Here is a 72,089-nt window from a genome sequence, read left to right as displayed (position 1 = left end):
CTAATAATTCTAATTTATTACATTAAAACCGATATTTTGGCTTAAAGCTTGCCAGTAGACATAACATGACTTAATAGGTGTGTCTTGGCAATTGGCTGCAGCATACACTGTTGTAGAATCTGGTATCTGTGCAGTATAGATTTGTTGTTAGTTAAATTTAACATAGTTTTATTTATTTATTTATTTATTTATTTATTTATTTATTCGTTCATTCATTCATTCATTCATTCATATCCCGCCCTTCCTCCCAGCAGGAGCCCATATAGTTGAAAATACATCTTTGAATGCAAAGGAAACTTATGGTAAACAACAATGTAACAAAAAATAGACAAACATATATGGCATTTATAGTAAGTATGACATTGTATTACTATGAAATTGATCTGATGATCTCTGTTATTTGATAAATTCTTAACCAGCAAAATCGGTCCTGAATATTAAGTATAGCTCTCATTTTGCAAGAACTTGCTTCCATTTTTCTTTCAATTTCAATTTGAGGTTTGGGAGTCTAATGAACTGATACTGATCCTAAACACTTAGCATGGAATTTATGAGCCATTGAAAATCAACTGGACTCCCAAGTGGTGTATTTAGGATTGAAGTGCCAGATATTAACTGTCCTTGGAAACTGAAGTCACCTGGAATGCTCCTGGTGGTACACTTCAATTTCAGTTTTGAGGAACCAGAGCTAGTCAATTTCTTATGAAGGACCAAATTTTTAGAATTAACATCTTTGCTTTGATCTGCCAGTTATTTGCTGCCATTCAAGAAACACAGGTTATGTGATCTTTTAAGGATGGTTTATGTCAGTGTTATGCACCTGTGGCTTCAATCCTAAACCACTTATCTGGGAGTAGGGATGGAGTTTGCTAGCTGGTTCCTATCCGTTTTAATTCCAACAGTTTGGCTTTTGGTGCTGATCTGCCTTTTGTTGTTGTTGTTCCAGTTTGTTTTTGCAATTGCTGATCTGCTGATGGGTTTTTAAGTGAAAAAAAAATAACAGTAATTTCTAACGTAATTGTCATGTTTATGAAAATGCTTATGCTATAAGCATTTGTTTCACCTTTTTTTCTATTTACATATCAATTAGGCAGATAATTGCCCATTGAGTCTGTCTCTTGCCTCAGGCTAACTGATGTGCTCCTTAAAAATGCCCCCTCCCATTTCACTATTCTTGTTGTTTTGCAGTACGTTTGATTTTTACTATTGAAAAGTCGACCACCACTGCTTATTTTAACTTTTTTTTAGAGAATTTATAACTAAGTTATTCACTCACACACAACACAATTAATCTCTTTCACAAACGCACACACCCAGTGGCAGTAGAGATTCAAAAGCGGGGGGGGGGGAGGGGGGGAAAACCTGTCCAAGTCTGCTCTGTACTGCAATTTAATGGGCAGGAGAAAAAAGGATGGGTTGTTTGCCATTTCTGAGAATTAACAAAACAAAGAGAAAATTGGAGAGAGGTTAATGGATGCAAATAGCGATCGTTATCACCTAGACAGCAGTTAAGAATGTGTCAGCTTAGAGGAAAGCCAATTACAAAGACAATAACAAAATTCAGAGTGGATTTTTTTTTTTTTAAGTGCCGATGGCAGCCATGACCAACTGCAAGAAATCAATGCTGGTCTGAAAACACAGCAGATTGTTGCATTATGTCAAAATCTGGTACTAAGTCAAATTTAGAGGATAAAAATGTAAATGTAGTGCCTTCAAGTCGATTCCGACTTATGGCGATCCTATGAACAGGGTTTTCACAGTAAGCGGTATTCAGAGGTGGTTTACCATTGCCTTCCTCTGAGGCTGAGAGGCAGTGACTGGCCCAAGGTCACCCAGTGAGCTTTGTGGCTGAGTGGGGATTTGAACCCTGGTCTCCCAGGTCATAGTCCAACACCTTAACCACTACACCACACTGGCTCTTAACTTAGAGGATATTCTCCCCCATCTTATCTGGGAGTAAGCCCCACTCAATTCAATAGGCCTTACTTCTGAGTAGACATAGTTAAGACTGCAGCCTATAACTCTTAAGGCTTAAAATAAATATTTAATGTTGTTTTTCTAAATTAATTATTGCTTGGGGCAATTTACCCCAATACCTTTAGGCATTTGTCAGGGATCCCGGGTCGCTCAACCACACTCTGTATAAACACAGGCTTTAGGTATCTGTGCTTCTTTAATTTTCAGCTGCTACCAATTCACTCAGAATACTTTCTCCTAGTAGCATGTATAGTAGGCTTTAGGCATAAGATGGATGCCAACATGAGAGACACCTTGAAGTAAGACTGTCAGTTTATTAGAGGGATATTATCAGGGAATACTGATAGTTTTATAGGGGTCTTAAAGGTACTTTCTGACAGTTTCTGAAGACTCAAGAGACACTGTGACTAACAGTGTCTAAGTGGCTTTTACCTCTGCCTATTTCCCTAAACTACCGCCCCAGCTAAATTATCCCACAACACAGTCCAGCTTCTGGGGACAATCTGCCTCTTACCCCAAAGCTCCTCCGATTGTCCTCCTGGCTGTTTGGGTAGTTTACCCAACTTTAAAAACCCACTTGTGTCACCTTCCTCTGGTAAGATCTTTACAAAGAGCAGCCTCTCAGACCAACTCTGTCATTGGCTTCCTTATTCTGATCTTCCCCAGACAAGTATTACCAACACTGGGTATTAATATACAGTCCTCAGTTCTTCCCTCAGTTCTTCCCTCAGCTCTTCTCCGGTCTTATGCCTCACACTGCCCTCATCAACCAACTCCCCAACTGACTCGTAACTCCCAACTGATTGGAACCTCCAACCCATCACTCTGCTGTCCTGCAGACCAATCAGAATGGATTTAGCTGTTCAAGGCCCCAATGAATACATTCTCAAAGCAATCTCCTGCTTCTCTGCTCCCATAACTTGTCATTAAGCAACTGCTGCTAAGCAGACTTGTAACAGTACAAGTATACAAGGCCTCATGACAGCCACAGAATATATTTTTCGTTCTAAACACAAACATAAACGGCCACACATACAGCATGTGGCCACACATACAGCATGTCTCCACAGCAGTGGATACATTTCAGGAGAACTATATAACTAGGGTTGCCAAGCCAGAAGCATCCCAAACCCTAAGATTTCAGGGGCGGGTCCTAGAGATGTCATGGAGTGGGCCCTAGTGATGCCATTAAGCGTGATACATTAAGCATCAACCACAGTTGTTTGGAGCATACCACTCAAACAAAAAACATTCTCTCATTGGAAATTAAGATAGAAATCTTAGCTAAATGAGGATGTTCCCAGGTCCAGCTGAAGTGACAGGATCATTTCTTCTCACCTGCTTAGAGAGCCTGTGTAAGGAACATTTAATCTAGCATACTTGGTTCTGGCTAGTAAATGCCCTCAGGTCAGGCCAATCACCAGAAGGCCATTGTAGGAAGAAAGCCTAGTGTTGTGGAGATGTTAGATGGGAGCACTCAGGAGTAAAGGTGGATGCCCCTGAAAGACTAAGTCCCATAGAACTCAACAGGATTGTGCTGTTGGTAAGGCTTGACTAGGGATCCTTTGCAACAATATCCATATCAAAGCAGGATTGGCAACCCCTGCCTTGAATGCCCTACCTGCCTTTTAACATGGCTGCTCCAAACCTCTTTAAAGACCTCTTCACTGCAGAGAGGTTTGAGAAATGACTAAGAGTTAAGATTCTCTACTCTTTCTTGCCTATTCGGTGGGCTGCTATAATCTCACTGTGACAGCCAACCCAATTCCAGTGAGTAATAATTGACAGAGAGAAAACACACATGGTTTGGTCTACCTTCACAGGCAGCAGCTAACTGAAGCCACACTTCCCAGTATGTGAATTCTCTTTTGCCACTACTGGGCAAGAAACAAACCATCATGCAAACAACAAGGTACATCATCAGTGGGTTTAAGGGAGTTGAGCAGAGCACATGGAACCACTGTTGTTGCTTCTATGGATGTAAGAGAGTAATGTCAGATGTAAATGAAATGGAAAAAAACACGACAGTGATTTCCTAAATGGAATCCAGAGCTTGGAAAAGTTACTTTTTTAAACTACAACTCCCATCAGCCCCAGCCAGCATGGCCACTGGATTGGGCTGATGGGAGTTGTAGTTCAAAAAAGTAACTTTTCCAAGCTACCATACTAACCACAACAAGATTCCTACAAGTAAGATAGAAAACTCAGCATCTCGCAGCCAGTCAGGGTTCCTAAAAAATCCTGGCAGTCAGTCAGCCAAGGTAATAGAAATCCCCATGCAGCACAACCTGACTGGGGGGCTGCAGTTAGTGCAGAATGCTGTGGCACGATTGCTGACATGAATGGGACCCTATCAGCACATAATATCTCTGCTCTGAAATCTGTACTGGTTGCCTATTTGCTACCAGGCCAAGTTCAAGCTGTGCTTTCCACGTTACAGGTGCCACATAGTACTTGTTTTGCTCTTATAAGAAATCGCTCTCTTAGTCTGGCAGTATGTGCTCTTTGGAACTCCCTGCCTATTGACATGAAGCAGGAACCTCTTTTTGACACCTGCCCTTTTGGCACCTGCTAAAAACATTTTTGTTTAGGCAAGCCTATCCAGACATGTAGATGCTATTGTTTTTTATCTGTTTTTAACTCTTTGTTGGTTTTATTATTTTGAATGTTTTTAAATACCTGTCTTTAACTATTTTTGCAAATAATTTTGTTTTAATTCCTTTTGTAAAACACTTTTGGAGGTTTTTTTACAATACAGTATATAAAGGTTGTAAATAAAATACATAAATAAATTTTGGTGTCACCGTGGCCCTTTCATCTCTTTCCATTTTTAGGAACAAAGGAATCTGCCTTATACCAGCTCAGGCCATTTTGGTACCATCTAGTTCAGTACTGATGACATGGACTAGCATTGGCTCTCCAAGATTCCAGGCAATAGTCTTTTCCAGAGATTGAATTTTGGACCTTTGCATTCAAACCATGTGCCGTACCACTGAGCTATAGCCCTTCCCCCTTTACAATAGTATATTTTAAAATTGTTCAATTCACTAATGAATGCACATCATACCTAGGCCACCATAGAATCATGGGAACTGTAGTTTGTTAAGGGTGGTGGGAACTATAACTGTGAGGGGAAAATTACACTTCCCAGGATTCTTTGAGGGAAGTCATGCACTTTAAATGCAACTTGGATAGGCTTTAAATGTACTGTGTAGATATACTTCATAAACTTTACCTTCATGCAAACAATTTAATTATTTTTTAAGAAACAGAAATCAGCTACAAAGTTTACTGAGTGACCATGGGCTGCTCACCATCTCTCAGGCTAATCTGCCCCTCAGAGTGAAAACAACAGAATGGGACCATGACCACCCAAAGGAAGAGCACACTTAAAATGTGAGGAAATAATAATGTACAACCATAGTGTGAAATCACGTACTTATAGGGACATAGTATGAAGAAATATTTATATAAGTGTGACTGTCAAAGATGTTTATTATTTACCCAACCTGTAAAGATATTTATTGTGCAATCCTATGTTTGTTTACTCAGAAACAAGTCCCAATGTATTCAATGGGGCTTACTCAAACAGGGAACCGTGCATAGGACTGCAATTCAGTGAAAAGGAACTTCATTCACCCAACCCAAAATTCAGAATCATGCCACTTTAAGCTGTTATGCAACTATTTTATACTTGTTTTATGGCTATTGCATTTTAAATGGCTTTATTTCTTGTTGCAAGCTGCCTTGGTTTCCAACCCTACCTCACAGGGTTATTGGAAAGTTTCCATATACACATACACTGGAGATGCAAAAATACATACACCTTATATAATAGTTTATTGTCAAAACCAGTTGGTCATTGCAGAACATTTTTTAAAGTATTTGTTTCCTACCAAACAAAAGCAGTAACACCTAAGTAAGCCCTGCCTAATTGCTTTTTTTAAACAAAGAATCAGAGAAGGAAAGATTTACAACACAATCCTTGGTTTTGTTCACTCAAAACTCCCATTGATTTTCAGCACAATCATAACCATGTCTACTTAAAAGTAAGTCCTACCAAATTCAATGGGGTTTACTTCCAGGTATGTGGAATTAGCAATGCAGCCTTGCTCCCAGAAAAGCTTCATATTGGGAAGGTTTTCAAAACAGGTTATGAATAAGACAAATAAACTTCCCTCTTCCACAGCCCAGTAAAATTTTACTTGTTTGACTCCTTAATAAGAAAAGTGTAACACATTGGAATGGTATCACAAACTGTAGCATGCACACTTTTAAAAATTTGTTCAAAAATTATTTGAAATTATTTGAAAGATAAAATGTAATTTTTTGCAAGTAACTAAAAAACCTTGCATGTACACTTTTATTATAACTAAAATTGTTTACTGTGTATGCCAACCAAGACCCTGCTGTGATCTTCTGTTCCAGTACAATCCTATGAATGTTTACTATGTATGTTTACTTGAGCAGGGGGTTGGACTCAATGGCCTTGTAGGCCCCTTCCAACTCTACTATTCTATAATTCTATGATTCTATGATTCAGAAGCAAGTCCCAATGTATTCAGATCTCCTGTTCAGAGAAAGTACTCCTTATGCTGCTGAAAGCTATATATTTACTGAATTCCTGATATGAGACAAGTAGGAAAAGGAAACTGGTTTCAGAACTTGAAATGAGGTTTAGCTATGAAATGAGGTTGCCTGAGGTCAACAAATCCCTTGTCAATCACAATCCTGATGTCACTTATTGGCTAAAAACCTGAAAGGGCAGGGATTAGAGCAGCTGGTACTAACAGAAGTTGGAGGAGTAGGCTGACATTTTGTATATCTTCTGAACTGGACCACCTAGAAACTTATTTTTTTAATGAAAGCTAAGAGTCCGGATATTGGGGTGACACCCTGACAGGGACCTCAAAAACCAGGATCTCCAGGCAAAAACCAGAGACCTGGCAACCCTATATATAACAGAAATGTATGGGCAAAGGCAGAAAAAAGGCCACAGAAACCACATTGCACATTCAAAAACATATACTGTTTATTATACAGAAGATAGGGCACTTTCTCTTTTACATCTCTTGGAGTGCAGAAAAACAGTCTCTGATCTAGTTTCTATGAACATGTCACTGGAAACATTTACATGAACATTTATCACTGTGTCAGGAGATGACTGATGTTACAACATTGTGGCAGTCATACATGCATAAAGAAAATTCCTGTAAAGTGCAAGGATCTCAAACCAGGACAACCCAGGACCTGACGCTTTTCCTGTGTTGCTCCATAACTTTCTATGATCACTGATGGTGCTATATAAGCAATTTTTAAAACCTGTTGTTTATCAGTACATCCTCATCCTCAAAAAGGAAAGATGATAGAACCAACAGAAATTTATGGGGCATCTTTTTTCTTTCTTTTTTAATGATTTGCCATGCAAAATCTAACTACAGGTTAGGTTTCCAGTACTCTTGAAGAAAGCTAATCTTTCTGATGGCTATTGAAATTAATGGACTTAGTTGAGATGGAAAATTGACATGCTTACTTAGAGAAAAATCGACAGACACATTTCTTAAGGAATGGAAGCCTCTCTTAGACTTTTTGTTGAAAGATCAAAATAAAACGATGATATTGGGATTTGACGATTAACTAAGATAACCTATGGAGAAAAGTGATCCTGTATGTAGATATTAAGGGACAGGTTGATATATATTATATACTTATAGCTGATCTGCGACAAATCGGAAGTCAACTATTTTTTTTCTTTTGTTGTATTGTTATATTTTTGTTGTTTGACTTTGTTTTGTTTGTCTTTTGAAAAATTTGAATAAAAAAATTATTAAAAAAAAAAGAAGAAAGCTAATCTTTCTGCAGGTTAGAACTTTTAACAAATGCAGCAACTTCACTCCCTGTTAAACATCTTTAGCTCACACACACACCTGCAATAAAGGCTTGGCTAAGAGCCAAAAAGTGTGGTTCCTTCTTGTTTTGAATAGATAGCAAAATTAGATGTGCAGGGTAAGTCTTGGCTCCAGTACAAATGTGCCTGGGAGAACCACCCATGGAAAATAAAACTGAAGCATAAGATAGATACTAACATCTGTCATGGAGCGCTGAAAACAGTATTTTGTCTTCAGAGTTTGTAAAAGTTATTGTCATTGCATGCATCTAAAGCATGTCCAGACAGGGATTTTCCCAGGCTCCCAACAGAATGTAGGCTGCTTTACCAAGAGAGAGAAAAGGGATTATTTTGAGCTGGGTTTGCAGGATCTTTCCTCCAGTTATCCTTTTTATCTGCTCCTTTCATCATTCTTATCTCTCCCTCCCCACCAAAACTGAGTATCTGAACAAACCCTCAGGTATGGAAATGTTTTCCAAAAAAGCCATTGTTTGATGTGGCATTATCACTTCAGTGCCAAGAAGGGTGATGTGATCATATTTGGGGACATGCTATCTAGAAAGTAAACAGAGATGTGGGGATAGCTCCATTTTCATTGGACATTCCCACACACATTTTAATGGGAACCTTCATTTCTGACCACTCTGCAGATCATAGTCTAAAATCTCATTAAATTCAGGTCTGATTAATTCTGTGGGAATGTGGGTCAGGATGCACGATACACAGTAATTATACAGTTTTGATTAGTTTGATTACTATTTGTCTTGCATCCCAACACAAGCACAGAATGTTCTATATTTACTAATCAAAAAGAGCTGCATGAATATTTTCCCTAAAGATTACTTACCACTACAGCTAGGTAACAGTGAATTAATCAACTGCATTTTACTGCTTAGTCCATCAATGATGCAGCAATAAAGCAAAATTATTATGCTGAACACTATGGGTTGTATCCAACGTTGGACCTACTCAGCATACACATATTGAAATTAATGGGCTCGAGTAACTTAGTTTACAAAGTAAAACATAATTGGACATAACACTGTAGTTCTTTATGTGACCACTTGAGTCAATATTTTTTTTAAAAAATAAACACATCTGTAAATGTTTAATCTTCGTATCTTCAGACTCTAGAAAAAGACAGCCTTATGATAGTGGTTAGATAAATGTTGCTTCACTTGCAATCTTAGCTAAAACTTGTAGGGTATAGAGATTTGTTTGACTACGAAGGCTGTTGAACCTTCATTACATCATCATTCCATATTGGATTATGTGTACTATTTGTAAATATAATGGGGCCATGTCCAGCATTCATTAGAACCTCTTATTGGGAGAACCCAACCATTAAGTATGCTTGCATCCCATTGCTGCTAGAAAGAGTCCTCATAATTGCTCAAGATGTATCCTAGTTTTGTTTGGCTATGGTTGTGCAAAATTTCACATGGAGTTCAGCCTTGCAATTTTCAACTATTTTACTTTGCCAACTCACAATCCAACCCAGTCCTCTGTGGGTGTAGAACCTGAACCTACAGGTAAAGGAACAATGCCAATGAATGAGACTCTGCTTTTTTCCCCACACACATACATTCATGTACATATACCTCAAGGAGAAAAAGGTTCTGCTATGTCCTACAGACCAGTGGTTCCCAAAATTTTTCCCCACAGACCACTTGAAAAGTAGAAAATTGCAAACCATTTAGATTTTTCTGCCTGTTGTAGCAATTGTAATGCCGTATGTTAAAGGCTGTGTGATTTTTAATTGTATTTTATTGCTTCTTTTACTTCTTATATATTGTATTTTATTGTATTACAATTTGAATTCCACAGAATTGAAATCCATAGAATTGTAACTGTAATACAATAAAATACAAAACAAGAAAAAAGAAATAAAAATACAATTTAAATCAATATGGATATTTAATGTAATGGAGGTACCATCTCCCATCTTCAACCACAAATCCAGACATGCTATGGACCACCTGAATGAAGCTTGAAGATCACTGGTGGTCCACAGACCACAGTTTGTCTGCACATGGGTGCTGCCAGCTGCAGTGAACTGGATTGTCCATGCATGCACCTTAATTTGGAAATAAATTATTTTTAAAAAATTTTCATGAGTTTAAATTCAAACTAGTTTAACATTGTAAACATAAAATAACACAAGATATGGGAGTATTTCTAACCTCTCAAAGCTATTATGTAAGCTATCCCTAAACTCTGGGCTTTTAAAGGTCAAGATGGACTATCCTATGCAAAAGACCAGTTACTATTGGTGAACTCAAGAGTTTGCATCCACAAAGTAAGGCTTTTTTATTTTAACAGCAGACCACCAGGCTATATCATAAACTGTCTGTGAAAATTCCTTCCAGTTAAACAGCAATGTGTGATTTGGCAGGAGGGGACAGGGTACAGTGTATTAACTAAAACAAACTCAGATTTTGATTTACAATAATCTGCTAGCACACACACCAATCATGTAAATATTTTTAATGGCTTATCTCAATCAAGGCTAATAAGCAAGGAAACATTTCAAGGATAGAGTATGCAATTCATTTTTCATTAAAAAGATAAAACAGAAATTTATGGTAAGTGATTGTAGTCTCATAGTAATGTGCTGCAAATTATTTTGCTGGTAATTGCCTTGCGAGTGACTGAGCAGTGAGCACAAAGGGTGCTAGAAGAGACCAACTCTTGTGTCACCGACTGCTCTCAGCCCAATGCCTGCTGCCCAGTGAGCCTTCAAATCTGATGTTTATATACAGGAACCTTGACCCTCTCACCTCCCATTTACATCCTTCTTCATTTCTGAATAATGGATAGTTCCCATACGGCAGTTTTCTGGTTTTCAGAGTAGGAGTACAGATGGTAACTCAAATAGCTTATAGCAATCTTTGACCTCTTCTAGGAATTGTGTATGTATTGATTAGAGCAGAAGTGCCGAGTTGCCTGTGCTAGCCATAGGCATTTCTGAACCTGAAATGAAAGTCAGAAATGCTGCCACTACCCCATTTTTATGGTATACAGTGATGAAGGCTGCAGGCAAGACCCCTTTGGAATCTGCTGCCTAAAGCAGCTGCTTCAGTGTATCAAAAGTAATGCTGGCCCTGCAAACAACCCACAGGGATGGCAGTGTATATCCTCTACTACCAGATTCAAAAGGTACAGATTAATCTGGAAGAAAATCTGAATCAAACGAAGCCTGACTGCAGTGGTACTTTTTATACAGACACAGACCATTATTCCATCCAGCTCAGAAGTCTACTCTGATTGGCAATGGTTCTGACCTTTTTGTGCAAAGTTTCCTCCCAAAGTTCCATAGTTTTCTGTAAACAAACATTCGCCAAAGGGCATGTTCCAATAAAGAAACTATTTCAGGGCATTTTTTCACCAGTGGCAGTTCCTCATACTATCAACATAGCAGTTTGGTTCTCAGTATAGTTAGTTGGTTGTTTGGGGGGGGTGTTCTTTCTTTATTGTCTTACTGTTTGTCGTGAGCAACTTATTTATATCCCAGATATTTCTTAGATGTGTCTAAACAATATAATGTGGAATTGTGTTTGTGCGGGATTTACTTCATCCTCCATCTCTGTAAGAATTCCTCCGCCTAAAGGAAGTACTAAATGACACCAGATGATTCCTTTCTGACTTTGCACCTTAGATATTATTGAAACACATCAGAAACACTGACGTTATGTGAAACAACACTGATAGGAGGTCCTAGAAATCAAAACAGATTCAAATTCTGATTTTGTATTTTTGTAGATTTTGTATCCCTGAATTCAAAACTCATCTGCTGTTTTTTACAGCAAACACACACACACTTGTGACATCTTAAAGATTAATTAATGTATTATCTCTTAGTCTTTTAAGATGCCACAACACTCTAGTTTCTTTTTTGCAGTAGGATTAGACTATGCTTGCTCGTTGGTTTTAAATGATGAATTTGAGCAAATAAACTGATAACGGACTAGGAACTAATCTGTCATTAGGTCATCTTCACTAGATCCTTGGTTCATGATTTCTCAAATCATTTATCTATCCCTTGTGAACAAGTCCCCCAATTCTCAGGGGCAATGTCAGGAATCCCCACCACTGGACAATTGATGCAGCAGCACCTAGACAGAGAGTTGTTGCCTTTGCAAACTCACTTGCCTGCTTTCTTCTTCTTGGTAGTGCAGCAGCAAAGACTGAGCCTGTTGGGATGGACTAGATAGTGCACAAACAAGGAGGAGCTGTCATCTTTGTCTGCTTGCTCACCCACTCTGTCAGCAGTACAGAGTTTTAGGCCTAGCAAGGCCACTGAGGGAACACATAAGCAAGTGAGATGAAAGGGTGTCTGCTCCATGCAAGAGCAGCTGGTAAGCAGCACAACAAAAATTATTGGTCCCTGCTGTCTGGCCGAGAGTGCAAGCTGCTGCCTCTGCCTGCCCTCATGCCCTCTCTCAATGTCTGCAGGGCAGCAACTAAGTTGGGGCACAAATCCTCACTGCAGTGCTTCCTAGAGGAAGTGCAGGTGAACAAGAGTGTGAAAGGAGGCAGCTACTGTCTCTGTCCATCTGCACGCTCTGTTTCTTCGAGAGGCACAGCAGGAATGACTGGGTTCCCTGGGCCCAATCCCCAACACTGTAATGCCCAAAGACAGCACAACCCTGCGGCATTGGCTGAGAAAAGGCTGTGGCTGCTCCCAAGAGCAGCTGCCCCTACCCTTGTTGCTCATCCTCTTACTTGCTGCAGTGTGGAAGATTGAGCTCAGTAGGGCCACCCAGACACTCTGGCAGAGAGCGTGCATGAGAGTGAGAGGAGTTGTCATGCATGCTCTCTGCCAGACCTCATGGCCTTGCCAGTCATCCCTTTTTTATTAGGTCTGGGTTGAGAAACCTCTAGCCTTCCAGATGTTGGATCTCCTAACGCCCACCAGCCCCATCCAGCTTGGCCAACGATCAGACATGATGAGAGCAGTAGTCCAGCAACATCTGGTGGGTCACAGGTTCCCCATCCTTTCTTTAGGTAATGCCGCAGGGAGTACTGGGCTCAGCAGGATTGCCTAAGGGCTAAATTACACATCTGTTCCTTCAAGTGCAGGGTTTCTAAACGTATGTATTTATTACATAAATTGCCAGCTCAGGGCCCCGATCTGGATCAGGACTGTGTGAGGAACTCTCTGATCCCTTACCGTCCCAATCCGGATCAGGCCCTTGGTGTTTGTAATTTGCATGGGAAGAAGAACCTCTCATTGAAGAGAATGGAAAGCGCTTCCGCCACACCCCTAATTGCAGGCCCCTGTAGGTTGGCCTGAAGGGAAGAAGCCAGCCGCGGCTGCTTCTTACAGGACTGGCCATGTCTTCCTCTCACGTGCTCCTCCTCTTTCGCTAGGCTAAGGGGATTGAGGCCGAGAAGGACATGTATTACCTAGGCGCTCCCCCCGCATGACATGTAACCAGCTCTGCCGGTTCGCCTCCCAGCCTCGCCACCCCTCTTCAGCAACCGTGAATCAATCAATCAATCAATCCTCGTCACTTCGGCCTCAGAATCCACCTCGCTCCTCCTCCTCCACCTCGCCCCGCCTCTGAGGTAGGCCTGGCGCCTGCGTAGTACGCCATGGAGGCCGGGACGCTGCGAGCGGGCGGAGGAATGTGCGTTACAGTTAAATAGTGGGTTCAGCGGCCACAGGAACGGCGAGTGGCGGCACTTCTAGGGATCGGATGAGGAAGACTGGTTGAGGCGGCACGGGTCAGAGGAGGCGGTTCAGACCAGGCTCCAGCTGCGGCGCTGCGGGGACAGAGACTCGGCAGCAGCGCCGGCGGGCGAGAAGGCGAGACAGGGTGGGCCGGCTGACCGACCAGAGCAGACGGAGGGTCTCCATGGCGCGGCGTGGGCTCCTGGGCGACCGCGGCACCCACAGCTCCTCCGTTGTTAGCCGCGCTTGGTTCCCCTGAGAGGCGCTGCTGCTTCTCCTCCTCTAGCAACAGGACAGACTCTTGTCTCGTCGTTGATCCTCGGATTGGGCCGGAGTAAGAAGGGGGAGCCGCCGGGGCCTCAGTCATCGCCCTCCGCCCCCCTCTCACACGGGTGGGACTGTAGTAGGTGGAGTGCTGGGGACTGGAATAGGCGGCGGCATTTCTACCTCTATGATGAAGTTCAAGCCGAACCAGACGCGGACCTACGACCGGGAGGGCTTCAAAAAGCGGGCGGCGTGCTTGTGCTTCCGCAGTGAAAGGGAGGACGAGGTGAGAGCAGGACGCCAGTCGGGGGTTTTGCTCGGCTTGGCTCCTGTGGCGAGGAGGAGCCGCGAGGCAAGAGAGCACGGAAGAAGCCCCGGGGTTAGGTCATGTCCCTCTCCCACCTGCCGTCAGTCTCCGGTCTCAGCCAGAGCTGCGACGATGCCGCGCCCCGTTCTCTCCTTCCAGCCTGTGGCGCTGCCCATTCATTTTCCTGACCCCTTTGTCTGTGGGGTTCCGCGGAACGGGCTAGGCTTGTCGCCCCCTTGCGAGCCTCGTCGGTTCCTGCCCTTTTCCTTTCTCTGTTGCTGGTGTGGCGGGTGTTGCTGGCAGGGTATGAAATTCACTCTATCCTCCGAAGCGGGCCTGGGCGGATCCCCTTGGAGAATTGAGGGCTACTTTGTAGGGCACACTGGTGAGGTGACCCAAGGTCGGGTTATATAGATAAGTTGGTGTAGTTCAACCTTGGGATGGAGCTAAAATTGTCATTGGTCTTAAAACGATTGTGTGAGTGTGTGTGTGTGTGTGAGAGAGAGAGAGAGACAAGCCAGCTACTCTTTTAGTTGTTACATAGAACGGTTGCTAGCTGTGCCTTGAATATTGTGCATCTTGAATACTCTTTGTCACTAGCTGGATAGATCTGGCTGTCTCTGAAAACAGCATGCTTTGAGTTCAAGGACCTCGCCTCCTGAAGTGGGGAGATCAAGTTGCTTTTGTGACTGTCACATTTTTAGAGACAACTCACACACACTTGCCGGACAGACAGGTAGGCAGCAACAGCAATCTGCATAACTAGTTCCTGGAGATGATCTGCTTGCTTCTACCCCATCTCTTTGTGATGCATTCAGAATAAATACAAAATATTTGAATAGTAGTGTACTGTTGTTACTGTCTAGATACCTAAAACATAGCAATGTGGTTTTGAAACATGTAGATAATGGATTATATCAAACATTAGCCATGCTCAGATCCATTGAAAGCAATGAATGTAAGTTACAGTGGGTCTACTCTGAGTATGAATGATATTTGATCTCACCCAGTGTGCGTAGATGGATGTCTGTGTTCACTGCTTGTAAGGCAAACCACATATATAAACAGACGCACTTTCTTGCCATGGGTTGAAGTTTACATTTTTTATATATAGTAGAATGGCATTTAGTAACACTGTACATTTTAAAATGCCATGCTACCTCTGGATCAAAAGCACGAGTGTACACACATGTATGTACATACGTGTTGATTTCTACAGGAATAGAGGTAAAGTTCTGCACTTATAAGCAAGGTTGGTTTTTTCTAGAAACTTGTTTTTGATACCACCTTCTAGCCACAAACATTATTTAGCAGTACTACATTTTTGTTTTTGTTCTTTGTAAAATAACAAAGGTAAATAATCTTTGTACATCAGTGTAGTGGATAGTGAGCTAAAAACAGTCAAAATCTTTGTTACTTTGGAGACATATTGACCCATTACTAAGACTTTTAGTGCCTGATTAAGTAACTTTTCCAATATTTCCAATGTAGTCACTTCCTGACTAAGAAGGTATTGCTTGCTGTCAGTGTTGATGCTCATAAGGATACATGGGAGAACTGAAAATCTGAGACCAAGGATGCAGTCCTGTACATGCACACTTGGGAATAGTTAGCTTGGTGATTCTTGTTTACTCAATCAATAAGAATTGGACTGCATGTTGATATAGTTGTTCAGCTCTTGCTTCTCCAGTTCGCTGAAAGGGAGACCATGACCTCTTCATTTTAAATCTGTTTTACTGTCCACACAAAAAGTATAAGTAGCAGAACTTTTAAAGCCAAATATTGTACTGGTTATCTTCATTGTATCCCTAGCTTTGCAGCCATCTGATAAGTGAGTGACTTGTTAGTGCTTCAAATCTAAGTACAAAACATTGCTGTTCTATTGATTATATCCCTTGCTGGAACAATTCTTGAAGGTGCCTGCGAAGTACCAAGAACATTTGCTACCTTGAGATGCAGTGGAGTTGTATGGAGAAAAAAGAATTATTCCTGTTTTCATAATACTCTATCCCCATTTACCTTTGCCAACACTAGCACGTGATGGTTTTATCACACAACCTAGAGGCAGTTTTTCCAAAAGCAGGCTTGACTGTATCAGCTGTTGGCAAAAACTTTACATGTTGTGTGAGGCAATTGTACAATGCTCTGGAACAGTTGGATCTTGCTACTGGAAATATATGATAGATGGGGAGGACAACATAGCATAGTTGAAACTCTTGGAACTGAAGTGGGTTGGGACTCCAACTGCTAACAGGGCTAGCTAGAGCCTTTTCCGAAGAGACTTTTCACTCCTTCTCCTCCTGCCAACATTATGGCACGTTAATATGTTTGAACCATTGCAGCAACCACCATATTGTACTTGTTGAACACCTCCTGTAAAAATGCATTTCTTTCTGGTATCTTCCCAATTAAAAGCAAAGAGTAAATTGATAGTGTAGTTCTTGATGTGACCAGTTGACAAGAAAAGTGGTAATGTCAGTTAAGTCTGAGTGTGTCTACTGCATGTGTGTGAAATTGATTTAAAAATCAGATTTTTGCAAATAAAATTTCAGGTTGACTGAAAACTAGGTTATTCTTAAATGGCAATTTGAGCCTATACTTAGATGGTCACAATTAAAATGTTACAACTATGTTTAATCTGGAGACTGTTTTTCTGTGTAACATAGAAGCAGGGAGTGGGGGTAGATATCTGCTGGAGTTAAGTGTGATAAATAAGTAGTGAATTGTTGGTATTAATGTGAGCTTTCTTTTGGGCTTGGGATTCATGAAGTTATCTTGCATGGTATTCACTGAGCCTGCATGATCGTACTTCTACTTATTACCTCCAACCAGCAGACTTGCACAATATGTTCAGTTCTCAAATTAAGAATACTTGGGATTTTTACTATCAAAAAAGCACGGACATGGGGTATTCATTTCATGGTGAAACACTAGTTTGCATAATAACTATTATCTCTTGCTTGAAAATTAGGGACACTTGTTCCAGCCTGATCCTGTGCATGTTTAATAGGAAGCAAACCCCTCTTTAAGTGAGACTTTGCTTGCTGCAATCCTGTGTACACTTCCTTGTATTAGCCTTCTGCTTGGTTTCATTGTATGGGGACAGAGAGGTAAATAAATCTTTCTAATCTCTGAGCAGATGGAATTTTGTAGCACAAAAGGCACAAGGGCTGCATAGCCAGAGTTGTACAATAACTGTTGCCAACTTTTAGTGTTTTGTTGTAGAAAGCTGGTGTGCATGCTTTCAGGAAGTGCAGGAATTTTGATCAATCTATCTTTCAAGCAAAGTAAATTGTAAAAGATTCCCTGTTTATCTCCAATATTTGGCCATCGGAAATACTACTTATTCACACGGAACTTCTACTTTTAGCTATTATATCTAAAGTTATTTTTGGGTAAGCCTCTGTAGAGTAGTCAAAGCTAGTGCCAATATTTTCTGCAACTATATTGTATGAAACTTTAAACTGCTGTTTTTACTGGGCCACTGTCACTGAATGAGCACAAGTTTTAATGTGATGAAAGAGCAACAAAATATTGCTATAAGGCTCACTTGAATTATCTTGCCAATATGTTTCCATAGGGCTTCTTGCTCAGTACTAGGGCTGCAGAGGGAGTTCTAGCTATATTAAAAAGTGAGATACTTGGCATATTTTAATTGTTGTTGTAGGTTTGAATAGTATGTGTTAAAGGAATGGCAGTCACCATCTTGCAGCAGCAACTAGTCCTGAATGTTTAACAATTCTGAATGAGTAGCTTGGGAAATATAATACTTACACTTCCATAGACACACGTGCACAAAGACTGTCATCTTATTCAGTGAACTGGTCAACTTCTTACACATATTGGTGAGACTTTTCCAATCTGGTGATGATCAAACAATTGATTTGTCACGTTTGTAGAAATAGCAGCAAGAAGAGATGGTAGTTATTAGGCAAAATAGTATTTCACCATGAAATGAATGGCCTATGTCCATGCTCTTTGGTTGGTAAAAGTTTGAAGTATTCATAATTTGCGAACCAAACATACTGTATAACTGCTAGTTGGAGGGAATAAATAAAAGTATAGCCATAAGGGCTAGCAAGATGCAGGATACTTTCATGCCTCTTAATATTGCCCTGGAACAACCTTAGCATAGTCCTCTTTTTGTATTCTCAAAAGGATATTGTGTTTTAGAAAAACTCTGCAAAGAATTGCTGTACAAAATACTAGAGTCTGGGTTCGGTTTCAGTGTAACTTTGTGTTCCTGCAAAACAAGAAGTCATAATAGCCATAATGAAAGCAAGAAGATTACAGGTGCTTTGGAAATATGAAACAAAGTATTCTGGTAACAGAGGGCAAGTTTTGCAGTCATTCTGTCCTTTCCAAGTGCTTGTTACATCTTCTCTGTAATAATTTATAGTTTATATATATTGATATACAAGTAGATTGTCAATTGCTTGTGATTTTCAATTAGCCTCTGGAGGGCTAGTCAGTCTAATTGCTCCCAGTAATGAAGAGAGAGTTGGCATCTCTGCATATTTGATAAGATTCAAATAGCCTTTTTTACTTCTTGAAGTGGGGTTATTCTGGTCAGTAAGTTCTCTCAATGAAAGTAAGTTTCCTCATAACCAAAGTTGTACAGTAATGGCTAAAAGTCTGTTTCCCATATAATACAGGCTGCTGAATGCTTAATACAATACATCCTCGCTTTTTGACTCTCAACTCAAATAGGGAAAAAAACATGTGGTAAGCTGGCAGTCTCATTTGAACAGTTCTTCCTTCATGGTTCAAGTTAGAACATAGTTCTGTGGGTGTCTTTGGCAATGGGAGAACTAGCCTCCGAGCTTAGACGCTCACCCAGGGCTCTACCTTTCTGAGCTTGGAGTATGTGGGGCATACTGGAATTAAATAAAACTCTGGATGTGAGATTGTAGTAGCAACTTATTGTCCAGATGGAAAATGGTGATGTTACAATTACAAACATACAACAGTCAACATGGTTTGTGTATAGCTCTGCCATGTTGGTAAAAGCAGTGTGAATGGCCTTTCCACACTGTTCTTGCCTTGGATGAAAGATGGAAGATTTTTGCAGTGGATACATTGAACTAGAAATTGTTCTATAATGCTTAGATTACAAATGTGTGGCTGTCACAGTCACTTCGTCAACTTTGGTTGAAGACCTAGGTTAAAGACCCATCAGGTTGACTCTGGCTCAGGTGGATACTTATAAATGACACCATGGATACTGGTGAAAAAGTGGTTTTTGGGGGATGACTCTTCAAAGCCACTCTTCAGGCAGTTGCTATGTGGGCTTTGTTATAGTTATTGGAGCCTCTAGCCACCTCTAGCAGCTGGAGGAGGGGGCTTCTGTTGGTCTGCAACCTGTGTGGAAGAGTTAGATGGAGTTGTCACTACTCTCGAGAGGCCCGAGGAGACTTAAGGTATCAATGCTATTAGCTGTTATTGTTCTGATTTGCCCCTTTAATGTTTTCTTTCACTTGAGAACTTTTTCTAGGTTTGAAATGAACATGATCAACAGAGACCTGTTAAATGTTGGTAAGCTGTAGACAGGATGCACTCTCACACTAGGTGTTAATTCTGGGGAAGCCACACTTGGTTTACTCTTTTATGGAGAAACAAATCACTGTTCTATAGCAAGAGGGGAACAGTAGCTCAAGCCTCTTTCTAAGGAGCATGCAGGTGAGCTTTGTGTGTCAGTTGGCTTGCTGACACATCTATCCCTGTCTTCAGTATTCTAGCAGCACCATTTTATTGGTATGTTCTTAATTGATAGTTTGATTTAGACTAGAATGCTTCTTCTTTCTGTTTTGTTGGATGAGTTTCAGTTGGTTCAGCTTGAGGGCGTGGACAAGGTGCTTGGACAGGTTCGTGCGACCACTTCGGTACTGGATCCTTGTCCCTCTTGGCTAATTAAAACTAGCAAGGAAGGAACAGTTGGCTGGGCCAAGGAAGTGATTAATGCCTCTTTACGAGAGGGAGTGGTCCCTGGCTGTCTGAAAGAGGCGGCAGTGAGACCACTCCTGAAAAAACCTTCCTTGGACCCAGAGGATGTCAGCAGCTACAGACCAGTAGCCAATGTTTTGTTCCTGGGCAAGATCCTGGAACGTGTGGTTGCTGACCAGCTCCAGGCGCTATTGGATGAAACCGATTATCTAGATCCATTTCAATCGGGGTTCAGGCCTGGTTTTGGCACTGAGACTGCCTTGGTTGCCCTGTTTGATGACCTATGTCGGGACAGAGACAGAGGGAGTGTAACTCTGTTGATTCTCCTTGACCTCTCAGCGGCTTTTGATACCATTGACCATGGTATCCTTCTGGAGAGGCTTGCGGAATTGGGAGTTGGAGGCACTGCTTGGCAGTGGTTCCGCTCCTACTTAGCGGGTCGTCTCCAGAAGATAGTGCTTGGGGAACATTGCTCGACACCGTGGGTTCTCCAATGTGGGGTCCCGCAGGGTTCGGTTCTGTCTCCCATGCTTTTTAACATTTATATGAAGCCGCTGGGGGCGGTCATCAGGAGTTTTGGAGTGCGTTGTCATCAGTATGCTGATGACACGCAGCTGTACTTCTCCTTTACATCTTCTTCAGGTGAGGCAGTCGACGTGCTGAACCGTTGCCTGGCTGCGACAATGGACTGGATGAGAACTAACAAACTGAGACTCAATCCTGACAAGACTGAGATGCTGTTGGTGGATGGTTTCTCTGATCGGATGGTGGATATATACCCTGTCCTGGATGGGGTTACACTCCCCCTAAAGGAACAGGTGCGTAGTCTGGGAGTCATCTTAGACTCTTCCCTCACACTTGAGGCTCATGTAGCCTCGGTGGCCCGGAATGCGTTCTACCAACTTCGGTTGGTAGCCCAGCTACGTCCCTATCTGAGTAAGGAGGACCTCTCATCAGTGGTACATGCTATGGTAACCTCGCGTCTGGACTACTGCAATGCGCTTTACGTAGCGCTACCTTTGAAGACAATTCGGAAGCTACAGCTAGTGCAAAATGTGGCAGCCAGACTGCTAACAAGAACTAAGCGGTCTGAGCATATAACACCTGTGCTAGCCCGTTTGCACTGGCTTCCAATATGCTTCCGGGCCAGATTCAAAGTGTTGGTACTTACCTATAAAGCCTTATACGGCGCGGGACCACGATATCTGTCGGAATGCCTCTCCCGATATGAACCGGCCCGTACACTACGGTCTACTACGAAGGCCCTCCTCCGGGTTCCGACTCATAGGGAAGCCCGGAGAGTGGTGACAAGATCTAGGGCCTTCTCAGTGGTGGCCCCCGAACTATGGAATGGTCTCCCCGAGGAGGTGCGCCTGGCGCCGACACTATCATCTTTTCGGCGCCAGGTTAAAACCTTTCTCTTCTCTGAGGCATTTTAATTCCTGTTAATTGTAAATTATTATATTTTGATTTTAGACTGTACAGTTTTGTGTACAGTTTTGTGTTATTTTTATTGTATTTTTAATGTTCACCGCCCAGAGAGCTGTTGCTAGTCGGGCGGTATATAAGCTTAATTAAATAGATAAATAAATAAATTCTTTCTACCACCATACATATATAAATACTTGTGCAGTAGCACCTGCTATAGAGTCTAAATAATGAGCAAGGAAATGGCTCTAAGACAGTCAAGCATGGGTGATGCAACTTAGAATTTCTCCTTGCCTAGCTAGTCAAGTTGGCCGCTGAAGAGAGAATGAAGCAAGGAGTTGTGTGAGCACTCCAGAACTTTGGGAGGAATCTGCTGCTGGGAGTTGCTTGCCTTTTAACTTACTGGCAGAGTTCTTTCAACAGTTGTGCAAGAGGAAGATTACATATTGTATGTTTTTATTCTCTTATGAGCTGCCTTGGGGGACCTTCTCGGCTAAAAGGTGGGATTGAAATGCCTAAATAAACTAAAAGGCATTTTAGTGGACAAACACACAAAAATTGGATGAAATATACATTCCACTTTTTGTATGCCTACGTCCTGCTTATTACTCCATCTCACCCACAGATGTGAAAAATATGTTGTAATTCTGCATGTAGCTTACAGAATAAAGCAATGTTTGAGTTGCATCAGTGTGGAAGAACCCAAGTGTGCTATAGCTGTTTTTTGCTCTTAAGCAGGACCTTTGGTGGAATTTAGAAAAGGTTTATTGAGCCACTCTTCCATTATGCCTTGAAATAAGTCTATGGGATTCTGGTAAATGTCTTACATGCACCTGTCAAGGTTGCTAACTGATGCATAAGTTAGAACAGTGGTTCCCATCCTGCGGACTGGGACCCCTAGGGGGGTCACGAAGTCTTCCCACGGGGGTCACAAAGAGCAAAAGTAAGAATTATTTATTAATTCACTAATAGGCAAAACCCCTTGCAGTTTAAGAATGTACCTATAGCCAACAGATATGTCTAGCAAACTTTAAAAAGCAGGGAGATTGGTCAGCTATAGTGAATGCACCAGGGGACAGGAGACCTGTGTGTTGTTGCCACCACTCACTATATGCTCAGAGGCACACGTTACCAAATTCTTCCAAGCTACACAGGAAGTGGATTGGACTGTGAAAGACCAACCCAAATTGTGTTCGCATTTTGACAAATTTGTAGGACAGTACAATATCTCAGAGAGGAGGTCAGGTCTTCCCTGGTGCATTCACTATAGCTGCCCAATTTCCCTGTTTTTTAAAGTTTGATAGAAATATCTGTTGGCTCTAGAGGGAGGGGTGGGGAGGGGAGGAGATTGGGTGGGTGGGCACTGGGCAGAGGGGAAGCCCCTTTCCTTTCCAAAAGGAAAACATTGGGAACACTATCATTGCTTCCCCCCCACACACCTTTTTATTCTGCAGCAGGCACATGTAACCTTTCTCCCAAATTTAAACCAAAGTTGGCCCTGGCCACATCCATACCACACCTTTATTCCACTTTAGACAGTTATGGCTTCTTCAAAAGAATCCTCGGACGTTTAGTTAGTGAAGGGTGCTGAGAGTGGCTAGGAGATGCCTGGTTCCCCTCACAGAGCTGCAATCAGAGCGGCTAACTGCTAAACCACTCTGGCCACTGGAGCTCTATTAGGGGAATAAGAGTCTCCTCTCAGCCCCCCTTCACAGACTACACTTATAATAATAATATAATATAATAATAATAATAATATTTAATTTGTGTGTCACCTATCTGGCAGATAGCCACTCTAGGCGACGTACATTAAAATGGGATAAAATACAATAGTATCAAATGCAGTCACATTAATCTCAAATAAAATACTGGACAATCATCAGTACATTTATAAAAACATTTACATATACAGCATATAATAGATGACAAAATCATGGAGATTAACCCATCCCAAAGATCTCAAAGGCCTGTTGAAATAGCCACGTCTTCAGGGCCTTGCGGAATACATCCAGGGAAGGGGCATGTCGGAGATCAAACGGGAGGGAGTTCCAGAGAGTGGGGGCCACCACAGAAAAAGCCCTCTCCCTAGTACCCACCAACCTAGCTGTTTTGGTTGGTGGGATTGAGAGAAGGCCTTGCATGGCTGATCTGGTCGGGCGGCATAATTGGTGGAGGCGCTCTTTCAGGTAAACTGGGCCGAAACCGTACAGGGTTTTAAAGGCTAATACCAACACCTTGAATCGGGCCCGGAAAACAACCGGCAGCCAGTGTAGGTCAAATAACACCGGCGTAATGTGATCACGGCGGCGGCTGTTGGTAAGTAAGCGCGCCGCTGCATTCTGTATAAGTTGCAATTTCCGGGTCGTTTTCAAGGGTAACCCCACGTAGAGCGCATTACAGTAGTCCAATCAAGAGGTGACCAGGGCATGTATTACGAGTGGGAGCTGTTGAACAGGGAGGTAGGGTTGTAGCCTATGTATAAGGTGTAACTGATACCAAGCTGCCCGGCTCACGGCCGAAATCTGAGCCTCCATGGACAGCTTGGAATCAAGAATGACCCCAAGGCTACGGACCTGGTCCTGTAGGGGCAGCCTCATCCTGCCAAACACCAGGTCAACATCTCCCAACCTTCCCTTGTCTCCCACAAGTAGTACCTCGGTCTTGTCAGGGTTCAGCTTCAGCCTGTTCCTGCCCATCCATCCACTCACGGATTCCAGGCACTTGGATACGGTCTCCACAGCCCTCTCCGGTGAAGATTTGAATGAGAGATAGAGCTGAGTGTCATCCGCATATTGGTGGCACTGCAGCCCAAATCTCCTGATGATCGCTCCCAGCGGCTTTACATAGATGTTAAATAGCATGGGAGAGAGAATAGAACCCTGTGGCACACCACAACTGAGAGGCCAAGGGTCTGAAACCTCATCACCCAATGCTACCTGTTGACGCCTATCGGAGAGAAAGGAATGGAACCACCGTAAAACCGTGCCTCCCAATCCCAAACTCTCCAGGCGATCTAAAAGGATACCGTGGTCGACGGTATCAAAAGCTGCTGAGAGATCTAGGAGGACAAGGAAGGTGAATTCTCCCCTATCCAATGCCCTCCTCATATCATCTACCAGAGCGACCAAGGCTGTTTCAGTTCCATGTCCAGTCCTGAAACCCGATTGGTATGGATCTAGATAATCCGTTTCATCTAAGTGTGTCTGCAGCTGATTAGCCACCACTCGCTCAATGACCTTGCCCAAGAATGGTACATTCGAAATTGGGCGAAAGTTGTTTAATATTTGGGGATCCAAGGAGGACTTTCTTTAAGATGGGCTTTATAATAGCCTCCTTGAGGGCTAGTGGCATAACACCCTCTTGCAAGGATGCATTGACCATTGCCTTGATCCCCTCGCCCAATCTCTCTTTGCAGCTCATGAGGAGCCACGACGGGCAAGGATCAAGTAGACAAGTGGTAGGCCTTACAGATGAGAGCACCTTGTCCACATCCTCAGAAGGAAGAGGCCGAAATCGATCCCATTTGACCGGTTTGCAACTGGCCAACTCTAGCTCACTCACTGTATCCACGGTGCACGGAATTGAGCTCCTCAGGTGCTCGATTTTATCAGCAAAGTGCTTTGCCAAATTGTCACAGGAGGCCTTGGACTGTTCCAAGGGTTCCTGAGCAACTGGACCGACCAGGCTTCGGACCACCTGGAACAACCTCCTGGGACAGCACTCTGCTGATGCAATAGAGGCAGCAAAGAATTCCCTCTATGCTGCCCTTACCGCCACCTGGTAGGCAGCTATTGCTGCTCTAACCTGTGTCTGAGCATATTCGGAGCGCGACTTCCGCCACCGGCGCTCTAGTCGTCTCACCTTCTGTCTCAAAGTACGCAACCATGGTGTGTACCATGGTGCTACTTGAGTTCTGTTCAGAAGGAGAGGACGTTTCGGAGCCACTCGGTCTAACGACCCGGCGATCCTCTCGTTCCACTCCATCACCAGGGCTTCGACCGGGTGACCTTCAGCAGGTTCCAATTCCCCAAGCGCCGTCAGGAAACCATCTGGATCCATCAGGCGCCTGGGGCAGACCATTCTAATAGGACCTTTACCCCTGCGGAGGGCGTGTGGCATCGAGAGATCCATCTTTACCAGATAGTGGTCTGACCATGAAACGGGGGTAGAAGAAATAACCCCTAATTTCAACACACTACCCTCCCCCCCCGGGACAAATATAAGGTCAAGAGTATGACCGGCTACATGGGTGGGCTCAATATTACTAAGGCGCAGTTCCCAGGAAGCCATGGTTTCCAGGAAATCCTGAGGGGCTCCGATGAGAGTGGTCTCGGCGTGTATGTTAAAGTCACCCAGAACTAACAGCTCCGGGGACAACATTTGCACATCCGAGATCACCTCCAGCACCTCGGCCAGAGAGTCTTCCCAGGATTCTTTGGGAGAAGCCATTACTGGCTCAAGTAAAATAAAAGTCTGGCTTGGGTTTGGCCCTCTGATTAGGCAAGTTCAGTAGCTGTGAGTCTGGCTTTTAGAACACTGACGGTTCTTACTGAGCATGCCCCTGCTTATCATGGACTTTAATGCTAAATTTCTTAAATTATAAATCAGCCAGACATTTTTTTAACTTTTAACCTGCAGAAGATGAAGGTCAGAGTATGGGGCAATGTCAGTAATAGAATTACAGGCAGTCTGTGAACATGGCTGATTTTTAATTAATTTCAACAAATTATGAGAACTCTGACAGAAAAAAGTCCAGCGATTCTTTTTCTCTCACTTTTTACACTTTGAAGCAGGGTTGTGGAGTCGGTACGCCAAACCTTCAACTCCGACTCCTCTATTTTTCTACTGTCCGACACCGACTCCGACTCCACCCAAAATTGCTTCCAACTGCACAGCCCTGGAAAGGGCTGTAAATGTCTTTTTAAATTGGAAGCTCTCATAGGAGCATTTTTATCGCTGCCTGAATATGCGCTGATCTTGGCATCACAGCATTTGTCTTCATCTGGGTCCTGTGTCATACACTGACACACAAAATGTTTTCCATCTTGAGTTATGGTGAAATGCTCAACTACAGCTGACTTCATGGGAAGCTTCTTTGACATTCTGAATTTATATTTTAAAAAAATTGTCAATCAAAATTTATTTTGAAGTCAGAGTCTGTACATTTCTTCCGACTCCACCCAAAATTGTTTACGACTCCGACTCCACAGCCCTGCTTTGAAGTCTGGATTCTCTGTTTTGTCACCATGAACATTTAGAGGGTTGTTAAGCAAGCGTTTCTGAGTTCAGGACTATAAGTTTTGTAAGGTTTTGTTTTGAAATGAGCTTATGGGAAGCTACATATTTGGTATGGGAGGTATTTTCAATTTAACATTGTGGAATGTGAAAAATCCACTTTGTCTATAGTATACAGCCACTCTTGTGGCTGTATTATTTAAAGAATTAATTAATGGCTGGTCTGTGTACCATCAACTTGCAAGCCTGCACTGCATGTGCATGCAGCCGCTTCCATCTCCCCTCCCTTCTAGCCGGCAAAGCCAGTTCCCGCCACACACAGCTGAGCAGCACAGCACCCGAGCAAGTATATCAAGAGAAGCACCCAGCTGGGCTTATTTAAACTCCAGCATCTCTCCCCCTCCCTTTTGTCAGTGGCAGTAAGAGAGGATTGATTGAACTGGCTCTGGCTGTAGAGATAGAGGGACCTTGGGAGGGGGCCACCTGCCAAAAAAAACAATGGAACGATGGAGTCCTAGAGCATCCCCTCATGAATGCATACCTGGGCACTCAATAAAAATTCACTGCATAGTTAACTTATGGTACGATGTATATATGTCTACTCAGTAGTAAGTCTCTTCATATTTAATGCGGCTTACTCCCAGGTAGATCAAATTGCAGTAATCAGACCAGAGCAAGATTCTGTTGAAGCTGTACTACTTTTTTTGGGTGGTGGATGGGGATTTATAGGGTAAAGATGCTTATGTCCATAATACAAAGACTTAGACTGCAGTCCTAACCAGGTCTACTCAGAAGTAAGTCCTAGAAAATTTAATGCATATAGGGTAGGGTAGGCTGAGAGTTAGTAGCTAACCCAAGGCAATAAGTGAGCAAAAAGAGATGGGTAAAGTAAATTTTAAAAATGTAAAATTGCAAATGCACAGTGTATTTTTGTTGCTGTTTATCAAGGCTTTGAGTGTTTTTATGCAGTTGTATATGTTCATTTTAAATGTATTTTTAAATACTTTAAAATACGTTAGGTTGCCCACATTGTGTTGTTTTTACTCTTGAGTTCTCATGGTTTAGTGTTTGCATTGGGGGAGAGCAGGGCTCTTGTGCCTTTAACAAGCTGTGCGGCAGACAGAAATTAAACGAAGTAAATTAAGCCTTTTCTGGTATAGAAATACAATTATGGGGAAAGCTTTACCTGTTGACATTATGTCAGATTTATTATTATTATTATTATTGTCATATGTCTTGAGGCGAGTGCTGAAGAGGAAGCATCGTTGTATACAGGTAGAACACTTAAAACCAGAGTCAAAATACCCTGGCATCAACCAACTGTTCATCATTCTAGGTGCTTCACTTTTATCTCCTTCCTTTCATCAAAGTTTGTTAAAAGTTGGTTATATTGCTGTAACCTGCCCTGGGACTTTCTGGTGAAGGGCAGGTAATAAATATCATCATCATATTTGTTCTTGTGATGAATAAAAAGTGACATTTTATGCTTCTTTATGTATTTTTTCAATTAACAGACTAAAATTACAACAATTAGCATGTGGGGGTTGTGAAAATTCTTGAGGTTACAAAGGGGGTCCCATACTCATAAAGTTTGGGAACCCCTGGGTTAGAATACAATGGATTGATGTATATGGATATGACAAAAGAATGCAGGTGGGCAGTAATGTATTTATGTATTTATTTATTATTTAATATGTATCCCACCCTTCCTCCCAGCAGGAGCCCAGGGCGGCAAACAAAGCGCTAAAAACACTTTAAAACATCATAAAAACAGATCTTAAAATACATTAAAACAAAACAGCGTTAAAAACATTAAAAAAAACTTTAAAAAAGGGTTAAAAACATATTAAGCAATTCTAACACAGACGCAGACTGGGATAGGTCTCAACCTAAAAGGCTTGTTGAAAAAGGAAAGTCTTCAAAAGGCACCAAAAAGATAACAGAGATGGCATCTGCCTAATATTCAAAGGGAGGGAATTCCACAGGGTAGGTGCTGCCACACTAAAGGTCCATTTCCTATATTGTGCAGAACAAACCTCCTGATAAGATGGCATCTGCAGGAGGCCCTCACCTGCAGAGCGCAGTGATCGACTGGGTATATAAGGGGTAAGACAGTCTTTCAGGTATCCTGGTCCAGATCTGTATAGGACTTTGTATGCCAAAACTAGAACATTGAACTTGGCCCGGTAGCAAATGGGCAGCCAGTGCAATTCTTTCAGCAGCGGGGTGACATGCTGGCGATACCCTGCCCCAGTGAGCAGTCTTGCCGCCGCATTTTGCACCAGCTGCAGCTTCCGGACCTCAAGGGTAATCCAGCCTGGAGGTTACCAGTGTGTGGATAACAGTGGTCAGGCTATCCCGGTCCAGAAATAGGTGCAGCTGTCTCACCAGCCAAGGCTGGTAAAAGGCACTCCTAGCCACGGAGGTCATTTGGGCTTCTAGCAACAAAGATGGATCCAGAAGCACCCCCAGGCTACGGACTTGCTCTTTCAGAGGGAGTACGACCCCATCCAAAGCAGGCAACTGACCGATTATCCAAACTTTGGAACCACCAACCCACAGTGCCTCCGTCTTGCTAGGATTCAGACTCAGTTTATTGGCCCTCATCCAGCCCACCACCGAGTCCAGGCAGCAGTCCAGGGCTTGCGCAGCCTCTCCTTATTTAGACGTTATGGAGAAATAGAGCTGGGTATCATCAGCACACTGCTGACACTTCACTCCAAAGCTCATGATGACTGCTCTCAAGGGCTTCATATAGATGTTAAACAGCATGGGGGACAAGATGGTACCCTGCGGCACCACACAGCACAGCTGCCAGGGGGCTGAAAGACATTCACCCAGTGCTCTTCTCTGAGAGCGACCCTGGAGATAGGATCGGAACCACTGTAAAACAGTGCCTCCAATACCCATCTCACCAAGTCGGCCCAGAAGGATACCAGGGTCAATGGTATCAAAAGCCGCTGAGAGATCAAGTAAGAATAACAGGGTTGCACTTCCTGTCCTTCTCCCGACCAGGGCAACCAAGGCCGATTCAGTCTCATAACCAGGCCTGAACCCAGACTGGGATGGGTCAAGATAATCTGTTTCATCCAAGAGTACTTGCAGTTGCTGCACCACAACCCTCTCAATCACCTTCCCTAAGAAGGGGGTATTTGTAACCAGTTGGTAGTTGTCACAAACCAATGGGTCCAGGGTGGACTTTTTCAGGAGTGGTCGGATCACCGCCTCTTTCAGAGTGGCTAGAACCACTCCCTCCCGCAATGATGTGTTGACCACACCCTGGATCCACTCGGTCAGACCCCATCGGCAAGCTTTAATAAGCCAAGAAGGGCAAGGGTCAAGAGGACACGTTGCTGGCCGCATCATCTCAAGCACCTTGTCCACGTCATCAGGCCACATCAACTGAAACCGTTCCCAAGAAGTTTCAGCCGACGTTGCACTGGACACCTCATTGGGGACTACACTAGATGTGGATGGGGCATCAAGACTGCTACAAAGGCGAGCAACTTTACCCTCAAAGTGCCTTGCAAACAATTCACAGTGGGCCTCCGAAGGGTCTAAAGCTCCATTTCCTGGAGTTGATGTCAACAGACCCCTGATAATATGGAAAAGCTCCACAGGACAGCTACTTGAGGATGCGACGGAGGCAGAGACATGGGCCTTCTTCGCCCTCACCGCCACACAGTAGGCACGGTTATGATGTTTTACTTGTGCCTGATCAGCCTCACAGCACGTCTTTCGCCACTTGCGCTCTAGCCATCGTCCAGCCTATATCATTGCCCTTGGCTCACTGGTGTACCAAGGTACAAGCCGGGCTCCACAGTGCTGGAGAGGGCGCTCGGGGGCAACCGTGTTGAGAGCCTGACGCGTCTCACTGTTCCACAGCGTGCAAGGGCTTCAACAGGGTCACCTGCTCTATCTACTGGGAACTCCCGCAGGGCATTCAGGAATCCAGTGGATTCCATTAAGCTCTGTGGGCGGACCATCTTAATCTGTCTACCACCCCTGCAGGGAAGGATCGGAGCCATATGTCTAAACTTCACCAGGAAGTGATCTGACCATGACAATATTAAGCTTATTTCAGGTATTAGTACAAACAGCAATGAGGACTTTGAACTTGTCAAGGATTATCAATACCTTGGCACATTCATTAACCAAAATAGAGACAATAGTCAAGAAATTAGAAGAAGGCTAGGACTGGGTAGGGCAGCTATGAGAGAACAAGAAAAGGCCCTCAAATGCAAAGACTAAAGTCAGGATCATTCAGACCGTGGTATTCCCGATCTCTATGTATGTGAAAGTTGGACAGTGAAAAAAGTGGATAAGAGAAAGATAAACTCATTTGGAATGTGGTGTTGGAAGAGAGCTTTGCAGATACCATGAACCACAAAAAAGCCAGATAGTTCTGGCTTTATTTATTCTATCATTAGAAGCTAAAATGATGAAACTGAGGTTATCATACTCTGGACACATCATGAGAAGACATGAATCACTAGAAAAGACAATAATGCTGGGAATAACAGAACGGAGTAGAAAAAGAGGAAGACCAAATAAGAGATGGATTGATAAGAGATGGATTCCATCAAGGAAGCCACAGACCTGAACTTACAAGATTTGAACAGGGTGGTTTAAAACAGATGCTGTTAGAGGTCGCTGATTCATAGGGTCGCCATAAGTTGTAATTGACTTGAAAGCACATAACAATTGTAAACACATGTGTTTTCTCCACTAATGCTAGCATCAGTTATTCAAAACAGTGTCATGTTTTGATACGTCATGGCTGTGAATTTTATGTAATGGTACAAAGCCATGTATTTAAGCTATAGGCCGTCCAAACAATGATTCCTTTCTCCCTACACTAATAACTGGGATCTCTGTTCAGGCTTGTGATCAGTGTAAATGCTGATTGAGACAATTTTCACAAAGCTGAGTGTTTTGATACAGAAGAATAATCCTGTTCATAATTGTTGGTGGTTACTCACATGATTATGGAAAGCACTTATTTCCTTCACTGAAAAGAAATTTGGTGTATTTGATTTATCGTTACAACAGAAAACATTCAAGATGCCTTTTTAAAAAATCTGTTCAGTTCTGTCTAAAACTCAGAAATACTGTAGGATGCAAGGGAAATTGTTCTGAGTCACTTTGTCATTCCATAAAACTAAAGGCAATAATATGTCATCTCTGAACCTCTATTTTTTGGTAGCTTCCCTTGTTCCTCATAGCTGCTACACTAGGAAATTCCTCAACAGAATGCCCATATGCCCCTCAATATTCACTTTCTCTCTTGGCTTTCAAAACCCAAGTACACTGATCAAATATGAAGAAATTCTGGAAGCTAAACAACAAGCTGCTCTGGATTGTAAGATCCATGAAGTCTGTACAGATTTGTATTTGTTTTGTTCAATCAGAGTCTAGTTCCTTCTCTTTAAGGTTTCAATATAACAGGAAAATAAATGGTTCTGCATTTTACTGAGACCGATCATCCCTTAGGATAAGTGTGGTTGAAACTGTCCTCCAAAGAAGGATGGAAGGGCTACAGGGATGAGTTACTATACCAGTGACTATGTGTACTGGAAGTTAGAAGCTGTGATGTGCTTGGCTGTTATCTGGCATTAGGAAAACGTATCAAAGGGATTTTCTTCAAACTGGATGAAAGCAAGCATCAGAGTAAAATATATGTTCCCAGTACAGAACAGTAGCATCCTGCTTGTAGATTCAAAACTATTGTGCTGTTCTGTAGCTACACTACTTAATTAGGCAAGGTTATGTATGTGATGCTATAATTGCCTTCAGCCTGAGCTCTGGGTTTCAAGATGGAATTATTCTAAAGAATGCTTATACTAGAGGATGTTTTTCCCAAACAACTGAGTAAGGCCAGTATATTTTGAGTAATGTAGAACTGTGTCTGTAGTTATCTTTAAAATATGCAAATGAAGTCTCTATTAAGGAAAGTTTTGTTACTACGTTGTATGAGAAATATATAAATATTTCATGCAGTTGGGGTAGGTGGGTGGGAACATCAACATTCAATCATTGGCTGTGTATACATGGCACTTTGAAGTGTATTAAGTGCACTTAACAGTGCATTTTTTTGTGTTTTTCACACAAAATTGTCCACATCCAAGTGGCAGGCTGTACTTTCCCCACGTTTTAATTTGGATTTTTCTTACCCATCAATAATGCAGTAAGGGGTGGGGGGAGAAATCCAGCATAAAATTACGTTATCCAGCAGTGAATGTACTCAAGTGCATTGTATGACAGGTTTTGTACATGTATTTTGACATTTTGCTGGGTGCTGTATATCGCCACACCTCCTACTTCCATTGGTGACTTCTCGGTGGGCTGATGGTGGAGCTTGTTATGACACTTAAAAAAAAGTAACGCAGTCTTGTGCAAGTCTGCTATATTGGAAAACATGTTACTCAGGGAAAAAGGGCCATGCACACATGGGTTAATAAATAACTGAAGGCGTGCCAACAATATAACTTGGGTTTTTTGCAACTTGGGAGGGGTTCTAATTGAGGGGAGGGGATAACCACATCCCATCAAGCATAACACACTAGCGTGGATGGGAAATACTGAGGTAGAGTTCAATTGAAAGCACTTGTGTGAATGAACGTCCACAAACATGCATATGGAAAAATCAGATCTGTGCATCCACCATGAGGATTAACACACTGGTGCATACACAGCTATTGCCTCAAGAACAGATCTTCGTATTCAGAATGGGCTTTGTACTTCCATTGGAGGCATAGAGAAATTGGGTTTCTAATGCAGTCTGTGTGTGCCTCCGTAAGTAGGAATCCTAATCTGGGTTTCTGCTAGTCAAAGATTAAACATGCTTAAGGGAGCATATGCTGCATACTATTCCTACAGTGAAAGAGGATGATCACCTAATTATTAAACATTTGCACTTGGAACTGGACAAGCTGTCAAGTCTGAGATCCTCTGAATAAATAACACTTTTCTTTCTTTGACCAACTTAATTGGGTTACTTTTTATCAAAACTGACAGTCAGTAAGGTGACAGTGGAAAAAAATATGGAAGCTTACAGGAGAGCATACTCAAAACCTGATGTATTCTTTGACTTCAAAACATATATAAAATCTTAATGTAAGTGAGAGTACAGGATTGTTAGAGCTTATAACCTTTCATCTCCAGCTTGGATCTGTTAACTTAGATTATTTTTAGCTGCCTTGAGCATCATTTGGTGGAAAAGTGTGATACAAATTTTATAAATTTTGTTGAGTGCTAACTTTGTAAAATTGAAGTATCAGTCTGGTTTCATAAAGTCGCATCAAGTTTTTAATTCACACAGTCATAAGAAAACTCTTTAACTTTTCTTTGCAGGTGCTTTTAGTAAGCAGCAGCCGGTACCCAGATCAGTGGATTGTTCCAGGTGGGGGAATGGAACCAGAAGAGGAACCAGGTGGTGCTGCTGTCAGAGAAGTCTATGAAGAGGTAAAGAATTTATAACTCTCAACTTGAAATGTTGTATGGATGCATGGATCTTAACTGAGAACTCATCTAAGCAAACTTTGTAAGTGCCACATGAGTAAGGGCTACAACTCCACTTGGCCAGGCATGTGGCACACTTATTATATGTGGCAGTAGCTGTTTGCCTTTGCTGTGTTGGTGTTTGCGAGGTGTTGGCTGTAACGCTTCATGATAGCTTGTCAAAAAAGAACTGGATTGTTCCTCAATTAAATGAAACATGCTTAGCTGAACTCTCACTTCTGAAGGGTATCATTGGTCACACACAATACTCTTCTTCTTTATTGCAGGGTCAGTTGTTGCCTGGGCTCCAGTTTTTCCTAATCCTGGTAGTTCCACAGCCATCAGAAGTTTAGGGTGGTGGTGGCTGGGGGAAGCCATTCTGTATGGCAGCCCCTAAGTTGTAGAATTCCTTCCTCACAGAGAAGCATCTGATGCTGCTGTCATATAGTTTCTTCTGTATACTGAAGATGTACCTCCTTACCCTAACGGTTGACATTTGAGATACATATTTTAGGACCCACCGTATTCTAGTGACTGTAATTTCTTTTTCATATTTTTTAATGCCGTGACCTGCCCTGATGCCTTAGGGTGAAGGGCAGGTAATAAAGAAAATAAATAAATCAAAATTTCTGCGATATATTACTTTAAAAATGCTTATCAAAGCACATGTTTTTTGTTTGAATGTACAGATCTTTGGAAGCTTTTAAATTATGCTTCTTGTTTGTAGTCGAGATTAAGTGTGCCAAATCCCTACATAAGCACACACCTTTTGGTGTATTACCCATGTGCTTCCTCACTGTAATCTCTGTGAAAGACAAATAGCAGATGCTCTGTCAGAAGCTTCTGAAATCTTAGTCACTAGTCTTTTATATTTAAGAGTTGTAGGATAGGTGTGTTCTGAAGAAGAGTCAGAAAGATGCGTTCCTGCATCCTTAGCTTGCAGGAAAACTTCAGAGGCTCAAGCTAGGGCACAAAGATAAGAGATCATGAAACCATTGGACAAGCTTGGTACATACAACATTGTTTTATAATTTAATAATTAAATTGCAAATGCATAATTACTTTTAGAGGAAACCCTGATAATTTTTATTTTTTGCAGGCTGGAGTAAAAGGAAAACTAGGTAGATTGCTGGGAATATTTGAGGTGAGCTGTTCTTAAAAAATGCATTCTTGGATGTACACTGTGAAATATAGCTTGTACTTCTAATACAGAAAAGGTGGATTACCTGGTGAACAGGTGAACTTGGTGTAGTCTACTGCCTTCTTACACTTTATATAAAGAACAAAGCCAGATGTGGGGATAGAAAAATATTGATAAGCATATACAAGCAGTTTATAGGTAAGGAAGACATTAAAATGAGCTGATTCAGTAGTGTATGGAGTAGGGGTATTATCCAATACCTGCATTATGATGCAAATATAGTAGATAAGAAGGATCCAGGTTTTGCTGGTCTATCAAACTCAGTTCGGGCTGAAATCCTGACCAGCCTTAAGTGTGCATGTTCCACTGAAAGGAATGCAGACTTGAAAGTAAATGTGTTTAGGATTGGCGGTTGTTGGGGATTCCCTGGCTCCTCAGCCTCACTTCACATAAAACAGACTTCTGTAACCCTTTTGCTGCCACCAATTCACGCAGAATACTCTTAGTAGAGTGTATGGAAGGCTTTGGGCGTGAGATGAGACCACCACTGAGAGGCACTATAAATCTTGAACTATGTTGTAGTTTATTATTTACAAAAGGGGAAAGGGTTACTTACACCCAAATTGCGTGTTGCAAATTGTGTTTGCATTTTTACCAATTTGTAGGGCAGTACAATATCTCAAGTTCAGGTGTCCTGCTCCCTTGGTGCATTCACTATAGCTGCCCAATTTCTCTGCTTTTTAAAGTTTGATAAAAAATATCTGTTGGCTATAGGTATGTTCTTAAATCACAAGTTTTTTGCCTGTTAGTGAATTGATATATAGGCCTCAGTCCTTTCTTCAGCTATCCTCATCAACCAACTCCAACATCAACTCTCATCAACCCGAATTGCTAATTGTCAGTTAAGAACATAAGAAGAGCCTGCTGGATCAGGCCAGTGGCCCATCTAGTCCAGCATCCTGTTCTCACAGTGGCCAACCAGGTGCCTGGGGAAAGCCCACAAGCAGGACCCGAGTGCAAGAACACTCTCCCCTCCTGAGGCTTCCAGCAACTGGTCTTCAGAAGCATACTGCCTCTGACTAGGGTGGCAGAGCACAGCCATCATGGCTAGTAGCCATTGATAGCCCTGTCCTCCATGAATTTGTCTAATCTTCTTTTAAAGCCATCCAAGCTGGTGGCCATTACTGCGTCTTGTGGGAGCAAATTCCATAGTTTAACTATGCGCTGAGTAAAGAAGTACTTCCTTTTGTCTGTCCTAAATCTTCCAACATTCAGCTTCTTTGAATGTCCACGAGTTCTAGTATTGTGAGAGGGAGAAAAACTTTTCTCTATCCACTTTCTCAATGCCATGCATAATTTTGTACACTTCTATCATGTCTCCTCTGACCCGCCTTTTCTCTAAGCTGAAAAGCCCCAAATGCTGCAACCTTTCCTCGTAAGGGAGTCGCTCCATCCCCTTGATCATTCTGGTTGCCCTCTTTTGAACCTTTTCCAACTCTATAATAACCTTTTTGAGATGAGACGACCAGAACTGTACACAGTATTCCAAATGCGGCTGTACCATAGATTTATACAATGGCATTATGATATCGGCTGTTTTATTTTCAGTACCTTTCCTAATTATCCCTAGCATGGAATTTGCCTTTTTCACAGCTGCCGCACACTGGGTCGACATTTTCATTGTGCTGTCCACTACAACCCCGAGGTCTCTCTCCTGGTCGGTCACTGCCAGTTCAGACCCCATGAGCGTATATGTGAAATTAAGTTGCCCTACAGCCTGGAATTCCTGATCAGAATTTACCTGATCAGACCCCATTCAGTAGTATCTTCAAGCGATTGTGTCTCTCTCCTTTCAGAACCTGTCACCAAGCAACAGCTGCAAGGCAGGCTTGCAACAGTGTATCAAAACAAGGCCTCATGGCTGTCACAGAGGTCATATAATATTTTTTAAAACACAAAACACACACACATATAGCATTTCTCCACAGACTGTAGTTTTTCAAGCAATGGATAATGTTATTGTAGCCTTTGGTTAGATACCATAATGCATAGTTCCTAATGAAATATATGCAGGTAGACAAATGAAGCCCTGTTTTTAACATGACAGTTTTTGATGAGAAGTCAAAACTGATACCTGCTTCAAGGAAGACAGAGGTGCTTCTGTACTGCTTCCTATTATACACTTGGTCTTATCTAGCTTTTTGCCCCTTGATTTTTATACTAACAGTTAAAAGTTATTGTCTATCTTCTTTCAAATGACTTTTAATATATTATGTTGCAGCGCTTAAGTGTTGGCCACCTTGAAGGCTGTTTCCTAATGGAAAGATAGGATATAAGAGATTTTAAGTAAATAATTTAATGCTGCAAGTGTGAATTAATATGTATATTCTCTCTTCTCCACACTGAAGCAGAATCAAGACCGGAAACATAGGACTTACGTTTATGTTCTTACAGTGACTGAAATCCTGGAAGACTGGGAGGATTCGGTTAATATAGGCAAGCCTTTCTCACCCCTGCATGTGCTGTGTAATGTAATATCAGAACCTTGCTATTTTTAGGACAGCTTTCACACAACTGGTGTTTTAAGTAGCATGATACTGCAAGTTATATTATAGATATATTACAGTTAAAGGAATACTAAAAAAGCTCAAAGTAAATAATCTGGTGTTAGTTTCTCTGAGTTTTAGTTGGCCACCGCTCTAATAGCATTCATAAAATTTCTGGATGTAGATAAATTTGTGTTTCGGTTTACTACTCCATTTCATGCCATCTCTTCATAAACTGTACTAATGTGTTGAAAGAACTTTTATTGTAATGAGTAATATTCAGAATGCCACACATTTTTAATGAACCAGAACAGGGTAATGGCGAAAAAGAATAGACAGTAGATAAAGAGCAAGCCACGTGCTCATTGGCAAGGGAGCAGATGGGCAAACTAATTTGAATGTTAATTTGCACATAATTAACATAATGCATTAATAAAAGTAGACACCAGCCTGTTAGTCTCACACTGAACCATTCAGCCAACTGCAGTAATTAGAAGCCTTTATTTATAGCTCCAAATGTTCAGGGTCCTTATTCAGCACTTAACATCATAAGAACAACTTGGGATTTTCATGAATAGAGTTGGCTGCCTGTAGTTAATACCTGTATTTTTCAGATTCTGCTTACCACTACTAAATAGAAACATGCTCTTAATGAAAGTTTTGATCTTTGGGGGTCTCTTGGGAGTATTTCAACCACGTTTTTCTGCCTCATTCTTTTTCATTACTGAAAGTAGTAGTTTGGGATTTGCTATAGATAAAGTTGACAGATTTTAGGGTTAAAAATGTCCACTCTTTGTAACATTTACTCCTTCATTTTTATAGGAAGGAAGAGAGAGTGGTTTAAAGTTGAAGATGCAATCAAGGTCCTTCAGTGTCACAAGCCTGTACATGCAGAGTATTTGGAAAAATTGAAACTAGGGTGTTCACCAACCAATGGAAATTCTGTGGTCTCCTCCCATCCTGATAACAACTCTCTATATGTTACTCCTGCACAGACTTCTGGGCTGCCGTCTACTGTAAGATAAAATTCAGTTACTTTTTTGTTCACCATCACAAGGGGAGATGTGTTAGTGGTCATGTGCTATGTGTATAGTCATTGAAGTTCTGAGTGTGTGAACACTTTGTGTTCAGACATACACCTTCTTTCTTTTTTTAGCAATGTGTAATATTTCTACAAACCAAAGCCATACAGGGAATTCTTAAAGATGCCTTAAATGGTCCTCTTTGTGGCTTTTTAAAAGCATAGATATCTTAAGTACCTGATTTAAAAAAAAAATAAGAGTGAATTTGTTGACATTTGAGTCTGGCTTAATTTTGTTAAATTTCCTAAAAAACAAAAACTGTTCGTTTTGGGAAACTTTCTTTTAATCTAGTCATCCTTATTTCCCTACTTCAGTACAAAATTACCTGGAGGAATTAAAAGGCAGTGGAAACGAACAAGAAGTGCCTTCCATGTCAAGAAGTGTTCTCCCAAATACTTTACAAAAAACCTCCTAACCAGAGTAGTGCCAGTTTATCAGCCTCTGCCAGTCCTTCACACTGCTCTTGCTTACAATTATTAGCTAAACCAGCAGATTCCAGAAAGACGCAAACATGCCAACCCCTTAACTTGCTTGTTCTCATGCCAAAACCAGCACTACTTTCTTTGCTATTCCAGCAGGTGTTGATTCACTACTGGGGACCATCCCAGCTTCTTCCAATCTGTTTCCAGAACATGTGAATTGGATCAGTATTGGGAAGATAACTGTCCTGAGCTTTAAGGAAAGGGCAGGCTACAGACTTAAATGGGCTCTAATCCTATTTTGTAATGTCTGCCATTAAAACATGGCTATAGAGGTTCTTTAAATTATACAGGTTCTAATTTCAGAAATCTCTCAATGCATTTACACTGAACTTTCCCTTTATCCCTCAAGTCATTACTGTGGTTGAGGTAAAGAACTACCTCTGTTATGAAAGCTATCTCTTTTCTTTCTTTCTGTGTAACATAAACCCACTGTAAATAATCCAACTGGTGTATAGTGTAAAATGGAAAGAAAAGGTAATGTAAATACTCTGTTGCTCACACAAATAGGTTACTGCCTAAGATTTTTGTCTTAATAGCTATGTAACGGGCAGAAACATTAATAGCTGAATCTTTTCCAGTCACTCTATCTTCACCTATAGAGTTGCTGTTTTTCACTTAACTGTTAAAGGCACAAGACCCGTCTGAGAAGAAGGTGGCAACCCTACACACTAACTTCCAACACATTGGGTAAAAATGCTGCTATAAATTAACCCACATGCTCTTACAATTTTTAGGGAAAATATTGGTGCCATAAGCTTTCCTTCTAGAAACATGTGGGGATAATAGATTGTGCCATATAAATGCATTTAAGCATGGAACATCAGTAAGAGGCTTGGTTGTGAGTGTTGCTTTAAGAGCCATAAGTACTATTAACTGTAGATAGATTCGAACATCTGCCACAGGTTAGAACCTCCAGGAGTTACTGGCTTCAGATAATTTGAGTGGAGCAGTGGGTGTTGTCGTCAGTTTTGTGTTTGAAGAGCCTTACTTTTCATATTCTGGTTCAGATGGTCAAAAAAACATAGTACAGACTTATGGCAGACCCATTGATATAAAATGTTATAATCAGTTAGGGAACTGGCTAGTTCCTAACAATGCATTTGTCCTGATTTTCAGTTTGGCATTTAGCCCCACACTTCCATTCATTATTTAGTTATCACTAACTACGTGGCAGTGTCTTCAGAAATGTCTCTTCTCCATCATAGTGATGGAAGTAAGAGCAAATTTTATTAGTTTTTGGTTACTATAACTGCTTCCATCTCAACTTTTGCTTTTGGAACAGAAAACCAAGCCAAGAGTATAGAAGCTACATATTGGCAATGCATGAATACGTTGGTTTCTAACATTATGTGCTATGTAAAAATGTACAGTTGTCAGTGTTAACCAAATCAAAGGTGATGGCTTATAAATACTCCAGGCTGCTGTGCCACATACAGTTTTAAATATATTGGTGTACAGATCTCTTTTTCAGCCTATGCAACGTAAGATAAATCCCTTTATTCATACTGACTTCTAAAGTCTGTCTTGCAACATAACACTGGAATGACAAAGGTCCACAGTTGTTGCATTTTCACCTATAAACAAGTGAACCCAGAAAAGTGAACATTGCATAATTCCATCATTTGGAAGAGTAGGCTGGGCAACATGAATGTGTCAAATAATAACAGCCAAGACCTCTGTCAAGATTAAACCTTAATCAAATAATTCCAGTAAGAGGTTCAAGGTTGGCATTGAAATACGACATATACTAACGCTTTCTTGTGGAACTAGAACAACGTTCCCTCTTAAGTGACCTTTAAACCTGTAGCTGGCTTCACAAGGAGGGAGACAAAAGTTGACGTGGACCAGATTCCACAGGGCAGTCAATGTCTTGGACTTCTAAGACATGGTTTTCAAAGTCAGAAGCATAAACAGGTCTTGAAGTACTGCAGTGGAAGCTTGTTGCAGTGAATAGCTAATTGGGAACATGCCACACGAACATTGCAAGAGTGTTTATGTAGGTTTTAGAGGCTATTAAAAGTGAAATATCCTGAATGCTTACTGCAAACTAACCAGGGCTGTTGTCAAAATGTTGGAACAATTGCTCAATATGCTTCTGAGAAGTAAAAATCTGAAGGAAAACTACCATTTAAGTTGTAAACATTTTGAACTGTGTGCATGGCTTTCTTTTAAAGACTGATGTAAGAATTTTGACTTTTTATATCTGAAATGATCCTCCAAAATAAAAAAAATTTGAAACACAATTTACAAAGACTGTGGCTCCTTTAATTTCATGAATGTAGGTGTTTGGAGCAGTGCTTTCATGTGGGGTCCATTAGCCTATTTATGTGCTTGCATCACTGAACATAGGTTTGTGTGTGTCCCTACTTCTATCTCTAGTTAAAAGGATCAGGTAGCAGAATCACTGCCAATTAGAGTAGACAACAGATACTGGTATTAAGACAGCTTCCTTTGTTAACAAATCTTTGGTTGAAGAGGTGATTTTTGCACATGGATGGGAGTCAAATATGCAGCGTTTGAGAACTGGACCTAGAACAGCAGTAATACACAATCAGAGATGGTGAGGTCCTTTTAAAATTGAAGGAGGGGGTTCAAAGCAATAGTAGCTAGAGTGGTGGTTGGGAGTAGGATAGGTGATATGATCGGGGTTGTGGTGGTAGAAGTGGTGTGGATTAACCTAGGCTGGCTGGTGGTATTCTAAATTCTGCCCTGTGTTGTAGGAAAAAGCCTGGCTTCGTACAACTGAATTGACTAAAAAAAGTTGAGTCTGTACCCTGTGGTGTAATCCCTGTTCTGCTTTCTGAATAGATCAGTCAACAAAAAGATAATGAAATCTGGAACTTATCTCCTCTTCCCCAGAGTAAGGTAAACATCTGAAGTGTAGAAATACGTTGGAGCGAGTAATGAATATTCAAGTGTCTAAAAATCATGTGTGTTCTTAATTCCAAAAATTAACTATTTCTGACATACGTTAGCGAAGTGAAGATTGGAGGCAGCAGATAGGCAACCGGTAGTGGTAATTCCTGGGGTTAAGAATCCATTTTCAGAGTGAAAGGGCTCTGTAGTTCTGAGCCCTAAGATGTTACATTTGAGTATAGGAGGTCAGCAAAAATGACTTTTTCCTCTAGTATGCATCATATCCACATAGAGCTATGTTTCTGTGGTGAATTTGAAAAAAATATTGACCAGTAAGTTTTCTAGACAAAACATTAAATAGAAATCTGGAACAGAACAAAAATATTTTGCTGAGGAGCAGGGAGATGATGCTGGGACTATTAAAAGAATTATCTATTGGTTCAGGAACGTATGATGTAGCATAGTCAACCTGTACTTGGCAGCCTGTTTATCTTACTATATAGCCACAAGAGTGGCTGTATACTATAGCCAGCATGGATTTTTTGCATTCTACAATGTTAAACTGAAAATACCCCCATGCCATTCTGATGATTCCCATAAGCTCATTTCAAAACAAAACCTTACAAAATGTATAGTTCTGAACTCAAACACTTAACAACCCTCTCAGTTTTCATGGTGATACACAAAACAGTCAGAGGATTGAGAGTTCAAAGTGTAAAACAAGGAAAAAAACCAGACACCTGCTGGCTTTTTTTCTGTCAGTGTTCTCATAATTTGTTGAAATTAATTAAAAATCAGACATGTTCACAGAGTAGCTCTAATCCTATTACTGACCTTTCCCAATACTCTGACCTTCATCTTCTCCAGTTTAAAAGTTTAAAAATGCCTGGCCAATTTTTAATTAAGACATTAAGATCAATGATAAGCAGGGGTATGCTCATTAAGAACCAACTGTCAGTGTTCTAAAAGCCAGACTCACAGCTGCTTGGCTTGCCTAATCGGGGCCACATCCAAGCCAGACCTTTATTTCAGTTGAGCCAGTCATGGCTTCCCCCAAAGAATCCTGGGAAGTGTACTTTGTGAAGGGTGCTGAGAAGGAGACTCCTATTCCCCTGACAGAGCTCCAGTGGCCAGAGTGGTTTAACAGTCAGCCACTCTGATTGAAGCTCTGTGAGGGGAACAGGGTGTCTCCTAGCAACTCCCAGCACCCTTCACTAACTACACTTCCCAGGATTCTTTGGGGAAGCCATGACTATCTAAAGTGTGGTGTGCATGACAGCTTCGGGTTAAATTTGGGTGGGAGACTACATGTGCCTGCTGTAGAATAAAAAGGTGGGGGAAATGCTAAAAACAATGTTACTGTTCACTTCTCCACCCAGTGCCCACCCACCCAGTCTCCTCCCCTCCCTTCCCTCCCTCCTCCAGGTCAGTCTCACCTATCCTAAGCATGATTGCATAGGAGTAAATCCCATTGAACTCAAAAAGCATGTAGATGATCAAACCTGCCGTACCCTCCTCCCATCTATATCCTCCCTCCCACTCCTTCCATTCCCCCCTTCTTCCTTTCCTCTCCTCCCCCCTCCTCCCCCATGGTCAGTTTTACCTATCCTTCCCATGATTGCACCGGAGAAAATCCCATTGATCTCAATAAGCATGCAAATGATCAGACCTGTCTTTCCCTCCCTTCCCCTCTCCTCTCCCTTCCTCCACCCTTTTTCCTCCCCTCCACTCTTGCTTCTTCCTCCTCCCTTGCCCACTCCCTCTTCTCCCCACCCCCATGGTCAGTTTTACTTATCCTAAGCATGATTGCAGGAGAGTAAATCCCACTGAACTCAATAAACATGCCAATGATCATTCTGTTGTACAGGATCCCATTTCTTACCTGCCAGATTAAAATCAAAGAAAATCAGTAATAGGCGAAAAAGCAAACCATTGCGGCTTAAGAATGTACATATAGCCAACAGATATTTCTATCAAGCAGGGAAATTGGGCAGCTATAGTAAATGCACCAGGAGAGCAGGAGACCTGACCTCTCTGAGGAGGTCCTCCTCTCCTCTTTCCTTCTCTCCACACAAGAAGTGGATTGGACTGTGAAAGACCAACCCAAATTGTGTTTGCAGTTTTACAGATTTGTAGGGCAGTACAATATCTCAAGGTCAGGTCTCCTGCTCCCCTGGTGCATTCAATATAACTGCCCAATTTCCCTGCTTTTTAAAGTTTGATAGAAATATCTGTTGGCCATAGATAAGTTCTTAAACCCACAAGGGTTTTATGCCTATTAGTGAATTTTATTACATTTATATCCCACCTTTCCTCCATGAGCTCAAGTAGCATACAAACATGTTAAATGTTACTAGGCATTTGACTGAATCAATTAGAGTTGCTGTTGGAAAGATTAAGGCAAACTAATATATAAATTTCTCAGATTGCTAACAAACTTATATTTGGAAAATAATGTTCAGATTTGCATAGTAATTTAACTAATGAACACTTTCCAATATTTGGGAATAGTATTTGCTTACCTTAGTCTGGAGATATTTAGACAGCAACTCATTAGTTGCAAAGATCATCTTGACCATCTTGTGCTTTATTTTGTAAAAATATATGGAGGGAATCCAGTAACACCTATAATTCAGGATTGACAAAGTAAACTATTCATATTCAAAGGACATTTGCAACTCTAGAAACATCTCTGTATTAGCATAAGATATCATTGTGTGTTTCTAACAATATTTGTTGAGTAGAATTCAGCCAGTTACCGATAGAAGCAAAGATCCATACAGTATTTGTTTTGAATAGATTTAAGGTTTTTTCTGATAGAACAAAATTAAGGAGCAGGTCCAGAAACACTGATGGAATTGTTTCTTTGAAAAAGTGTTTTAACACTGGAGTTAGCTACAGCAGTTCTCTCTTTACAGCTAAGAGGATCTAAACTAGGATTCAGGATATCAGGGTATGACAGTTATCTGGGTTACAAGATGGCAGCCATGATAAACTTGTCAAAATGGTCAATTCCTTTAAAGCAGGGGTAATGATGGAAAGCCTTTATTTGCAAATGTGTCTATAGTGCCAAACATGAGTGAATGTAATACCAACTAAGCTAGAACATTCATCAAGGAAAATCTGAATGAACAAATGTATGTTAAGCAGGTGCCTAAGTGCCAACACTAAAAGCACCTACCCAAGCTCCCCTTTGCAATACCGGGCTGAGAGGAGAGGTTTGAAACTTTCCACCGAGGCCAGTGCTGCAATGGGGGTGGGGGGACAGACTGTGAGCATGTGTGGTAAGTACAAGTGTTCAGCAGCAACTTATACATGTGGCCCTCAAAGGGATGGCCACCCTTGAATGCAGTCCTTTGACTGAAAAGGTTAGCAACCCCTACTTTAAAAGGGTATTTGTTTGATCTAGTCCAGTAGCTCCCAAACTTTTTCCCTCATGGACCACTTGAAATATGCTGATCGTTTTGGCAGAGTACTTAATGATTGTAGTAACTGTAATGCACTGTGCTAGGTGTTGTATGATTTTTAATTATATTTTTATTGCTTCTTGTGTTGTATTACAATTTGCATTCCATAGAATTCAAATGGTAATACATTAAGAGATAAAAGAAGCAATAAAATGCAATCAAAAATCAACACAAATATTTAATGTAGACATGCCATGGACCACCTGAATGAAGCTCACGGACCAGTTTGGAACCTCTGATCTGTTCAATTTTTCACAATGGGTATTGACATTAAGTTTCAATTTATGTATTCCAAAGTATAGAAGCATCCTGCCAAGGAACACTGTGAGTGTAGTTATCCATGGCCTGATTTTATTTATTTTATTTATTTATTTATTATACTTGCATACCGCCCCATAGCCAAAGCTCTCTGGGTGGTTTACAGTAACTAAAAACAAATACAATTTAAAATACATCTTTTAAAAAACAGTTTAAAATACAATTAAAAAATTTAAAACAATATAAAACACATGCTAAAATGCCTGGGAGAAGAGGAAAGTCTTGACCTGGCGCCGAAAAGATAACAGTGTTGGCACCAGGCGCAACTTGTCAGGCAGATCATTCCATAATTTGGGGGCCACCACTGAGAAGGCCCTTTCCCTTGTTGCCATTCTCTGAGCTTCCCTTGCAGTAGGCACCCGGAGGAGGCACCCTGATAACCTACCAATGTGACAACTGTAACACACACTGCCTTTGAAGACTGTTGAATTTGCATTTAGTTCAAAATAGTAACTGATGAAAATATATTTCACCAGTACTTAACATCTGCACTGACTTCTCATTCATTTTTGGATACTGGTGTTTCTTTTAATACCTTGTCCTGTTTGGGAGACTTCCAAGGATTGCCTACTTCAACATTAGCCTGCTGATATGCTTAAGGCAGCTTTGGATGCCCTCCTCCAGATGCTTCTGTTACCTGAAATAAGTCAGGTGCAATGGAGAAGACAACCTTCTCTCGGATAGGCAGCAATGGGTGGCATTGGGAGATGAGGTTTCAGACCCTTGGCCTCTTCATTGTGGAGTGCCACAGGGCTCTATCCTCTCTCCCATGCTATTTAACATCTATATGAAACCGCTGGGAGCAATCATCAGGAGTTTTGGGTTGCAGTGTCATCAGTATGCAGATGACACTCAGCTCTATTTCTCATTTAAATCCTCACCGGAGTTGGCTGTGAACACCATGTCCAAGTGCCTGAATAGGCTGAAGCTGAACCCCGACAAGACTGAGGTATTACTTGTGGGAGATAAAAGGAAATTAGGAATTACTGACCTGATGCTTAATGGGGTAAATTTGCCCCTGAAGGACCAGGTCCGCAGTCTTGGGGTCATTCTTGACTCCCAGCTGTCCATGGAGGCTCAGCTTACAGCAGTGAGCCGGGCAGCTTGGTATCAATTACATCTGATACGGAGACTGCGACCCTATCTTCCTGGTCATCTGCTCCCCCAAGTGATACATGCCCTGGTCTCCTCTCGCTTAGACTACTGCAATGCGCTCTACGTGGGGTTACCCTTGAAAACGGTCTGGAAATTACAGCTGCTACAGAATGCGGTGGCACGCTTGATCACGCATAGCCGTCGCTGGGATCACATTACCCCAGTGTTATTAGATCTTCACTGGCTACCAGTTGTCTACCGGGCCCAATTCAAGGTATTGGTGCTGACCTTTAAAACCCTATACGGTTTCGGCCCAGTATATCTGAAGGAACACCTCCAGAATCACTGATTATGCCGCCTGACAAGATCAGCCTCGCAAGACCTTCTCTCGGTCCCACCTGTGAGAACAGCCAGGCTGGTGCGGACCAGAGAGAGGGCATTTTCTATTGTGGCCCCCACCCTCTGGAACTCCCTCCCTTTTGATCTCAGACATGCTCCCTCCTTGTCCAGCTATCGCCGAGCCTTGGAAGACCTGGCTGTTCAGGCAGGCCTACAAGATTGAGACAGAGTAATTTATGAATTAAAGGATGGATTTTTAATTTTAAAATTTGATGATGTTATTATATATATATGTATTGTTTTATTCTTGTTGTTCGTCGCCTAGAGTGTCCCTAACCCGGACAGATAGGCGACTGAAAAATAAAATTTATTATTATTATTATTGGTTGTAGTGTCCAGCTTCTGGAATGCTCTCCCCTCATTATGGAGCACAGATAGGGGTCTGTAGAGGTCCATTGTGCAAGGGTGATGTATAGAATTGGATTTCACTGTATGAAATATAGTCCATAAGCAAAAAATATTAAAATCAATAATAGATATGAGGAAAGGAAATGTCTCAGTTCAAGCTTTATATGTATTTTACATCCTGATACAGTGTGTTCTCTTTGTATGAATTGTGTATTATGTGCCTGGATCTTAAGCAATAAAACAAAGGTCCCTTTTTAGAATGTAGTGGATTTTGTGAAGATGCCCATCTCCCCTGTTGTGTGGATTCTTCCTGCAAGACCCAGCAAATCTGTGTGAGCTGGACTAGGTGCACCTATTACAGTAGAACGTAGGACAACCATGGGATCAGCACTTACCTTACTGAAACTGCCAACTATGAATCTCTATCGGAAGGGTATTTCACAGCACAATCCCCTGCTTCCACACTCAGGGAAAAAAATCCCATGGAATTCAATGGGACTTACTTTCAGCTAAATGTATACAGAATTGCACCCTAAACACCTTTTACCTATATGCCCAAAGCACTTAAGATAAACATTCTCACTTGCCTCACATGTTACTGAGAGTAGTGTTTCTATCAAAAAGTCATTTTATGTGTGTACCACTCTACCAACTTTAGGTAAATTTGTTTACAAATGTTGCTTAACTTTAGGATCATTTCCTGCATCTCACAGGAAAATCTTTACACAGTTCCCATTTCTGATAGCAGCCACATTGCTGTGAACTCACAAGTGACTTGCAATAATGTCAAGATTTTAGCCATGTATTGGTTAAATTCTGTACTTGTTCTCTTGCTTGTACCTACTTGGCACCTGGAGAGGTGGCTGTTAAGGCACATTCAATCAAGCTGTCACTATCTCTGCTCCTGGTCTACTTTCATTGTTTGTTTTGTATGTCTCAGGAAGTTTGATAGGTGTAAGGCTATCCCTTCAGGTCAATTGAGAAGGGCTCACCCTTCCTCGAATACCCCAGGGTATCAGTGGTCTCCGCTGGGCTTTCATCTGACAAGTTAGGATCTGCAACAGAATGCTGTAGTACACTGGTTCCCAAATGTTTTCATGCATGGACCACTTGAAAATTGCTGATGGTCTTGGTGGACAACTTAATTTTTCTGCCTGTTGTAATGTGCTGTGCTAGCCATGGTACGATTTTAATTGGTTTTTTTTTGCTTTTGTATCATACAATATTACAATTGTAATTTTATTGTATTACAGTTTGAATTCTATAGAATACAAAATGTAACACAATAAAATGCACTACAAGAAATAAAATGCAATATGAATATTTAATGGAGACAGCTGTAGACCACCTGCATAAAGCTTACAGACCACCGTTAGGGGACCCCTGCTGTAGGATATCCTGGACTCCTGTGTGCTTCTTTTCTGTGATCCAGCCAGGGTAGAAGAGAAGCCTTGTGTAAGTCTGGACCTTGCAGCACTGCTTGTGCCTCACAAAGAATGCTTTCGCTTCCCCTCTTTTCCATACTCCTCCTTATTCTGCTAACGAGGTTTAAAGATCAAGACTGGTTACCAGCACTGAATGATATTGTTATACAGATGGGGTGGAGCGAGGGGATGTTTTAACTTCATGGCATGTATCCCCCTACCCCACATACACTCATCACAAGGATACAAGAAACTATTGCAAGCAAGCCATTCCTCATATAATACATTCCATTGTTGAACTTGGCCAAGCTACTTTGTCTTGGCCTGCCAATTGCTTAAGGTGCTTTTTCCCCTCAGAAAACAATGGAGAAATGCAGTTTAAAATAGCTGTGATTGGATAGCAATACCTTTCCTTCTCAAACATACAAGTACCATGTCTGACATTCAGTGTGAGCCTCTAACTTCCCTCAGCAAACACTGAGATGAGTTGCTCTACAATCTCTATAGTTTCAATATTCCTACAGGATCTGAGAGTCCACAGGACAATGATGTATGTATGTTTTTCTTTTAATTTATAAACTTATTTCTGCATACTCATTTCATTCAGAAACTGACAGACATCTGTCCAACTGAGATTGCTATTAAATGGAATATTCTGGCTCGGGTTGCACTAAACCTGAAGGAACAAGGGGTACTGGGTGCTTGCTTGGTTGCTATCTCAAGACAGCCGAGGTCCCAGGTAAGTGCTGCAAGGACTGGGATCCCCTGCCTGACCCTGAATCCAGAGAGAGGCTGCAGTCAATCTTGCAGCCTCTTGCATCAGCCCCTGGCTGGGTCAGGGGGCATAAAAGCCTGGCTGGCCTTGAGTAGCGAGTCTGCTGCCAGCAGGGTTGCCACTGAAGGGGAAACACCAAAGGGGATCATCCCTTGGGGAGCCCCAAGGGTGAGGGCACTACTATTTTTTTATTTTAAACCAATCTAGAGGAGCTTGGTAGTGGGGAGGAAATAAGGCGTATGTGTAGCTCCTGCATGGAGTGGGAGCCTCTGCAGTAAACTAAGTAAGTCACCAGATGCCTTCAGAGTGAGAGTCTGCAACTGGCAGAAGGCTGGCCCTCCCTGGGTGTGAGATGGGGGGGTAGATGTGCCCTGTGTGAAAGATATTGAGTGTGTCTCACTGTTCCCAATTCAGAGGCCTACAGGGATAAGTGGTTCAGATGCGTTTTGATGGTGGGCTTTTATTGTGCCCATATCAGGTGTTTAGGAGGAGTCTTAATAAGGAGGGATATGGGTGATGCCACCCCAATTTAAGTGAACATGGGTAGAGGGAGGTATTGCCATGGGGAGGGCATGAGCCACCACAAAAGACAAGGGCAAGGCTATCTATACATTGTTCCTCGCTCCCACTCCTTGCATGGATGGGTTTCTGATTGCTCATCTGCTGTGGCCACTGGCATGTGTGTGCTATTGTTTAACGCCAGATTGGTACACAGTAAGACCACACTCATCCATGATTTGCTCATGGATGAGGGTGCCAATTTGGTATTACTGAGACCTGGATGGGTGAGCTGGGACGAGTTGATCTGACCCAGTTTGCCCACCTGGATACTTGGTGCAACACCAGCACAGGCTGCAGGGATGGGGGCGGGGGAAGGGTTGCTGTTGTCTACAGAACTTCCATCTCTGTCACCAGGAAACCACTCTGTCTCGGAGCTGGCTGTGAGGGCCTGCACCTGATGCCGGGCCAAGGAGACAATAAACTAGGGTTGCTGCTGGTGCACCGTCCACCCTGCTGCCCAGCAGCTTCTCTGACCAAGCTGGCAATCTCAGCTGTGGTATTGGAAGAGCCCAGAATGGTAGCTCTGGGTGATTTCAATGTCCATGCTGAGGCTGCCTCCAGTGTTCAGGCTTGGGACTTCATGGCCTACATGATGACCATGGGGCTGTCTAAAGTTGTCACCAGCCCGACACATAGGGCAGAGCACACCCTCAACTTGGGTTTTGCTCCAGATGGAGGAAGGGGTTTCTGGAGATGGGTGAGTGGATGTCACCTCATGGTCATGGTTAGACCACTTCCTGGTCAAGTTCAAACTTACAACTCCAATCCTTCCCTTCAGGGATGGTGGACAGATTAAGATGGTCTGCCCCCAGAGACTAATGGAATCCACTGGATTCCTGAATAATAATAATAATAATAATAATAATAAATTTTATTAATTTTATTATTATTAATGATATTTATTAGTTGTTTTCCCCAAAGTGGAACTCAAAGCAACTTACAAAAAAATTAAAAAAAATGTGTTCAAAGTAGCTTACAACAAAAGCAATTACAAAAACTATTTCATAATAACATAATGCAACAGCAGTAATAAAACAATAACAAATGTCACAACAAAGACAAAACCCTTTTCAATACTATAACATTACATTATTTAGCAGGCCACATTACACCTCTTGGCAATATGGCAAAAATAAAAGGAAATTAAGACAGTTTCAGCTTTGCTCCTAGAAACACCCCACCCATGATGTTACTCGCAGTCCTGCAGCCACTTCTTGCAAGCCCTTCAAAGGCCGGAGGTAGCGGGGTAGCTGGAAACACCACGTTCATTATTTTATGCATGGTAACTCAGGCAAGTCCCATCATCTTCCAGAGAACTTGCCATGTTGATAAAATTGCAGCCTCAACTCCCTTTTTAATACCACTGTTAAAGGCGTGGGGGTGGAGCACAGACGCTTCAATATGGCTTTTGCAGGTGTTCGTCTCCGCTGGCTCCGCACCTCTCCCAGAGCCGCCACACCTGCCCCACACCAAGGCCGCAGCCCCCCTGCACGGCGAAGCAGCACAGGACTTTCTCGGCCGTTGATCAGATGCCTTTGTTCCTTGTTGGCAAGTAAGTTGTTTAAACACAGGGCCCCTCCCGACTGGTGTTCTATTGTGAGTGTATTCGGCAACATATTCTTGACACAATAGTGGTGGATTTATTCTCCTTCAGTTGGTTCTGTGATGCTTGCTCAATGCTGTGAATGCCCTAGGGGAGTTCCCAGAAGATAGCGCAGGGGGCCCTGGTAAAGCCCTTGTCACCCTGTGGAACGACATGCAACTTCTTGACACGGTTGCTCCTGAGCTGCTCACTGGGGCAGGGTATCACCAATATGTCACCCCACTGCTGAACGAATTGCACTGGCTGCCCATTAGCTACCGGGCTAAGTTCAAGGTTTTGGTTTTGGTGTGCCAAGCCCTATACAGCTTGGGACCAGGATACCCCTTATATACCCAGTTGACCACTACACTCTGCAGGTGAGGGCCTCCAGCAGATACCATCTTATCGGGAGGTCCATTCTGTACAACATAGGAAGAGTACCTTTAGTGTAGCGGCACCTACCCATTGGAATTTCCTCCCCCTTAAATATTACTGGTACCATCTCTGTTATCTTTTCAGCACCTACTGAAGACCTTCTTTCAACAAGCCTTTTAAGCAGAAAACATATCCCAGTCTGTATTGGAATTGCTTTTAAGATTTTTTAAAGATTTTTTTTAAAAGCTGTTTTAATATATTTTGAAGTCTGTTTTTATAAGTTTGTGTTTGTTTCCTGCCCTGGGCTCCTACTGGGAGGAAAGGCAGGACATAAATTTAATAAATAAATGTCAGTGGAGACTTGAGGTAGCCAGCTTCAGTTGATATGTCAGCTATGACCACACCTGACTGAGCAGTATGAACGTATCAAACCAATGCTTTGTAGGAGCACTAGCGCCTGGTTTATTTGCAAGCTTAACTGCAAGTTTTGACTTGCAACTGGCTTGCCTTAAGGCAGGGATGGGGAATCTGATCCTCTGGATGTTACTGGACTCCCCACCTTCCATCAGCTGTAGCTAGCATGGTCAACAGTCAGGGAAGTTGAGAGTCCAACATCTAGAGGACTGCAGGCTTTTGATCTCTGCTTTAAGGATTGCCCAGCTCTCTATGTACCAAGCAAGACCTTTGTCAAAGGCCTTCTGTGTGCTCCCAACAAATGAGGTGCATATAGAAGAGGTCCTTGTCAGCAATGCCAACTCTCACCCACTTTGATTTCTTTTACTAAATAAAGAACTTTTTGTATTCTCTTAATATTTTAATTATTGCTCAGCTTAAATTTATCTCTGCTCTGAAATTTGAGGCCACTTAGTTTTTTTATGCATTTGTACTTTTAGCTTGTAGTTTAGGCTTTTTATTTGTATTTGTTAACTGTGCTGAGAACTTCATTAAAGGGCACAATATGAATATTCTAAATAAATTAAGCAATTTATTGTTTTGGTATTAGGCTACCCGAAGTCCAGTATGAATCAGCATGTTTGCTGAAACTTTTTCCATGTGATAAGCTAGTTTTTTCTCTCCTCAGGGAAGAAATTACTGAATAAATTGTATCGTCATTTTCTTTGTACAAATATGCTTAAAGTTTACTGTGAGAAACCAGCCTTACTTTTTAAAAGTTCTTTTTCTTAAAATGAGAAACTCACTGTATAATGAATAATCACTCTTCCTTTTATTTCCATGTCATAACATTACAGTCAGATGTTAAACAGAACCTATCAGGCATTTTTAAAATAAATCTGAAAATGGTAGGAATGTACATTAAGCTCGCATACACATAATTTCTGATCTGACTAGACCTGGAGACTTTACAGGAACCATAACATGCTGGAAATATGCTTCCTTTAAAAGCATAAAATCCACATTTCAGCTTAGCCATAATTACACTTAATATTCAATATATCTACTCTGGTCAGTTAAACAGTGTATCCATGCAAAGCATGGATGTATTTGTCACTGGGGGTCTTCCTTTTTTCAAGAACATACACAAGAACTATCTATTGTTTACCAGCTAAAGAAAAAATGCTTATTACAAACATGGTTTTGATTTAAGCCCTGGCTTCATAAATCAGTACACACACCAGATAACTAACTGGCCTGAAGATTTATTAGCATCAAGATTAATATTAAACACCTGTACTGTAATTCAGTAAAAGAACCCCATCTTTCTTCCTAGCACTCACTAGCATAAAGTAAATGAACTTAAATAATTCAACTTGTTTATCAGTATAATACAATGGGACAATTCCAACCAGCTGAGATGTACCAAGACAACAATATGACCTATTTATTGTTGGTAAGTCTTTTTAGAACTCTTTTACAGATCAGTCAGTTAGTTCCATCCATTACAGATTCAAGTATCCTCAATGCCTCAAAGAAGTTACATACCTAGACCTCAAAAAAGGGATAAGAATCTTATTTTTAATGTTTACACTTTGTAGGATTCAGATACAAAATTAAGAAATCAGAACCAAGCCTTATAATCACTTTATTTCTCTCAACATTTAGAGCTAGAACACAGAGACGCTTTCTGGAGCTTTCCTCTTTAACCGTTGTCCCAATGGAATGTCCAAACTCCCCAGTTTTGGCACAAGAGCTATTCTCAATGCATACACAGAAGAAATAGCATGCATACTTAACAAATGATTATCAATCAGCTTTTGCACCATGCTCCCATTTTAAACTTAAGTTTTTAACACAGTGCAGGGTTCCATGGGCAACTGATGAGACAAAAGTCTCAAATTTGAGTGCACACACCTCTCTGGAGCACCGCATAAATTTGTGCTGCTGTCAGACAAACTCTTAATTCAACATTTACAGACATTTACCACATGTAAGGTGGGGAGAGAGACACAAGCAAAGTTAAACACTTTCGATTCCCATTCTATTTCAATAGGAGTGATTTAAGTACGTGTTCAAAGCTGCGGGGTAATGTCCACTGAACTCAGAGGGATTTACAGCAAATAAACATATTTAGGATTAGGCTGTAATCCTCCCAGTGAAATTGGTTTTTAATTCTTGCTAGATTATGCCCTAGGTTTGAAAATTAAGCAATATTCCAGTACAGTTCTACTGCTACCATCTACATGTAAGTTTAGATTTACTACCGTGTATATTTTTAAAGAACAGCTTCTACAGGGATATATTTCAGTAGTTCTTTCCTAGAATGTAAGGTACACAACCCAAAAGTTTCATTAGATTTTTTTAAAAAAATTAACTGTAACCCCACAGTAGAAGCATTTTAAACATCAGTAAAATACCACATGTATCACTGAATGTCAAAATACAAAATACAAAGCCATTTGCTTTGCAGGTATCTCTTTTAAAAATTAGATTAAGCCTGCAAACATAAGCTCGCTTACAAGGAAATAAGTCTTTTTCAACTCAGTGGGACTTGCTTTTGAGCAAACATAGTCAGGGATCATACTTCAATGCATAGATGTGTTTATGTTCATTCTAGTCAATAACATAAGTGAGAACTTAAAACACTTGTAAAAGTTAAGAGAAGAATATCATGATCAGTTTTCTATTACAGCAATGATATCATTCACTGGTAATTGAGAAGGCCAGCTGCAAGCCCAGATACAATGTAATGAAGAATTTCAACTAAAAACAGCTTTTGAGATGGTCTCTTGTTGAAGTAGATTAGTGTCAACCTTTTATTATGCTATAATGCAGTCAACTCTGACAATACCATGAACTAAAAGCATTTTGTCTGTTGAAAATGTGATTTTAATAGATATTTTTTATCTTACATAAGAGCACAATACATAAACCACATTCTATAGAAACCCCCGATGATGCTAGAATAGGTGTGATGGTCAGAAAGATGGACCTCAGTACTGTCCCCCCCCCAAAAAAACCCTGCAAGACAAACATTACCCATGCCAAGCTGGCATTACACTGGCCACATGGACAGCAGAGATATCAGAAAGGTGGTCAAGACAAGAAGCAGTTTGAGAAAAGAAATTTTAGGAAATACAGAAGTTAGACGTTGGGGTCAAAATATGCTCCTATGAGTTATTTACATTTCTACTATTTCTACTTGATGGCTAAAATAAAAAATAAAAATTTCCATCTTCTAAATGAAGAAGTGGGTCAAGAAAGGAGTTAAGAATTGCAGGTATGGCCAGAGCTAAGAAGCCTAGCAGTAAATACCTTAGCAACCAATGTACTGTACTGTAGTTTAACATCTCATTTTATGCAGAGGATCTTTTCTTTTAAAGATCCAAGTTATTTTTAAACGTGTAGTCTGATACCGGATAATACGTAGCACAACACAGACAAGTTACACATACACCCAAAATTGCTGTTTGTTTTGCTAGCTTCCTGCTTCAGTGGTACTTAACTTTGCAAGTACATACACATTAATGATGGATCTAACCTACTTTGACTCTGATAAGCAATTACATTTACCAGAGGATTTTTAAAAACAAAAACAAAACATTATGAGCACTAATGTGGCATGGCCTAATACAGGTCAGCAAAAAAATCCAATATTTTACTACATCTGTTAGGCTGGTGAAAATCAAAATGTTCCAATCTGGCTTCATTTTTTTTAAAAAAAAAAAATATGATTGTCACAATTGAAACATGAAAAAAGAACACTGCAAAACAAACTGTACAAAGGCAAAGTAGAATAACAAAATATTTTACTAAAACATAAGATTTACAGAAGATTTTTCAGACAAGCCATACAAAATGGTCACAAGCTTTTTTCCTTGAAGGGAAGGTTTTTACACTTGACAGCAGAATCACAATATTAGCGATGGATGTTGAATGTTCCCGTTTTTGTTCAAACAGCCAAGCTTGTCCATCTACAGTGTCTAAGTTAGACTTGGCTAGAGGGCATATTCTAGAGTATAACTGGTTAGCTGCTTTAACCAATACAATTAGCATCACCATAAAAAAGGGAGAAAGGGCCCACACAATTAGAACAAAAATCCCTGCAGCTAACCTTGACTACTTTTATTCACAGTGCTTACACTAAACTCATAATGGGAAAAATTTATTAAAAGCAGCAATGTGCTACTGCTTTTAAACAATTTCACAAACAATCCCGATGATACTTCTAGCCTCTGTTCATGCGGAACAGGAATGAATTAGGACAAGACACAGATTTGCTAGTGTGCATTTAAATCACCAAAGAACTGATGTCTGGGTTTTTATTCTGTAATGTTTTCTAAGACTGTGTCCATTAAATGCAAACAAAAACAAAAAAAGGAAAAGGTCTTGGCAGAACAGGAAAAAGTGATGCACACTGATTCAGAGCACATTTTAAATATTATTCATGGCGTATAGCCTAGTCCATGCTCTGGCTGAAAAGAGAAAAGAAATACATATTAGACAATAAAACATCTCACTTCAATATTCTCTTCCACCACCCACCTTTTTTGCTAAAGGCTCACTGGCCTCTAGTCATTCCTGCAGACAACTGCATATAATAAAAGGATTCAAGTGCCAAGTGTTCCTTCTGAGGCCTTTATACATTCACCTCAATCGTGATAATTGCAACCAACTCATGGTATGTTGGTTGCATGAACCTAATGCACATCACATGCAAATGCAGTGCCCACTTACAGGATTCAAATTATCAACCAATAGGTTTATCACTTGATAATTCCCATACATAGATCTATATACCCACTCATGTAAGTAAACGTAGTTAAGTCAACTGGGAGGTCAGACCTGGCCATGACAACTCCTACAATCACAGGCTAGAAAGTAGGTCTCCAAGACTGCACAAGTTACATGACCAAGATGTAACCTACTACTCAAGTGCTACATTTAGTCATGTGTGCGCACATACAATCCTCCAACCGAATTACCTGTTAACCATTAAAAGATGGCCTGCACTAAGGAGCTGGTTCTAAAACTATTGGCAAGATGTGTGCTCTTAATTGCAGATGTGGAATTAATTTGTATATTTTTGTTTTGTAAATAGCAGCCAAGGTGAAGCCTCTGCAGGGGGGTTAACTCTTCCTCTTCCAGTCTCAACAAACATCTCCTTTCTGAAGCTGAAGAAATAGCAGCTTCAGAGGAAGATTTTTTTGTTAGGATTGAAGAAAAAGTTAATTCCTCCTACTGCTCAGGCTTCCCCATGGCTGCTATTTACAGAATACAAAAATATGCACATTAACTGCATGCACACAATTAACATTGACTCTCATTTGTCTCAAAGTCCCCAAAGGCTGGATGTTTTACATCTACAGTATTTGAGTTCTTGTATGACTTGAAATAATTTCTACAAGATTTGTTTTTACTTTATGTTTTTGTAAGACAGTTTAGGATTCTGTGCTTGGGACAAAAAGCTGGGTAAGAATTTTATACGTAACCCAGTTTAAAAGCCTAAAATAAGGATACACTACCTGTTTCTATGGCTTGGGCTTCATTGGTCTTCCACTGCTCAGCTACATCATTTGCTAGTGGATCATCTGGGTTGGGAGCACTTAACAAAGCTTGGATTGATAGCAGAACTGTACGGATCTGCAAAGCTGGAGACCATTTATCTGAGGAAGCAAGTTAAGAGAGTACTAAAGTAACATTTCTAATATAGAACACTTCCCCCTAAGAAGATCACTGAAATATGTAATATCTTTCAACTATTTTAGTAATCTGAAGAATGCATGAAAGAGAAAGATGTGTCATTCTTATCCCAAAATACTTACCTTTCAAAATATCTAAACATATTCTTCCCAATTTGTCTACGTTAGGATGATAAATTTTGGTCATGAAACGTACTTTCGGAGCTGCCATTGGATATTCTTCTGGAAGGAATAGTTCAAGTTTAAATGTCCCACCCTCAAAGGGGGAATCCTGTGGACCTGCAATGACCACATGAAAATAACGTGCATTGCTTTCATCTGGCTCTGCCTTTATTCCAGGAACAGGTTCTGCCAGCAAGCGCTGAGTTTCCTGAAAGAGAGAGAAAACCGCAGTGGAATATACACATACTATTCCTTTAAGAGGGCAACTGTCCATGGACAAGGGCAGTATATAAGTTGTTGTCCTTACAGAACATTTTACCAAATCCTCACAAAGTTAACTCCTCATTCAATGAATCTCTGAAGATGTCAGACATCACTGAACTAAGAAGTCTGGAGAGGCAGGCTGTGTTGGCCCAGCAACAAGAACTGCAAACGCTGTTCCCTTTCATACATCTATTATGTAAGTAAACAGGTTCAGCTATCACATAGTAAATTTAGTATCATATTGCTATATTTAGATGAGGTTGAAGCACAGTTTCATTCTGTCATGTTGCAATTTCTCTATCAACAGAAAAAATAACCAGGAATGCATCACAAGAAATAAACCAAGGAAAGACTTTCTAGCATGCACCACAAACACGACCTACTACGTTTAACAGTTCCTATTGCCCCATATAGAGATGTGAAGGTATGGAGTGGGGATGGGGGCACAAAGCTAAAGCCCAGGGAAACTGTTCCCTTTTCTTCCCCTCTTCCCCTACCACCTGCACTCCAGCCCTAAAATATAAAGTGGAAATCTGGGGAGAAATTGAAAACACCTCTTGATGAAATACTGTAAGTGGTAGTTTAAAATAAAGTGGTTACAAATTCATGCTGTTACAAATTATTTCATTCCAAGAGAGTAATGTTCATGTTGGTAACAGTGTGATTGTGTTTAGGTGCACTACTAAACAAGTAACTTTGGACCAATGGCGGGAAAATACAGTATTCTTCAGCTATTTGGTGCAGAATTGTGATCTGGGAGCCTGCCAGGCACATCACTCCTGCAATGTTTGTTCAACATAGTCTGACTTCTCTTGCTTCCTCCATCTTCTGAATCAAGTTACATAAACATTTGAAAAGTACACATACAACATCAAGGCACTCAAGAGTGGAAAGCTTGTTCCAAGTCACAGAAACCTTCCTTTTCTGATGTCTATACAGTTCAAAGTGAAACTTCAGAATCAAAAGCTATAGTTTTTTTAAATAGTTTTTATTAAGATTTTAAGACCATGACTTTGTCTGAAGAAATAAACTTGAGGTATACAAGGAAATATTATTTACTGGGACAGAAAGAGATATAAATAAAATAAATGTGTACCCAAGGGAACTAATTTGGCCTAGAGTTACTATGGATGACATCCCACTTTGCATGAGTGGCTTGTGCACCAGGATTTGTCCTTTTTTCCTCCCCACCCCGCAGCCCTCCCACTCTGTTCCTGAGAGTCCCACAAACCTGTGACACATATGGGGGGGGGGCTGAAGGGGAGAGGAGAAGCAGGGGAAAGCTGTTCAACTGGTGGATGGATGTCACCAACTGACTAATATTTCTATATAGGATCAGGTTGTAAGTCTCAACAGCAGCAAAAATCTATTCAAATTTACTCACTATGTTCAATGGGGCTTACTCCTTAATAACCTACATTATAGAGATATTTGTTTTCCAAGCCTATATCAGAGTTTATTCTGTTTTCTCATGATACTGCTGAGGTTTGCAAATTGTTAAAAAAACAGTACATGCTAACTCAACAAAGTCCTATTGAGTTCAATGGAACTTACTCCCACATAAGTGTGTATCAGGTTGCAGCTTAAGCCTACAAACCTTGTTTTTGCTTGTTGCAGTGTTAAGGACAAAAGCTAATACATCCTTGGCTACTGAGAGGTGCAGTACCTTTTATCTAACACAGAAGCTGGGACTCAAATAACTTGCTTAGTCTCACAGGGCTTGTGCAATGCCTGCTTGATTTGGGTCTTATATCTGGACAGTGATGCCACCGACACTATGCCACCGTTTTGGAAAGTCCCCTTCGTTCCCTCTGACGAGACCAATATTGAAGGAAAGACATCTACAGTTCCCTTTGACTCATGGAACTAGTGTTACAGTTCTTTGGATAGTTGTATAGATATATTCATAATTATTGTTTGAATAATCCATTTATTTAGGTAAATATCAAATATTTTTCAGTTAAATATCATTAATATACCAAATAGTACACAATCCATATATATTCTTAAAGCAGCAAAGTTTAGGTTTCACAAAGTATCTCATATGTTCCAACAACCCACCCACCCCAATATGAGTGGAGAAACTGCTTTCCTTCAGTGGCTCCAATACTGTATACCTCCTATGCTGCCATGCTATTTGTGTTCTCTTCTTTTACTGCCTTCATAAGTATAAGTCAGTTCTTTCTCTCCCTTCCTTCCAATCACTGGCAGGGCTGTGGAGTCAGAGTCGTGGAGTCGGACGCAATTTTGGGTGGAGTCGGAGTCGGTAGAAATGTACTGACTCCAACTTCAAAATAAAATTAATATTTTAATATTAATATTAATTAATATTAATACATTAATATACATTTGCCATTTATGAAGGAGTCAGAGACAGAGTTAGACAGTAGAAAAATTAATATACATTTGCCATTTATGAAGGAGTCAGAGTTGGACAGTAGAAAAATAGAGGAGTCGGAGTTGAAGGTTTGACATACTGACTCCACAGCCCTGATTGCTGATTGCAACGACGTTTCCCACAAAACCTTCCTTGGCTCACCACAGACTAAGTTCTACACTGCCATTAGCCCCTTCCCTCTCTCACTACTTCTTCCTCAAGTCCTCACCGATCTGGTTCAGACTGCCAACCCTCTAGGGGCAGATAGTACAACTTAGGGTTCCACATAGCACCAAGCAGTCTATTGCTGCCAACAATCAATGTGAGAGGCGTGGGAAGAGCAAGAATAAAGATACCTTTCCATTTCCTGCCTGATCTGTTCTCTCAGGCTTTGCTCATTTCCTGCATGACATTTGATCCCTTCTTTCTACACCTTTGTAACTTTTAAAGGAGTCAGAGCTATTATTAGATCTCAGCCAGTAATCAAAATTCATTTAAAGAGCTTGAGATTACCAGACACCTGTCATACATGGGTAGACAGTTGGAGATCTTATTTCCCCATCATCTGTTCACTTGCTCCATCATTACCCCATTTTACTGCTCTTTGCCATTTCAGTCTGAGTCACATGTCCCCACACTTTTGGAGTCACTGAACTATTTCCTCTCACTAGTTTCCTCCCAACTCATTTGAGAAAAAATACTGGAAAAAGTCTTTCCCTATCATAACTCTGATACTTATTTCTGAGATATGTTCACATTTATTTTGCCATATCTGATATACAGAAGAAATGTATTATATAATAAATTACAGAGCAATTCTAAATGAGGCCAGGGAAGATCAGAGCGATGGAACCACTGCCACATGCAAAGTCCTGCCAGTCAAGGCAGTGGGTGGGGTGAGAACTTTTAAAACCATTTTTTGTGTACCAGTTAACACATAGAAAGCTGCTTTACAATGAGTCAGACTCATTGGCCCATCTAGCTCAGGAGCGATACTCATTGGCAGCAGCTCTCCAGGGTTTCAGGCAAAATTCTCTCCCACCCCTACCTGGAAATGCCAAGGATTGAACCTGGGACCCTCTGCATTCAAGACACGAGACTGTACCACTGAGCTGACACAGCAGAGGGACCCAAGAGACAGAGCCCTTAGGGAATCTGCAGGACTCTGGATTCCCCCCTCCTCTCAGGTTATTAAGGATGTAAAACAAAAGGCAACATGATTGTTACTGATGCCTCCATCTATTGATTTAGAGAGTTCATTTGAAAGATATAACATCAAATAAAGTATAAGCAATCAGTAGGGTGACAAATCTAAAGATTCTGTATAACAGCTTAAATCAAGGCTAAGAAAGTGTCTAGAAACATCTGACAGCTAGTCACCCAAAATGTGAGGCTGATGTCTAGGCATGTAACACATTCTTCTTGTTGTTATGTGCCTTCAAGTCGATTACGATTTATGGCAACCCTATGAATCACTCACCTCCAAGAATATCTGTCATGAACCCCACCCTGTTCAGATCTTGTAAGTTCAGGTCTGTGGCTTCTTTTATGGAATCAATCCATCTCCTGTTTGGCCTTCCTCTTTTTCTACTTCCTTCTGTTTTTCCCAGCATTATTGTCTTTTCTAGTGAATCATGGCTTCTCATTATGTGTCCAAAGTATGATAATCTCAGTTTCATCATTTTACTTCTAGTGACAGTTCTGGTTTAATTTGTTCTAACACACAATTATTTGTCTTTTTCGAGTCCATGGTATGTGCAAAGCTCTGCTCCAACACCACATTTCAAATGAGTTGATTTTTCTCTTAACTGCTTTTTTCACTGTCCAACTTTCACATCCATACACAGAGATCAAGAATACCATGGTCTGAACGATCCTGAATTTAGTGTTCAGTGATACATCTTTGCATTTGAGCACCTTTTCTAGTTCTCTCATAGCTGCCCTACCCAGTCCTAGCCTTCTTCTAATTTCTTGACTATTGTATTCATTTGGGTTAATGACTGTGCCGAGATATTGATAATCCTTGACAAGTTCAATGTCCTCATTGTCACCTTTAAAGTTACATAAAACTTCTGTTATCATTACTTTAGTCTTTTTTACGTTCAGCTGTAGTCCTGCTTTCGTGCTTTCCTCTTTAACTTTCATTAGCATTCGTTTCAAATCATTACTGGTTTCTGCTAAGAGTATGGTATCGTCTGCATATCTTAAATTATTGATGTTTCTCTCTCCAATTTTCACACCTCCATCTTGGTCCAATCCCACTTTCCGTATATGTTCTGCGTACAGATTAAACAAATAGGGTGGTAAAATACACCCCCGTCTCACACCCTTTCCGATGGGGAGCCAATCGGTTTCTCCATATTCTGTCCTTACAGTAGCCTCTTCTCCAGAGTATAGGTTGCGCATCAGGACAATCAGATGCTGTGGCATCCCCATTTCTTTTAAACTATTCCATAGTTTTTCATCATCTACACAGTCAAAGGCTTTGCTGTAGTCTATAAAGCACAGGGTGATTTTCTTCTGAAATTCCTTGCTCCGTTCCATTATCCAATGTATGTTTGCGATATGATCTCAGGTGCCTCTTCCCTTTCTAAATCCAGTTTGGACGTTTGGCATTTCTTGCTCCATATATGGTGAGAGCCTTTGTTGTAGAATCTTGAGCATTAACTTACTTGCATGGGATATTAAGGCAATCATTCAAAAATTACTGCATTCCCTGGGATCCTTTCTTTGGAATTGGGATGTATATTGAATGCTTCCAGTCTGTGGGCCATTGTTTAGTTTTTCACATTTCTAGACAAATTTTTGTCAAAATTTGGACAGATTCAGTCTCAGTAGCATGTAGCAACTCTATTGGTATGCCATCTATTCCTGGTGATTTGTTTCTTCCAAGTATTTTAAGAGCAGCTTTCATATTCTAAAATGTCTGGTTCTTCATTATATGGTTTCTCTGTGAATGAATCTGTCATCCTGGCATCTCTTTTCTAGAGTTCTTCAGTGTATTGCTTCCATCTTCCTTTTGCTTCATCTCGGTCAGTCTGTGTGTTCCCTCGTTGATTATTCAACATCCCTACTCTTGGTTTGAATTTCCCTGTCATTTCTCTAATCTTTTGGAATAGGGTTATTCCCTGTTTGGTGTCCTCTTCTATTTCTATACAATAACTATTATAATAGTTCTTTGTCCCTACATACTAGTCACTGTATTGTTTCATTTAGAGTTCTGACCGTGTTTCTATCTCCTTTTGCTTTCCTTCTCTCTTTAACCATTTTAAGAGTTTCTTCAGTCATCCATTGAGGTCTTTCTTTTTAACTAGAGAGTTAACTTTTTAACTTTTGCATTCTTCCCTGATAATGTCTCTGACTTCACTCCATAGTTCTTCTGGTTCTCTGTCAACTAATTTTAAAGCCTCAAATCTGTTCCTTATTTGATCTTTATATGCTTCTGGGATGTTATTTAAATGGTATTTTGGCATTATGATTACTTTGTTCCTCTTCTTTAGCTTTACTTTGATTTTCAATACGACCAGTTCATGATCGGTACCGCAGTGTGCTCCTGGTCTTGTTTTTACAGAAAGTATGGAACTTCTCCATCTTCTGCTACCAATTATAGAATCAATTTGATTCCTATATTGACCATTTGGTGATGTCCACGGGTATAGCCATCTTTTCGGTTGCTCAAAAAACGTGTTTGCCAGAAACAATTATTGGCTTCACAGAATTCAATAAGTCTTTTTCCTGTTTCATTTCTGTCTCCTAAGCCTCATTTTCCCACAATTCCTAGTTCTTCTCTGTTCTCTACTTTTGCATTCCAATCCTCCATGATTATCAGCACATCTTGTTTTGGTGTGTGATCAATTTCCTCCTGTAGTTCTGTGTAAAATCTCTCCAATTCTTCTTCTTTTGCATTTGCTGTTCGAGCCAAGACTTGGATGATGGTTATGTTAATAGGTTTCCCATTTAATCTCATTGATATCACTTGCTCAGACCTTGCATTGTAGCTCCTAATTTCTTTTGCTACATCACTTCTCACTATTAAAGCAACCCTGTTTCTTCTTAATTTCTCATTTCCTGCATAAACTATTTTGTAGTTGCCTGATTGAAAATGTCCCATTCCCGTCCATTTTAATTCTCACATCAAGTATTGTAATGTTGATACGTTCCACTTCTTGCTTGACAATTTCTAACTTTCCCTGGTTCATATTTCTCACATTTCATGTTCCTATTGTGTAAGTCGTACAACTCCAGACTCTCCTTTTGCATCTGTGCGCATCAGCCTCTGGGCTTCCTTTCAGTTTTGACCCAGCTGCGTCATTAGTCACAGCGTTACCTGTACTTGTCTTTTGTTCTTCCCTGGTAGTTCAGTGAGTGCCTTCTGACGTGGGGGTCTCATCTTCCAGCACTATCTCGTGTTGCATTTTGGATACTCTGTTCATAGGATTTTCATGGTAAGAGATATTCAGAGGTGGTTTACCATTGCCTTCCTCTGAGTATGGATGCATCTTAGTCTGGTGTCTCAGCTTTGACCATTCCACCTTGGGTGCCCCTGCTAGGAGTCTAGCTTCTTCAACACTCTCAAACCCCCTCAACTCATTAAGGTGTACATCCTAAAGGAGGAACACATTCTTACAGCCCTAATTTAAAAAAAAAACACTACCCTTCCAAATTGGCACTTCAAAAGAAAAGTGCTTTTGCTACTTTCCTAATGCAGAAATAGGTTCAAATTGCATCAAGTAGTGAGACAGCAATGCTAGGTAAACTGATGCCATTTTAGGAACTGTTTATATTCTTCTGTTACCTGGGAAGATAACTGTAATCTACTTTCCTATTTAAGTTTCTTCTTGGGTCCTGACAGAGCCTTAACCTCAAATTACAGTCCTGATGCAGGGAGTACTGCAATGAACAGGGGTAAAAAAACCAGAGAGGCAGCATGTCTTCATTAGTCACTCTTTAAACACGCAAAAGCATCAAAAATGTTGCAATAGGTAGCAATATTATTTGGATGGAATAAGCTCATTAGTTTGACTGAATTACAGCATATCCAAATTTTAGGTATTGCTATGCAATTTATTAGAAGTCAGGAGAAAGGTATTGGAAGAACAGCAAGGTGTTACTATGAAGAAACAGGACTTAATGCCTTCAAATAGATGACAGAGTAGCAGTCCAGCTTGAATTTATTATCACTGAAATCAAATGTGTTAAAAATACTGCTGATATTGAAACCCTGCAAGTTCCAGATCACTTAGCTATGCCAACTGTGGCAATTGCTCCAATGCAACCTCTGTACTCATGCAAAGAAGAAGAGTGGACCTGCCAAGTACACAGTGGACTGACACAGCCACTGTTACGAGGCTGTTGAGCCCTAGGAGATCTGGGATCAAATAGAAAGGCAATGGCAGAATTTTACTAGAAACGTCTGTGTGCTGTCACTGTGAAAGCAATCAGTGGATGGACTGACCAATGAGCATCTACTAAATAGGCCAGCAATGAAATAAGACTTTTCACTGAAATGCCAGATCAGTGGTTTTGAACTATGTCCAAACTAGAGTATACAAAAAGGTGAAAAAAACTTTTCTCAAATACATTAATATGCTACAGTCCCTACTTCTACTCACCAGGATCACAAAATCTTCTGCCTGATGTGGTCCATACAGTTTTATATTATCAGCTGTGTCTTACCTTGAGAACTGATAATGCACAAAATCTCAACTGTACAAAAATCCCAATTAATAAGGGCCCTCACATTTTGGCTTTGCTTACTAGCCAGCCATTGTAGCCAGCCTACCAGAGAGGGGAGTGAAGGAGAGACAGAAAATGTGTTTATTTATTTATTTATTGCACTTGTATACTGCCCCATAGCCGAAGCTCTCTGGGCAGTTTACAGCAATCAAAAACATTAAAACAAATATACAATTTAAAAGACATTTTAAAAACAATTTAAAACACAATTTTAAAATTTAAAACAATATAAAAACAATTTAAGTCTCTTTAGTTCGCAACATAGTTTCTGCCTTCTGTAAAAAACACCAAGTTCCCCCTTCTACATTCCCTGTGCTTGCCACTAAAAATGGGATTTATGGAGCCCTTGATTAACCATCTCAAATTGTTGCAACTCAAAACACCAATACAACATGGAGCAATGGTTCCATGAATAGACACTATTTTTTCATAAAAAGGCTTTCTAGAATGGAAGTCATAAATTACTGTAAAGGAAAAATGCAGTCACTCAAAAGGACTTGGGGTGCAATCCTACCATCTCTGCTAGTGAGATACCTCCACTGTATCCACTGTCCTGCTGCTCATGGTGGCTGCAGCAGAAGCTTGGGGGAGCAGGACAATTGGGCTTGATGCCATCACAGAGGCTGACTCTGGATACAATGGATTCGAGGCTGGCTCAACCCTTCCCCTCCCTCGGAACACCCAATTTCAGGGCTTCCCACTGGCGGGTGGCAGGGGGTAGAAGCTCTACTGCACCTTCAGCTGGCACAAAGGGGAGGTTGGTACTAACAGTGTGATGCAAGGCAGCAGTAGGCTGGCTTAGCTGGCAGAGTCAAGCATAAGGGGGATTTGAATTGTGCTGCTTGTCTGCCACTTTCAAAATAATTTGGGGACAGTTGAATTATTTGTCTCTAGGTAAGAGAATCCAATTCTCAGACGCCTGTTCATTTTCCAGCCCTGTTTTGGTAAAAAAAAAAACAGAAAATCAACAAGACTCACTTAGGTTTTGTGTTTACTCTGCAATTCAATACAAATGCAACACAAGTATGGCATTTGCTTAGAAATTAAGAGTCCAAGTTTTATATAAGTTTGGTTTTAGGTTAGAAATCACTGTCTGGGGAATATCAGCTTTCAGATTCAATTTTTGATAGACTTAAAATCAGATCTGCAATGTCTGGTGAAATCTCTGGTTAAGGGGAAAGGTGAAGTCTTTCGTGGTTAGTGGCTTGTTTTCAGGAATTTCCATAGTTCTTTGTTTTTCCATGTGACGAGAAATAGAACTGTATCTGAGCTACGACTCTAGTTGTACTTGAGAGTGGCTTCTGTTGAACTCAGTGGCTTATTTCCAAGTCAATAAGTAGAATAAAAATACAATCTTGCACATATCTAGAGTGCACACTTCCTTCAGCATACTGATAGCAGAATATAAAATGTCAATGCTAAGTTTTGCCTTAAGAACCTAAGAGCCCTGCTGGATCGACTGATCCAAGGGTCCATCTAATCCAGCATCCTGTTTCTGACAGTGGCCAACCAAATGCCTCAGCAAAGCCCTTGAGCAGGAAATGAGCACAAAAGCCCTATCTCATTGTCGCTCATTCTACTATCTTATACTGATGCTGACTAACAACGTTCTAAATTTAAAGGACTATAAGGCCAATCCTAAACATGTTTACTCCAAGTTGACATGTTTACTCCAAGTTCCACTGAGTTCAGTGGGGCCTAACACACTGGTTAAGCACAACTTCAGGCTGCAACTTGGTTGGAGTTTACAATAATACAAACTGAGCAGCAATTCCACTCTTTGCTCAGCTTAGAGTTGAACACAAGGTCTCAATCATATAGATCTTTTCCACTGGAATTCAAGGCAACTGGTTGGAAACACTTCATTGTAAAAAAAATGGATCAGCCTCTCAAAAGGACTCAGGACACTGTTGAATTACATATACATTCTGAAGGGATTTCATGTAAACCATAAGCTGAAAATTCAGAATGTTATCAAGAGAATGCTATTGAACTTCACATGTAGCAGTGATAGTACCCCATCCACACTGTGATGATTATGATTTCTTTAATTTATAAAACACACAAATTACAGGTGGAGGCAGCAAAGTTCTAGAACCTCTTACTTTAAATCAGATACTTCGTATTGGTAGCTTTTAATACACTTAAAAAAAAACAATTTTATACAGTTTCACTGCCATTCTTTGAGTACTAGAGATGAACTACTACGCCAAACATGTTAGACTCCAAGGAATCAAGAGAAAAATGTGTGTGTTTCAAGTGCAGCATGGAATTAAAATATTCTGGGCTGTATTCATTGTTAGACATACTCATGGGCATGACTAGTTTAGATCGATTAATTTTAGTAAGCCTACTCTGAGTAGAATTTAATTGGCTACAACCCTCTCACCCAAAATATTTTGGCACACCACCAAAACCTAGGTTACATCCAATGGGTGGGGAGGGGGAAGGGGGAAGGAGAGAGACTTAGCAAGCCACAACACCCCACGTCTCTCGATCCTACCACTCCACTCCAACCACCACCACCCAACGAAAAGGGAACACTCGACACCCGATCTGTAGGAATCATGTTACTCTACAGTAGATAAGCCAGCAGACACTTAATTTCAATTCTGCTGCTGCAGACATTGCGCGCCACCCGTTGGTAGGAGGCTGTTCAAACTGTGCTTCCATGCGACTTTCATGTGCCCCTTTCCACAAGCCTTCCTGGGCCGTCCCCCCAGGTCTCTCAACACACGCCTAGCCTAGTCACAGCCGCCTCTCTACTCCCCGCCGCGGATGAACGGGGCGAAGGAAGGAAAGAAGCGGCGCCGGCTGCTACGGAGGGGGCGGGGACGAAGCCAGCTCTGTGACCCGCGCGGCAAAGAGAAGCTCAGAACCCAGGCCCGGAAGGGGGGGCGCCTTCCAGCCGCAACTCTCATTCATTCCCATCAGGCAGGTGCGCAGAGGCCCAGTCGGCCGGTCACTCCCACGTCTACGCCAGCCCCGTATGGCGGTGGCTGTTACTGCTGTCGCCACTAGGCCGACCGGGCAGCCATCCTTGCTCCCCCCGCGCGCCCTGCAGCGGCGAGGAAGGGAAGCAGGGTGAAACCACCGCCTGCCTTGCTCACCGGAAGCGCCGAGCACCCCTTAGCCCTTCCTTGGGACAGTCGCCGCCACAGCCTATGCGAGAGGCCGGGTGAGGCCTATAATCCAGCTGAGGGTAGACGGAAGGAGGGGGGAACAGGCTAGAAGAGAAGGAAAGCGAATACCTTGATGATCCTGCGGGGCAGCCCGGCCATCTTGTCTGATTGGAATTCAGGCTCCGCTGGGTCTCGGCTCCGCTCGGGGCTTACGCACTACCGGAAGAAGTTCTCACCCTACTTCCTTTGACGTCACCAGCCATTCCTCCCAAAGCTAATTGGGAAGTGTAGTCCTGGAACGAGAAAGATGGATGAACAGAACTTTTAAGAGCTTTTCAGAGTCTGGTGTTATCAAGCTACACGAGTTTTTTCGTTTCTATGCTGGAAAACACCAATTAAAAATATTTTTTTTAAAAAACTAGCAAATGTATTCCCGGAGGATAAGGCTGTCAACGACTACTAGCCATGATGGTTATGCTCTGCCACCATAGATAGAGGCAGTATGTCTCTGAAAACCAGTTGCCAAAAGCCCCAGAAGAGGAGAGTGGTCTTGCACTGAGGACCTGCTTGCGGGCTTCCCATGGGCAACTGGTTGGCCGCTGTGAGAACAGGATGCTGGACTAGATGGGCCAGCAGGCTCTTCTTACGTTTTAATAAGTCGTAAGCTTTAGTAGACTACCATCCACGTCATCAGATACATAAAGTGTCACCCATATACACAGTGAAGAAGGAGGAGGGAACATGGAATTGTAAAGAATGAGCTCAGAACAAAAGAAAATGCAGAAAAGTACAGATGGTGAAAATTACATTATTAACAGGGGCCATTCACAAAACAAAACAGTTGTGCTGATATCACTGACATCCTGGTATTGGTAAGCTAGTTACCAAAATGCACAAATCAGGCAACTGTGAACACCCCATAATTTTGAGCATCAATACCATCACAGCATGGGTGTCTGGCTATATACACTCCATTCTCACACCCTATGCCACCAGTACTCCAAGTCACATGAGGGACCTGTGTCTTCCCAAGGAAGCTACAATCTATTCACATTCTCTCAGAGGACACTATACTAGCTGCCATGGATGTTGAGGCCCTTCCCACCAACATCAACCACAAAGACAGACTATAAGCCATTAGGAATGTCATCCCTGATGGGGTTATAGCACACCTAGCTACCGAACTGTCACTTCATAATTACCCATAATTACATCCGCTTCAGGGAGAATGTGTATCTTCAAATCAATGGCATTGCCATGTCACTTGCATGGCTCCACAGTTTGCCCGCATTTTAATGGCTGATATAGAACAATGCATTCCCAGCTCATGTCTCCATAAGCCTCTCCTCTACCTGATGATACCATCATCTGGACTCATTGACAGGACACACTTGAGCATTTCTACCAGGTCTTCAATAACTTTCATCCCTCCATCAGCCAGTCCATACAAGATGTTTACTTTCTGGACAATATTGTGTAATGATGTAATGGACATATAAGCATCACCTTATACAGGAAACCCACTGACTGCTAGGGATGGATGGAATGGTGTTAATCCAGTTTGTGTCCTTGCACATGAGTAAATATATTCACTTGAATTATTCTGCAGATGATTTTAGGTAAAATCCTAAAAAATCCTCACACTTTTAAAATGTAGAAGA

The 72,089-nt window shown here is 41.4% G+C and overlaps 2 protein-coding genes and 1 long non-coding RNA gene across 5 annotated transcripts; 2 read left to right on the top strand and 1 right to left on the bottom strand.

Annotated features, from left to right (window-relative positions):
* The first annotated feature begins 13,212 nt into the window (after positions 1-13,212).
* On the top strand, positions 13,213-41,712 carry NUDT4 (nudix hydrolase 4). Of its 3 annotated transcripts, none has more exons than XM_061639577.1 (6): positions 13,213-14,091; positions 34,072-34,182; positions 35,318-35,362; positions 37,771-37,855; positions 38,728-38,921; positions 39,302-41,712. In XM_061639577.1, exons 1-6 carry the CDS (start codon positions 13,993-13,995, stop codon positions 39,323-39,325), a joined length of 558 nt encoding a protein of 185 aa, XP_061495561.1. In that variant the 5' UTR covers positions 13,213-13,992; the 3' UTR covers positions 39,326-41,712. The 3 variants fall into 3 exon arrangements, with proteins under 3 accessions (XP_061495561.1, XP_061495560.1, XP_061495562.1); XM_061639576.1 differs by having other exon boundaries at positions 37,768-37,855; XM_061639578.1 differs by having other exon boundaries at positions 13,222-14,091; positions 38,728-41,712.
* An 8,582-nt stretch (positions 41,713-50,294) lies between these two features.
* Positions 50,295-52,862, top strand: LOC133389943 (uncharacterized). Its single transcript, XR_009764228.1, has 3 exons — positions 50,295-50,434; positions 52,127-52,264; positions 52,814-52,862. It is a non-coding gene; the product is annotated as an uncharacterized LOC133389943 (long non-coding RNA).
* A 3,069-nt stretch (positions 52,863-55,931) lies between these two features.
* On the bottom strand, positions 55,932-70,711 carry UBE2N (ubiquitin conjugating enzyme E2 N). Its single transcript, XM_061639573.1, has 4 exons — positions 70,558-70,711; positions 58,891-59,137; positions 58,591-58,731; positions 55,932-57,540 (listed from the first exon to the last, which is right to left on the bottom strand). Exons 1-4 carry the CDS (start codon positions 70,585-70,587, stop codon positions 57,500-57,502), a joined length of 459 nt encoding a protein of 152 aa, XP_061495557.1. The 5' UTR covers positions 70,588-70,711; the 3' UTR covers positions 55,932-57,499.
* Positions 70,712-72,089: the final 1,378 nt, after the last annotated feature.

This window comes from Rhineura floridana, chromosome 8, assembly GCF_030035675.1.
Source record: "Rhineura floridana isolate rRhiFlo1 chromosome 8, rRhiFlo1.hap2, whole genome shotgun sequence".
Taxonomy (NCBI): Eukaryota; Metazoa; Chordata; class Lepidosauria; order Squamata; family Rhineuridae; genus Rhineura; species Rhineura floridana.
Note: the sequence above shows the minus strand (reverse complement) of the source record. Positions and strands in the feature narration are given on the sequence as shown.

Excerpts from the sequence above, each read along its gene's own strand:
- UBE2N (XM_061639573.1), bottom strand. The coding sequence starts at position 70,587 with ATGGCCGGGCTGCCCCGCAGGATCATCAAG. Across the intron at positions 59,138-70,557 it reads TGCCCCGCAGGATCATCAAG|GAAACTCAGCGCTTGCTGGC; the intron begins GTATTCGCTTTC and ends TCTCTCTTTCAG. Across the intron at positions 57,541-58,590 it reads AGCCCAAGCCATAGAAACAG|CCAGAGCATGGACTAGGCTA; the intron begins GTAGTGTATCCT and ends TTCTCTTTTCAG.
- NUDT4 (XM_061639576.1), top strand. The coding sequence starts at position 13,993 with ATGATGAAGTTCAAGCCGAACCAGACGCGGACCTACGACCGGGAGGGC. Across the intron at positions 34,183-35,317 it reads TCAGAGAAGTCTATGAAGAG|GCTGGAGTAAAAGGAAAACT; the intron begins GTAAAGAATTTA and ends TATTTTTTGCAG. Across the intron at positions 37,856-38,727 it reads GGAGGATTCGGTTAATATAG|GAAGGAAGAGAGAGTGGTTT; the intron begins GCAAGCCTTTCT and ends TCATTTTTATAG.